The 71,122-nt window shown below is 44.5% G+C and overlaps 5 protein-coding genes and 1 long non-coding RNA gene across 9 annotated transcripts in view; 4 read left to right on the top strand and 2 right to left on the bottom strand.

Moving 5' to 3' along the window:
* LOC309705862 (transmembrane protease serine 9-like) overlaps window positions 1–6,920 on the top strand; it is a 14,324-nt gene extending 7,404 nt beyond the window's left edge. For all 4 annotated transcript variants that reach the window (XM_082531910.1, XM_082531909.1, XM_082531912.1 and 1 more), the window contains exons 8-10: window positions 4,909–5,162; window positions 5,301–5,398; window positions 6,126–6,920. In XM_082531910.1, the coding sequence (XP_082388036.1) occupies window positions 4,909–5,162; window positions 5,301–5,398; window positions 6,126–6,428 (655 nt within the window). In that variant the 3' untranslated portion in view covers window positions 6,429–6,920. The remainder of the gene's footprint in view (window positions 1–4,908; window positions 5,163–5,300; window positions 5,399–6,125) is intronic.
* A 19,431-nt stretch (window positions 6,921–26,351) lies between these two features.
* On the bottom strand, window positions 26,352–26,771 carry LOC309705869. The gene is made up of 3 exons (XR_014276624.1): window positions 26,745–26,771; window positions 26,468–26,639; window positions 26,352–26,379 (listed from the first exon to the last, which is right to left on the bottom strand). It is a non-coding gene; the product is annotated as an uncharacterized lncRNA (long non-coding RNA).
* Window positions 26,772–27,524: 753 nt separating this feature from the next.
* On the top strand, window positions 27,525–40,188 carry LOC309705633 (transmembrane protease serine 9-like). The gene is made up of 10 exons (XM_082531544.1): window positions 27,525–27,628; window positions 30,447–30,467; window positions 30,656–30,818; window positions 31,008–31,276; window positions 33,697–33,842; window positions 33,929–34,316; window positions 34,460–34,631; window positions 38,147–38,400; window positions 38,539–38,636; window positions 38,962–40,188. Exons 1-10 carry the CDS (start codon window positions 27,574–27,576, stop codon window positions 39,313–39,315), a joined length of 1,920 nt encoding a protein of 639 aa, XP_082387670.1. The 5' UTR covers window positions 27,525–27,573; the 3' UTR covers window positions 39,316–40,188.
* A 3,983-nt stretch (window positions 40,189–44,171) lies between these two features.
* LOC309705865 (chymotrypsin-like protease CTRL-1) lies at window positions 44,172–45,612 on the top strand (the record flags this gene model as incomplete). The annotated part of the gene is made up of 3 exons (XM_082531915.1): window positions 44,172–44,391; window positions 44,530–44,627; window positions 44,958–45,612. The coding sequence occupies 3 exons, from the start codon at window positions 44,172–44,174 to the stop codon at window positions 45,327–45,329; spliced, it is 690 nt and encodes a 229-aa protein (XP_082388041.1). The 3' UTR covers window positions 45,330–45,612.
* A 296-nt stretch (window positions 45,613–45,908) lies between these two features.
* LOC309705867 (uncharacterized protein) lies at window positions 45,909–49,545 on the bottom strand. Its single transcript, XM_082531917.1, has 5 exons — window positions 49,406–49,545; window positions 48,596–48,637; window positions 48,387–48,497; window positions 47,688–47,825; window positions 45,909–46,646 (listed from the first exon to the last, which is right to left on the bottom strand). Exons 2-5 carry the CDS (start codon window positions 48,599–48,601, stop codon window positions 46,560–46,562), a joined length of 342 nt encoding a protein of 113 aa, XP_082388043.1. The 5' UTR covers window positions 48,602–48,637; window positions 49,406–49,545; the 3' UTR covers window positions 45,909–46,559.
* An 8,872-nt stretch (window positions 49,546–58,417) lies between these two features.
* LOC309705861 (transmembrane protease serine 9-like) lies at window positions 58,418–69,295 on the top strand. Its single transcript, XM_082531908.1, has 10 exons — window positions 58,418–58,511; window positions 60,870–60,890; window positions 61,079–61,241; window positions 61,424–61,692; window positions 64,665–64,810; window positions 64,897–65,287; window positions 65,417–65,585; window positions 67,138–67,391; window positions 67,530–67,627; window positions 68,893–69,295. Exons 1-10 carry the CDS (start codon window positions 58,457–58,459, stop codon window positions 69,274–69,276), a joined length of 1,950 nt encoding a protein of 649 aa, XP_082388034.1. The 5' UTR covers window positions 58,418–58,456; the 3' UTR covers window positions 69,277–69,295.
* The last annotated feature ends 1,827 nt before the right edge of the window (window positions 69,296–71,122 follow it).

Here is a 71,122-nt window from a genome sequence, read left to right as displayed (position 1 = left end):
GGCAAACTCCCATGCGCCGAGAGGATAAAGAGCTGGTCCAGTGTTCCACAACTAGGACAAAAACCGCATTGTTCCTCCTGTAGCTGAGGTTCGACTAATGGATGAACTCTTCTCTCCAGCACCCTGGCATAGACTTTCCCAGGGAGGATGAGGAGTATGATTCCCCTGGAGTTGGAACACACCCTCCGTTCCCCTTTTTTAAAGATGGAGACCACCACCCCAGTGGGTGTCAGTCAAGGGGTACTGCCACTGATATCCACGCAACATTGAGACGTTTCAACCAAGACAGCCCTACAACATCCAGAGCCTTCAGGAACTCGGGGCGGACCTCGTCCACCCCAGGGGCTCTGCCACCAAGAAGTTAACTGCCTCAGTGACCTCGCCCCCAGAGATTGGCGGGTCATCCCCTTTGTCCCCAGACTCTGCTTCCGCCACGGAAGACGTGCCAGTGGGATTGAGGAGGTCCTTGAAGTATTCCTTCCACCGCCTGACGATTTTCTCAGTCGAAGTCAGCAGCACTCCACCTGCACTATACGCAGTGCAGGTAGAATACCGCTTTCCCTTTCTGAGTCGCTTGACAGTTTGCCAGTATCTCTTCGAGGCAGTCCAAAAATCTTTTTCCATGGCCTCTCCGAACTCCTCCCACACCCGAGTTTTTGCTTCTGCCACTGTCCGCGCCGCATTCTGCTTGGCCTGTCGGTACCTATCAGCTGCCTCCAGAGTTCCACAGGCTAACCAAGCCTTCAGTTTGGTGGCTCCCCTCACCTCAGGTGTCCTCCATTTGGTTCAGGGGTTACCACCAGATGTGTCCTGGTGCCACGTGCACTTATGGACACTCTTATGTTCGAACATGGTGTTCGTTAAGTCCAATAACAAAACACCGCTCAGGTTCAGAGTCCAGCCCCTCTCCAGGAGACTGGTTTCAGAGCCCAGGACATGCATTGAGGTGAGCCTGACTATATCTATCTGGTACCTCTCAATCTCACGCACTAGCTCAGGCTTCTTCCCCACCAGAGAGGAGACATTCCATGTCCCAATTGCCAGTCTTGGTAGCCGCGGATCGGACCGCCAGGGCCTTTGCTCCTGGCCGGCGCCCGGCACACATTGCACCCAACCCTGACGGTGCCTCCTGTGGGTGGTGGGTCTGCAGGAAGATGCGCCAATGTCCCTTTTTTGGGCTGTGCCCAACCGCGCCCCATGGACTAAGGCCCAGTCACCAGACGCTCGCCCTCGGGCAACCTCCCGGGGCCTGGCTCCAGGGCAGGGTAAACTGTTCCCTGGATGTTTTCCTCATAAGGGTCTTATGAATCGCTCTTTGTCTGGTCCCTCACTCAGGACCAATTTGCCATGGGAAACCCTACGAGGGGGCGGAGGAGACTTTAAACACTTTTTACTTAAATCCAGCTTCACGTTAAATGTGACACTTTTTACCTGGCATAGACTAATCCAGAGCTTCCCAAACTGTGGGGCCCACTCCCTAAGGGGGGGGGGGGGGGGGGAATAGGGGGGTGCAGAGCCATTGCAGGGGGGTGCGGTATGAAAAGGAAAAAAAAGAACGCTTGGACACTGCTAGCATAATGGACAGGTTTTGGACGGGGCGCCCACACAAACGCAAAGCAGGAGATGAAGCATCGCTGAATATGTTTCCAAACCAACTTCATTCTAAGCCAAAGACTAGAAAATCTGCTGAAGCATATTTTTTCTTTGGCTTCACCTGCACAAGTGCCACGGTAGGTCTCCCCTGCAGAATTGTTTTTCCTTCGTCGGGAGCACATGTTGGGCTCTTCAAATCACAGACAAACAGGATCCCACATTTTTGATTTTTAGTTCACAAACACTTCTTGTAACGACTAACTACTCCTGACATTTTGGAGATGTTAGCTCTTTATACAGTAAAGTTACAGTGGGATACAAATAACATCAGGCTGATCCTGCCACGATTTGTTCCCCCGGTTCAAATCACGGACAAACAGTATCCCACAGTTGTTTATGTTTTGAAACCATTTTGCACAGAGAGGCATTTTTTGAAAAATGTATTGATTGCAATGTTGAACATTATTCTCCAAAAGTTAATTCTGTTCATCTGGACGTAGCGCTTTGTGGGAGAAACGTTTCGTCACTCATCCAAGTGACTTCTTCAGTCTCAGCTGACTGCAGGTTTCCCCAAATCTTATAAACATTTGCATAATGGCTGAAGCCAGCCCACTGAAGGAACAGCCTGACGTGCCTGTAGCCCGGAGCACAACCACACACACACACATAGGCTGTATCCCAATTCAGGGTCTGCAGCCTTAAAGGCCGCATTTTAAGGCCGATTACGTCACAGCGACGCGACAAAGGCTGTCCCAATTCAAAGGCTGCTCGAAATGCGGCCCTCAAATGCGTCCTTCATTTCCCTGAATTTTAAGGCTGTGGCGGTGTAGACTTCGTAGCCCAGCGTATCCCAGAATGCATAGCGCAGCGGTGGGTGTGGATAATTTTGCTGAAAAAAAAACGGCGGATGAGGGGCGCCCAAAGAGTAACTTTGTAAACTAAGTGCTGAATATTATGTCACTTATTTATGTGCAAATGTTTAATAACGAAGAACATTGAACACTACTGTTGGCCACATGTCGGCAAAGTCATGTGACATTAGTGACGTTTGTACTAACTTGGTTTTAAAGCCTTTACTTTAAAATATACGCCGTTCAATAGCTGAGCTTAATCCTACAGAGAATGATCAAAGCTCATGTAGAAACAAACAAATGAACAAAAGATTTTCTCCTTCATTTCTGTCAAACACAGCTGTATGACACGTTTCCAGCTGTTAGTATCATGGTTGCTAGGCAACCTGGGCAGCGCAACAGAGGCTAGACCGTCCCATTTCACAAGCCTCACACTTCCGGCCTTAGCGGTCTTTGAGAGAATTTGCATACTTATGATGCAAATGTACTGTTTATAAGATTTGGGGAAACCTGCAGTCAGCTGAGACTGAAGAAGTCACTTGGATGATGACGAAACATTTCTCCCACAAAACGCTAAGTCCAGATGAACAGAATCAACTTTTGGAGACTTACTTTCCTGGATGATTGAGATGCATCAAGACGTTGAACATTATTACACAGGAAAAAACAACTGCACGTAAAATAATCACACCGTGACGCCTCTGCCTTTCTAAATATAGGGACAGTAACTGTGTGTGTGTATGTAAGCGTGTAAAACTTAAAAAAGATAGTCAGATTAACAGTATTTTGTCTCTATCTGCCATTCTGTAATTCATCTCATGTAAACAATACAGGAAACAGTTCACAAAGACGCAGACTAAACACAAGACTAAAGCAATACTAAACACGAGGGCACAAGAACCACAGACTATAAATAATAATAATCAACAAGACAGAGATAAAGAATAACCCATAATACAAAATCAAACCAAAACATAAGAAACTCAAAATGCCATGACACTTTGAGTGTGGATGAAACAGCTGCATTTTCAAAAATACCCATGTAGGTGTGGACATAGCGTAAAAGAGTTAGTAGTTTATTTTATTACTACCTGTAATTTATTGCAGTTCACTTGTATTTTTTTAACCGTTTTCTTGTAAAACACACGGGGGCCTAGTACAAAAAGTGTGGGAACCACTGGAGTAATCCATGGTATAAATTAATTCAATTCAATTCAATTTTATTTATATAGCGCCAAATCACAACAAAAGTCGCCTCAAGGCGCTTTATATTGTACATATATAATATGTATATATCATACAGAGAAAAACCCAACAATCATATGACCCCCTATGAGCAAGCACTTTGATGACACTGGGAAGAAAAAACTGCCTTTTAACAGGAAGAAACCTCCAGCAGAACCAGGCTCAGGGAGGGGCGGGGCCATCTGCTGTGATTGGTTGGGGTGAGAGAAGGAAGACAGGATGAAGACATGCTGTGGAAGAGAGACAGAGGTTAATAACAGATATGATTCAATGCAGAGAGGTCTGTTAATACATAGTAAGTGAGAAAGGTGACTGGAAAGTAAAAACTCAATGCATCATGGGAATCCCCCGGCAGCCTATGTCTATTGCAGCATAACTAAGGGAGGATTCAGGATCACCTGGTCCAGCACTAACTATATGCTTTAGCAAAAAGGAAAGTAGAGATAGTGTCTGTCTCCTGAAAAATTAGCCAGGTATAGTGTATTATACAGGTAGTGTTTTATGATGTCCTGCTCTAAGAACCACTTATACTTCTGTGTTAAATGTAGTCTGTAGGTATATCATATTTTACAGCATAACCTGATGTACACCTCCATAGAAATATGATTATGCTTTCACTCAGACTGGAATGACTGTGATTGGCTCGTTTGCTACCTTTGTTTTCTCCTATGCATTTCTGGTTACTTTTTCTTCCCAGTGCCCTTTCAACATCTACAGGAAGAGAATCAACAAACTCCATCAAGAGCTAGTATTTCAGCAGCAACATTACCAAACAACTCAGACCCACCATACATGAGTATGAACGATAGATGCGGGCCACATGCATAGGCTACGTTTTAGGCCCAAAATAGAGCAAAAGTATGCATTAAGCACTAGTCTATACACAGTTACTACGAATCAGCAAGCACCTTTGTATTGCACTTCCAGCCCCACTCCTCAGTTACATTTCTTTAAGTCAGTATTTCATGCTGACTTAATGTCAGTTCTGCATGGATGACACTGATGTCAGGAATGCTCCCTTCTATATGGCTCATCTTCTCCCCAGCTTGTGTTTGCAAATTATGCTTGAAGAAAGGTGGGGAGGTTTAACACAGCCATTACAGGTTGACATAACGAGTTCAAATCTGTAAAACTTGGGTCCCATGAAGTTGAGTGTAAAGGTGTAGATTTTGTTTGAAGCTGATGAAGTTTATGTTTGTGTGCTTCGTTCCTCCCACAGCTCCCCTGTAGCGTCCGAGTGGACTGTCGTGTTGGGGCGTCTGAAGCTAAATGGATCCAACCCCTTTGAGGTGACGCTGAATGTGACAAATATCACTCTGAGCAACACGACCGGGACCAACATAGCCATCCTCCGTCTATCTGCCCAGCCCACCCTGACCGACTACATCCAGCCCATCTGCTTGGACAACGGGAGAACCTTCGCCGAGGGCTTGGCGTGCTGGGCGGCCGGTTGGAGTCCTGGAAGAGGAGGAGGTGAGTCAGCAACATGAAGGCTGACAGAGTTCTGCCCAGACTCTGCACCAGTCCATCTCTCAGATTACACATGTGGACCACTGCACTTACAGTTTCTTTAGTCAAACATCAGGATTTTCTTATCTTTCATGATGTTAGCTGAGGAAGTTATGCAGCAGTTTCAGACCTCGGTGGTAAACTGTGGGAACTCATCATCGAGTGAGAGCATCTGTACAGACGTGTTTGCACTGCAGCAGGTAAATGACTGGATTCTTCTTCTTATAACACTGTCTGCTGACATGTTGTTTATTCTGGATCTTGGATTTAGCTGCTTTTCAGAAGCAAAGCTTTAAACAAAGTTCTCTGATTTCTCCAAATGTTCAGAAACTGAATAAAACTCTTTAAAATTGTTTAAACCTTTAGCTGGAAGATTTTAAAGTGTTTTTAGCAGCTCTGACTGATGACTGTGTACATGTAGATTTTATGTCCCGATGACCTATAGTTTAGAAAATACATAAATTAGGTGCCCATTTCAATATGGAAGCTGAGTGGTCAGATTTGAAGAGCACCTTCAAAACAAAATGAATCCTGAAATGCTCTGACTAGGGCAATACAAGGAAAATATAATATTGTGATATTTTTTGGCTATATTGTGAAACACGATAAATAATGTAATATGTCTTGAGGCCAAGCGCAAAGGGGCTTAGCTGCAGTTTAAACCTCTGTGCAGTCAAGTTTCTTTATATAAATATTGGCATGTATGTATCCACAGAAACCTCTGAATCTCAGCTACAACCACCAACTGATAATATTAATGATACATTCACAGCGTGCGGGAGAAACAAAAACTCACAGTGAATTATGTGTAGACGGCTTAATATTTCCATTGCAACCTATACTCAATGGTTACGATTAAGGCATTTTAACCATCATACGTAGAATATTATAGATTATAATAATAACTGACCCTTTCCGTATGTTCAGGGTGATTCTGGCGGCCCGCTGATGTGTAAGCAGAGCGGCTCTTGGTTCCAGGCGGTCGTGTTAACAGCTCCAAGCTCCTCTGCCAGGAGGAGACGAAGCTCAGTCATGACCTTCACCAGAGTGAGCACCTTTGATGCCTTTCTGACGAAGACGCTGGGGACCCTCTTGTCTCCAGCCTCTAACACCACCACAACTACCTCACGCCCCGTATCACAAAGCAGCGGGGGTCATCCTGCTCATTCCTTCATCTTTGTCTTCTTCCATCTCCTCAGCCTCACCGTTTGTCTCCAGCTCTTCCTGTAGAGAGTTTGACTTGATCGACATGATGTGATGGACACAAATGAATGTGAACAAGCTTTGACTCTAAGACTTTACAGGCTTAAAGCTGTGCCTGCTAATCTTTGACTTGATTCTGCCTCAATCGGTTATCTAGAGCTCAGTGGTGACGTTTGGGCAGGTTTACTGTAAGCTAAGGGTAACTTTAGTGTACCACTACCAAGAAAATTAAGCTAGTTGTGTAATGCGTGCCATATCATTTTTGAGGCGCAGCATTTTTATCATGAATTCTGACCCATAGTGTGTACTGTACACTTGTTTATGATTATATACGTACCCCAGACTTGACAAGATGTTTGCCAGACGACTTGCAGATGAATAACATGAACAACTACGTACCTGTGCACAGGTAGCTGCTTTTTTGCAAACAGTTTTACTTTCCCACCAAATTTAAGTTGTCTTTTATTCGAACTAATGCCCATGTGCTCGAGTGATGAATAAAACCGATTAATAATTTTTTATTCTGTAAAGAAGATCTTTCTTCTGATTTCCAGCTCCATGTCTTTATTATTTATGTTCACTTTACTCCTGCTCTAATGTGATGGTGGCACCAGGCGTCGGAGCTAAACTTTGGTATAAAAATGAAGAATTCCTTTAAACTTGCACTGAACATGAAAATTTATCCCAGCAGTTCATTATCTGCACTTGTTACATACATATCTATATATTTGAGGTAATAACGCTGAATGGTGTTTCTAAATCGTTCATTCATTTTCAGGAGTGTTGTGTAATTCTAACAAAATTGTAACACAAATACTGCTAATGGCATATCCTGCAGTCGTAATTAATCTGATTTAAAGAAACATATTTTGGAGCTCTCAGGAGCAGGATGATGATCGGGCTGTTCCTCGTCTACCTCATGTCTGGGCCACAACGCTAAGTACTCAAACTATTGAACTGCAGTGGAAAACAAATGTGTAATTTGAAGGAAAAACAATAAATATCCAGTAAATGCAAAAAATAAATAAATAAATAAATAAATAAATAAATAAATAAATATTAGGGGTGCAACGATACACAAAATTCACGGTTCGGTTCGATACTTTGGTGTCACGGTTCGATATTTTTTCGATACAAAAAAATGTTCATGCCTTTTTAATTTGTCATTTATTAAAATTATAAATATATATTTTAACTCAAAAGTACAGTTTTTAAATTTAACCCTAACCCTTGTGCGTGTTTTTTATTTTGACAGCGAATGCGCACCTGCGGACCACTTATGTGCAGCCCTGGTTATTTAGCTCGTCATATTGCAGCCACAGAAATAATTTTGTCCATGAAACCATAAAGCTGCACTTTCTTTTTGCCTTATAGTCTGATTTGTCATAACTTCTCCGTTTTGTGGTAAGCTTTTCTTTGGCTGTCACTTCTTCACCCTGACCTGTCTTATTTGGCTCAGCAGAACTAAAATATATATCTGTCTGTGAAGGTTCTCAGTCATCCAGGTCATCGTAGTCAAATATAAATCCTGCTGCTTTTACACACACACTCACTCAGCGATTCTCTGCGCGATCAACCTCTCACATGTTTAAGCTGCGGGAGATTTCACTTGTCATGTTTGCATAGTAAGCTAACAATTAATAAGACGATGTCAGAGGAATTGGTGCGCAAATTATCATCACTCACAGATCAGTGCTGTCGCTCTCTATACACAGTTCGCGCGATTGCAAAGTGAAAGCAAAAAAACAAGCGCAAATTCAAACGTGATTTCAATATGTCACATATTGACAGTGGCTCACCGATGCCAATGACATAATTACCCAGCTACATTTCTGAAAGAATGCAAAAGCATTGACATATATTTTTCCTTCCTACAATAGCCCGACGGGCAGGGCAGAGATAGATTTTGGTACCCCGACTGAAAAAAATCACTAGCCCCAGGACGTTGGGCTAGCGATATTGCGAGCAAATGCACATTTCTATGTTTCAATGGTATCTGATTGAGGAATCACTCATCTTTGGAAAAGAGAGTTTATTACAGAGAAATGTCTCTTTCCAAAATAAAAGCTATACTATCCGCTTCTTCTGGGCTATATTCTCAGCAGCATATTAAACAGCTGTCTAAATGACTCGGCTAAAGTTAGTAGCATGCTTGTTGTTTTTGTCTTTGCACTAGGATGATGTCGGCGTAAACGTGCAGTCATATTCGTTGTGTTCCCACTAGTGCTTTCAGGTTAATCTCGTTGAAATGACCTTAACGCCACAACACGGCAAATCTCCGTTAACGAGCTACCCCTGATCGCCCCGTGCATGGGGCTAGACGGCCAACACGTTAACGAGCTAACTGCGCTAACACACTAGTTCCCACCCATGTAACTGAGCATTGCATGGCACATCCAACATACTGTTTTACTTTAGTCCATGACTCGCTTACCTTCAGGGTCATACGTCACATGAAAACCAAAATAATTCCAAACGCCAGATCTGAATGAGGGTGGGGGAGGTCCATGTTGTAAGGAGAGCTTAACTTCTGTCTCGCTAGCTTGCCCTGCGCTCTTCCTTCTGACGATGCTGTCTGTGTTGAGCGCTCAGTGAATCTGCGTTCGACTACTCCGCCTAGGCTGCACTGTCGACCCTAGGCGGAGTAGTCGAACGCAGATTCACTGAGCGCTCAACACAGACAGCATCGTCAGAAGGAAAGTTGATAAAATAAATTACAAATGTATTGTTCGATACATATGCGTACCGAACCGAGAGCACTGTATCTGTCATGGAACGCTGTGCGGCAGGTAGGAGTAGGACCCAAAATGCAGGACTCACAGGCACGAGGGAATAAACTCAAAAGGCAGCTTTATTGCGTAACAGAATGATAGGCGATACAAAACTAGACTGGGAAAAACTAACATAAGGCTCACCAGGAAACACGGGGGAATCACACACAGCATGAGGGACGACGTCACAGAGAGCACAGGAAAACACAGGGCTTAAGTACACGGGGAGTAATCAGGGAATGGGCCACAGGAGGGAGACACAGCTGGGAGCAATAAGGCTAACGAGACAGGGGAGAGGTAAAACTGAACACACTGACATGAGACATGAACTTTCAGAATAAAACAGGAAACTGACACAGAGAATCAGACAGGACACTGAACATGACAGGCAGACTCATGAGCAGACGCAATAACACCATGGACAGACAGAGGGAACACAGAGAAGTGGGAGCAGGCAGGCAAAGAACAGAAACCTAACAAATGGCAAAATCACAACAGAATACACACTCGGAATGAACAAAAGCATAAGGAAACACAAAACACTGAGTCCTCAGACTCAGGACCATGACAGTACCCCCCCCTCAAGGGCTGGCTCCAGACAGCCCAAACACAGAAAAACAAAACCAAACAGAAAACAACCCAGGGCGGGCGGCGGGGGCCCAGGACGGAGGGCCCGGAACAGAAAACAAAAGAAGAGCACAGCAAACACCGGAGCCCAAGAAAATAACCCAAACACAGAGCAGTTCAGGGGGCCGACCATGCGGAAGGCAACGGCGGCGACGTGGAAACAGTTCAGGAGGGCGACCGTGCGCAAGGCAACGGCGGCGACGTGGAAACAGTTCAGGAGGCCGGCCGTGCGCAAGGCAACGGCGGCGGTGAAGGAGACGACGGAGCAGTTCAGGAGGCCGACCGCGCGGGAGGCGGCGGCGACGACGACAGCGCTGGTCCGGGGGCCGACCGTGCGGAAGGCGACGGCGGCCACTCAGGCGAAGGCGGTCCGGGGGCCGGCCGTGCGGAAGGCGACGGCGGCCACTCAGGCGAAGGCGGTCCGGGGGCCGGCCGTGCGGAAGGCGACGGCGGCCACTCAGGCGATGACGGTGCAGTTCAGGGGGCCGGCCGCGCGGAAGGCAGCGGCGGCGGCTCTCCAGTGTCAGGCGTACTGGCCGAGGCCCGGTGGGCACAGGACCAGTCGAGACGGGACCAGGCGAAGCACAGGCTGAGGAGGCTGCAGCAGACGAAGGCCCTGAGGAGGCTGCAGCAGACGAAGGCTCTGAGGCCGGACCAGGCGGAGCTGCAGAGGCTGAGGCCGGACCAGGCGTAGCAGAAGCACAGGCAGAGGCTGGCCCAGGCGATGACGAAGCGGTCGCAGATGGCGGCTGGACAGGCTCCTCGGGCCCTCCAGCTGATGCGGCGTGAGGCTGGACAGGTCCCTCGGACCCTCCAGCGGAGACAGGAGGCTGAACGGGCCCCTCGGACCCTCCAGCGGAGACAGGAGGCTGAACGGGCCCCTCGGACCCTCCAGCGGAGACAGGAGGCTGAACGGGCCCCTCGGACCCTCCAGCGGAGACAGGAGGCTGAACGGGCCCCTCGGACCCTCCAGCGGAGACGAGGAGGTGCTGGCCGGGCTCACTGGAACCCCCAGCGGATGAGGCAGATGGCGGCATGGGAGCCACGGAGTCCTGGATGAGCTCATCCGAGCTTCCAGCAGGAGCTGATGTAGAGCCAGAGAGGTTTGGGACCCCTGGCTGAATGTTAAGCCGAACAGAAGACCGTATTGCTATCGGGGACTGGGCCAATGGTTCAGGTGCGAGCTGAGCTACTGGAGAGGCGGATGAGAGTGGGAGCTGAGCTACTGATGGTGGTGAAGTAGATAACTGCACGGGGAACTGAACTGAGGGCGTCTGCACTGGCACAGGGGACTGAACTGATGTCTGTTGTAACGGAGGTGGTGAGAGTGGAGTAGACAGTGGAGTAGATGACTTCACAGGAGAATGACCCAGAGGTGAGTGCGCAGGAGATTGAGCTAGAGGTGGTAGTGATAGTTGAGGGGAAAGTGGAGCTGGTGATTGAGTGGATGACTGTGCTAAGGGATGCTGCACTGGGGACACTGGGGACTGCACTGGGGACACTGGGGACTGCACTGGGGACACTGGGGACTGCACTGGGGACACTGGGGACTGCACTGGGGACACTGGAGACTGCACTGGGGACACTGGAGACTGCAGTGATGGTTGTAGTGGAGGTGTAACGGGTGAAGGAGTGGCTGAAGTGGCTGTGGGTCGGACGGCTAGTGGCTCAGCTACAGGGTATGGTAACGGCAGGGCTATGGGTTGAATGACTGACTGAGTAGCAGCCTGAGTGGCTGGGTGTAGTGACGGTTGTGGTGGAAGAGAAACAGGTGGTAGTGTGGATGATGGAGCTAAGGGCGACTGAGTGGCAGACCGAACTGATGACTGAAGCGATGGTAGAGGTGAAAATGGAGCTTGTGGTGGAGTTAATGGCTGAGCTAGCGGGGACACAGGAGACTGAACTGAGGGTGGCTGCGAGGGAGCTAACTGAACTGAGGGTGGCTGCGAGGGAGCTAACTGAACTGAGGGTGGCTGCGAGGGAGCTAACTGAACTGAGGGTGGCTGCGAGGGAGCTAACTGAACTGAGGGTGGCTGCGAGGGAGCTAACTGAACTGTGAAGGGCTGCGAGGGAGCTAACGGAACTGTGAAGGGCTGCGAGGGAGCTAACGGAACTGTGAAGGGCTGCGAGGGAGCTAACGGAGCTGTGAAGGGCTGCGCAGGCGATAAGCAGCTCGCATTGACTTCCGCCACACAAAACACAGCCCCTGAATGAACAGTCATAATGTCTGGAAAAGACACAGAGTTCTCACTCACCACAGCAGGTGAATTAGAAGGCCGAATGTCCGGCTGTGGGGTGGCGCGTCGGCGGCGTGAATGCCGTTTTCTTCGGGAAGCCGGAGGTGCGGTGATGGAGGAAACCGGCAACGACGGAGAGATCGCGGCCGGCTCCTCATCCTCCGACCACATTGCTGCGAGAAAAGCAGCGGGTGAGTGACAGTCAGAGTGGAGGGTGGATGGAGAGGAGTCCAGTGGCAGCAGCGTGGAAACGTTTCCCGATTGTGGCGGTCGCTGTTGCGGTATGACGAGCTCGCGAATTTGTACTGTCTCCTTGGCTTTCTGCAGATTGGACAGTAGGCCCGAAAATCCTGAGAGCTCGTGGAGATGGGGATTCCCTTTGAGAATAGCCTCGATGGCGTTTATCCCAATGGACACGGCTTTAATGTCCGAGGCGTGGGAAACTCGCTCCCACAGGCCGAAGATGCGGGCCAAATCGCTTTCCCGGGAGGAGCCTGCTGGGTCCATGTCTGGTGACGTCGTACTGTCATGGAACGCTGTGCGGCAGGTAGGAGTAGGACCCAAAATGCAGGACTCACAGGCACGAGGGAATAAACTCAAAAGGCAGCTTTATTGCGTAACAGAATGATAGGCGATACAAAACTAGACTGGGAAAAACTAACATAAGGCTCACCAGGAAACACGGGGGAATCACACACAGCATGAGGGACGACGTCACAGAGAGCACAGGAAAACACAGGGCTTAAGTACACGGGGAGTAATCAGGGAATGGGCCACAGGAGGGAGACACAGCTGGGAGCAATAAGGCTAACGAGACAGGGGAGAGGTAAAACTGAACACACTGACATGAGACATGAACTTTCAGAATAAAACAGGAAACTGACACAGAGAATCAGACAGGACACTGAACATGACAGGCAGACTCATGAGCAGACGCAATAACACCATGGACAGACAGAGGGAACACAGAGAAGTGGGAGCAGGCAGGCAAAGAACAGAAACCTAACAAATGGCAAAATCACAACAGAATACACACTCGGAATGAACAAAAGCATAAGGAAACACAAAACACTGAGTCCTCAGACTCAGGACCATGACAGTATCGAACAGTTCAATATCGATACGAATATCGTTGCACCCCTAATATATATAATAATAATAATAATAATGGATTGGATTTATATAGCGCTTTTCAAGGCACCCAAAGCGCTTTACAATACCACTATTCATTCACTCTCACATTCATACACTGGTGGAGGCAGCTACAGTTGTAGCCACAGCTGCCCTGGGGCAGACTGACAGAAGCGAGGCTGCCATATCGCGCCATCGGCCCCTCTGGCCAACACACACATATATATATATATATATATATATATATATATATATATATATATATAAAACCCTATGTCTTTCTTTGTTTTCGATACATATATTCATTGTGGGATGTTTTTTGGGGTTTTTTTTTTTAGATCATTGGGGAATTTTTCTGGGGAAAACCTGGTCTTGTTAGCAGACATGGCATCCATCCCACTTTGGATGGCGCAGCTCTCATTTCTAGAAATCTGGTCAGACCTGTTAAACCCTCAAAAACATGATTGTCCAGAGTTGGGACCAGGAAGCAGAGTTGCAGTCTTACATGCCTCTACTCCACTCCGTCTTATTAATCAACCACAGACCCTGACAGTGTGATGTAGAGGCTGTGTGTAGGCACCAGAGATGGGCAGTAACACGTTATGCGTTACTGTAATCCGATTACTTTTTTCAAGTAACGAGTAAAGTAAGGGATTACTATTGCAAAAACGGTAATTGGATTACTGTTACTTTCCCGTAGGAACGCTGCGTTACTGCGTTACTAAAGCCGTGATTTTTTTGCCAGAATGTCTCACGACAGTGACGTAAGCGAGTGCGACGTTCGTGACAACAGCTGTGTGCAGATCAACAATGGATCATATATCGAGTGCAGAGAGAGTATGAGCGTGCAGCGTTTAAAGCGTGGAAGTACTGACCTTACTTTGAGTTTGATTCCATAAAAAGTGACAAAATCATTAGTGTCCGCTGTGCGTGGGAAGAAAACTTCTTTTTACAGCGAAAAAAACCCCTAAACTTCCAAACAAGCACTGAGTAGCTACGACGTAATGGGAAACTCACAGAGAAACTCACGGATTCTTCCACTGACCGCGGCACACCTGCACCAGGGTAAACCTCCGCCTACCCCACTCCTGCTTTACAGGTGAAAATAGAGCAACAGCACCGCTGAGTCTTTGACTTTATTTATTTTCTGCTGTGTTTTACTTGCATCTATTTGAAAGCGCGAGTGTAAACACACACAAAAATATATAAATATATATATATATATATATATATATATATATATATATATATATATATTTATATATATATATATATTTTTTTTTTATGTGGTGGAATGTGCAGAAAATAGGTTTAAATATTAAACAAATTTCTTCCAGTCAGAGAATGTTGCATATAATAAAATTTTTGCTTGATGCATAAAGTTAAAAGATTAAAACTAATAAAACAAGTTTTAAAAACAGACTTTTCCATTTGATTACATTTTGTATGATGGATTATGCAGAAAAAGTAGAATTGGGCTGAAAGATCTATCGCTTTATCACCTGTTCAGGTTGTAAATTGTATTTTTAAAAAGTCACTAAGTAACTAAGTAATTAATTACTTTTGAAAATAAGTAATCAGTAAAGTAATGGGATTACTTTTTTGGGGAAGTAATCAGTAATTAATTACTGACTCTTGGTGTTCGCTAGCTCTGCGGTAGAGTATCACTTCCTGTTCCTGCTCAAACACTGGTGTTTCTGAGTAGCTTATGCTTAGCAATTTAATTAACAACTTTTAAATACATTCTTCTTTCATAGTATAATCTTCACGTGCTTCATCCGAAGCACACTTTCTGTGTACTCACTACCTAATTTATAGCCAAAGTATTCACTCACTGTCTCTGTACTGTTTCGCTAGCGTAGCTTAGCTCGTAGCCGACTCGTTAGCAGCATGGCCTCTTCTGTCCCTGTCCCTCCTGCACTTTCTTGCTCATTGTGTCAGATGTTTAGTTACTCCTCGGCCTCCTTTAGCAGTAATGATATCTGTAACAAATGTAGCATATTTGCAGCTCTGGAGGCCAGGATTACTGAATTGGAGACTCGGCTTCGCACCCTTCATTCACCCATAGCTAGCCAGGCCCCTGTAGCTGGTGCAGCCAAAGATAGCATAGGCCCCGCTAGCTGTTCCCCGGCAAACCCCAAGCAGCTGGGGAAAGAGGGCGGCTGGGTGATGGTGAGGAGGAAGCATAGTCCTAAACAGAAGCCCCAGGTACACCACCAACCCGTTCATGTGTCTAACCGTTTTTCCCCACTTGGCGACACACCCGCCGGGGGTCAAACTCTGGTAATTGGTGATTCTGTTCTCAGACATGTGAAGCTGGAGACACCGGCAACCATAGTCAATTGTCTTCCAGGGGCCAGAGCAGGCGACATTGAAGGAAATTTAAAACTGCTGGCTAAGGGTAAACGTAAATTCAGTAAAATCATAATTCACGTCGGCAGTAATGACACCCGGTTACGCCAATCGGAGGTCACTAAAATCAATATTGAATCGGTGTGCAACTTTGCCAAAACAATGTGGGACTCTGTAGTTTTCTCTGGTCCCCTCCCCAATCAGACCAGGAGTGACATGTTTAGCCGCATGTTCTCCTTAAATTGCTGGCTGTCTGAGTGGTGTCCCAGAAACGATGTGGGCTTCATAGATAATTGGCAAACCTTCTGGAGGAAACCTGGTCTTGTTAGGAGAGACGGCATCCATCCCACTTTGGATGGAGCAGCTCTCATTTCTAGAAATATGGACAAATTTATTAAACCCCCCAAAATATGACTATCCAGAGTTGGGACCAGGAAGCAGAGTTGCAGTCTTACACGCCTCTCTGCAGCTTCTCTCCTCCTGCTACCCCCCCAAAAACCCATCTCCATAGAGACTGTGTCAGCTTCCAAAAAGACAAAAAACAAACTAAAAACCAGCAACAAACAACTTAAACATAAACAATTACAAAGAAAGAACAATACAGTATCCACATCTGAACCAAAGAGTAAAACAGTGAAATGTGGATTATTAAATATTAGGTCTCTCTCCTCCAAGTCTCTGTTAGTACATGACTTAATAATTGATCAACAAATCAATTTACTCTGCCTTACAGAAACCTGGTTGCAGCAGGATGATTATGTTAGTTTAAATGAATCAACACCCCCGAGTCATTCTAACTACCAGAAACCTCGAAGCACAGGCCGAGGGGGAGGTGTGGCAGCAATTTTTCACACCAGCCTATTAATTAATGAAAGACCCAGACAGACTTTTAATTCATTTGAAAGCCTGATGCTTAGCCTCGTCCACCCCAGCTGTGAAAGTCAGAAACCAGTCTTACTTGTTATCATCTATCGTCCACCTGGACCTTACACAGAGTTTCTGTCTGATTTCTCAGACTTTATATCTAATTTAGTTCTGAGCTCAGATAAAATAATTATTGTGGGTGATTTTAACATCCATGTAGATGCTAAAAATGACAGCCTCAACATGGCATTTAGTCTGTTATTAGACTCAATTGGCTTCTCTCAAAATGTAAAAGAACCCACCCACTACTTTAATCACACTCTAGATCTTGTTTTAACATATGGCATAGAAACTGAACATTTAACAGTGTTTCCTGAAAACCCTCTCCTGTCTGATCATTTCCTGATAACATTTACATTTACAATAATTGATTACACAGCAGTGGGGAGTAGACTTTATCAAAGTAGATGTCTTTCTGAAAGCGCTGTAACTAAGTTTAAGAATATAATCCACCCACTGTTATCATCTTCAATGCCCTGTACCAACACAGAGCAGAGCAGCTGATGGGTTTAGATTTTATTATTGTCATTTGTATTAGGAAATATTTAACCATATATTCTTAGAGGTGTATAATCAATTGTGTAGTGATAGGTTGTGTGATCTTTAATAGGCTACAAAGGCTTGGTGTGTATTCCATACTGGAATGCACACCTACATCCTGGGAGCATGGGAAGAGGTCGTACCTTGTCTTATTGTTTTATGGTAGGATTAACGTAGCTACGTCTGTTCTAGTCTAAGTGCTTTTTGTTTAGATGAACTGCTGGACCTCCTCACCGGGGGGGGGGGGGGGGGTCTACCCTCTTCCTGACCAAGGATGTTTGCTTGTGTGTTTTTATGACCCTTTGATCAGCAGTACCACACACACACACACACACACACACACACACACACACACACACACACACACACACACACACACACACACAGTATTCTTTGTTCACATGTATACCTATGTGAGATGCTATATGTTAATGACCCTATGCATATTCATGTAACCACAATAAAAGGAGTGCTATGGGGAGCCTGGCTGAGAGTCTGATGGTGGTCAAGTGGAGGAACGACGCTTGGCTCCAGCCAGGTCTCCCTCATGCATGAGTAAACCAGAGAACTTTGGTGCCTTGTGTCTTGCTTTTTGCTGCGTAGCAGATTGTCCTTAACGTTCCAGCGGATGGGTTCAAGCTACAAACCTATCAGCAGCTATCTGAACGCTACCCCAACAGAGGTCGATCATCTTGTTAATAATTTCACCTCCTCACTACGTACGACTCTGGATACTGTAGCTCCTGTGAAAACTAAGGTCTCTAATCAGAAGTACCTGACTCCGTGGTATAATTCTCAAACACGTACCCTAAAGCAGATGACTCGTAATCTGGAGAGGAAATGGCGTGTCACAAATTTAGAGGATCATCATTTAGCCTGGAGAAATAGTTTGTTGCTTTATAAGAAAGCCCTCCGCAAAGCCAGAACATCTTACTATTCATCACTGATTGAAGAAAATAAGAACAACCCCAGGTTTCTCTTCAGCACTGTAGCCAGGCTGACAAAAAGTCAGAGCTCTTTTGAGCCAACCATCCCTTTAACGTTAACTAGTAATGACTTCATGAACTTCTTCACAAATAAATTTTTTATCATTAGAGAAAAAATTACCAATAATCATCCCACAGATGTAATATTATCTACAGCTACTCTTAGTACCATTGATGTTAAGTTAGACTCTTTTTCTCCAATTGATCTTTCTGAGTTAACTTCAATAATTACTTCCTCCAAACCATCAACGTGTCTTTTAGACCCCATTCCTACAAAACTGCTCAAAGAAGTCCTGCCATTAATTAATTCTTCGATCTTAAATATGATCAACCTATCTCTAATAATCGGCTATGTACCACAGGCCTTCAAGCTGGCTGTAGTTAAACCTTTACTCAGAAAGCATCTCTAGACCCAGCAGTCTTAGCTAATTATAGGCCAATCTCCAACCTTCCTTTCATATCAAAAATCCTTGAAAGAGTAGTTGTCAAACAGCTAACAGATCATCTGCAGAGGTTTATTTGAAGAGTTTCAGTCAGGTTTCAGAGCTCATCACAGCACAGAAACAGCTTTAGTGAAGGTTACAAATGATCTTCTTATGGCCTCTGACAGTGGACTCATCTCTGTGCTTGTCCTGCTAGACCTCAGTGCAGCGTTCGATACTGTCGACCATAATATCCTATTAGAGCGATTAGAACATGCTGTAGGTATTACAGGTACTGCACTGCAGTGGTTTGTATCATATCTATCTAATAGACTCCAGTTTGTGCATGTAAATGGAGAGTCCTCTTCACACACTGAGGTTAATTATGGAGTTCCACAGGGTTCAGTGCTAGGACCAATTCTGTTTACATTATACATGCTTCCCTTAGGCAGCATCATTAGAAGACATAGCATACATTTACACTGCTATGCAGATGACACCCAGCTCTATCTGTCCATGAAGCCAGATAACACACACCAATGAGTTAAACTGCAGGAATGTCTTAAAGACATAAAGACCTGGATGGCCGCTAACTTTCTGCTTCTTAATTCAGATCAAACTAAGGTTATTGTACTCGGCCCTGAAAAGCTTAGAAATATGGTATCTAAGCAGATTCTTACTCTGGATGGCATTACCTTGGTCTCCAGTAACACTGTGAGGAACCTTGGAGTCATTTTTGACCAGGATATGTCCTTCAATGCACATATTAAACAAATATGTAAGACTGCTTTCTTCCATTTGTGCAACATCTCTAAAGTTAGAAATATCCTGTCTCAGAGTGACGCTGAAAAACTAGTTCATGCATTTATTACTTCCAGGCTGGACGACTGTAATTCATTATTATCAGGATGTCCAAAAAAACTCCCTGAAAAGCCTTCAGCTAATCCAAAATGCTGCAGCAAGAGTCCTGACAGGGACTAGAAAGAGAGAGCAGATTTCCCCTGTTTTGGCTTCCTGTTAAATCCAGAATTCAAAATCCCGCTCCTCACATAAAAGGTCTTAAATAATCAGGCCCCATCTTATCTTAATGACCTTGTAGTACCATATCACCCTATTAGAGCACTTCGCTCTCGATCTGCAGGCCTACTTGTTGTTCCTAGAGTATTTAAAAGTAGAATGGGAGGCAGAGCCTTCAGTTTTCAGGCCCCTCTTCTGTGGAACCAGCTTCCAGTTTGGATTCAGGAGACAGACACTATCTCTACTTTCAAGATTAGGCTTCAAACTTTCCTTTTTGCTAAAGCATATAGTTAGGGCTGGACCAGGTGACCCTGAATCCTCCCTTAGTTATGCTGCAATAGACGTAGGCTGCCGGGGGATTCCCATGATGCATTGAGTTTTTCCTTTCCAGTCACCTTTCTCACTCACTATGTATTACAGGGAGTGCAGAATTATTAGGCCTATGAGTATTTTGTCCACATCATCCTCTTCATGCATGTTGTCTTACGCCAAGCTGTATAGGCTCGAAAGCCTACTACCAATTAAGCATATTAGGTGATGTGCATCTCTGTAATGAGAAGGGGTGTGGTCTAATGACATCAACACCCTATATCAGGTGTGCATAATTATTAGGCAACGTCCTTTCCTTTGGCAAAATGGGTCAAAAGAAGGACTTGACAGGCTCAGAAAAGTCAAAAATAGTGAGATATCTTGCAGAGGGATGCAGCAGTCTCAAAATTGCAAAGCTTCTGAAGCGTGATCATCGAACAATCAAGCGTTTCATTCAAAATAGTCAACAGGGTCGCAAGAAGCGTGTGGAGAAACCAAGGCGCAAAATAACTGCCCATGAACTGAGAAAAGTCAAGCGTGCAGCTGCCAAGATGCCACTTGCCACCAGTTTGGCCATATTTCAGAGCTGCAACATCACTGGAGTGCCCAAAAGCACAAGGTGTGCAATACTCAGAGACATGGCCAAGGTAAGAAAGGCTGAAAGACGACCACCACTGAACAAGACACACAAGCTGAAACGTCAAGACTGGGCCAAGAAATATCTCAAGACTGGTTTTTCTAAGGTTTTATGGACTGATGAAATGAGAGTGAGTCTTGATGGGCCAGATGGATGGGCCCGTGGCTGGATTGGTAAAGGGCAGAGAGCTCCAGTCCGACTCAGACACCAGCAAGGTGGAGGTGGAGTACTGGTTTGGGCTGGTATCATCAAAGATGAGCTTGTGGGGCCTTTTCGGGTTGAGGATGGAGTCAAGCTCAACTCCCAGTCCTACTGCCAGTTTCTGGAAGACACCTTCTTCAAGCAGTGGTACAGGAAGAAGTCTGCATCCTTCAAGAAAAACATGATTTTCATGCAGGACAATGCTCCATCACACGCGTCCAAGTACTCCACAGCGTGGTTGCAAGAAAGGGTATAAAAGAAGAAAAACTAATGACATGGCCTCCTTGTTCACCTGATCTGAACCCCATTGAGAACCTGTGGTCCATCATCAAATGTGAGATTTACAAGGAGGGAAAACAGTACACCTCTCTGAACAGTGTCTGGGAGGCTGTGGTTGCTGCTGCACGCAATGTTGATGGTGAACAGATCAAAACACTGACAGAATCCATGGATGGCAGGCTTTTGAGTGTCCTTGCAAAGAAAGGTGGCTATATTGGTCGCTGATTTGTTTTTGTTTTGTTTTTGAATGTCAGAAATGTATATTTGTGAATGTGGAGATGTTATATTGGTGTCACTGGTAAAAATAAATCATTGAAATGGGTATATATTTGTTTTTTGTTAAGTTGCCTAATAATTGTGCACAGTAATAGTCACCTGCACACACAGATATCCCCCTAAAATAGCTAAAACTAAAAACAAACTAAAAAACTACTTCCACAAACATTCAGCTTTGATATTAATGAGTTTCTTGGGTTCATTGAGAACATGGTTGTTGTTCAATAATAAAATTATTCCTCAAAAATACAACTTGCCTAATAATTCTGCACTCCCTGTAACAGACCTCTCTGCATTGAATCATATCTGTTATTAACCTCTGTCTCTCTTCCACAGCATGTCTTTATCCTGTCTTCCTTCTCTCACCCCAACCAATCACAGCAGATGGCCCCGCCCCTCCCTGAGCCTGGTTCTGCTGGAGGTTTCTTCCTGTTAAAAGGGAGTTTTTCCTTCCCGCTGTCGCCAAAGTGCTGCTCATAGAGGGTCATATGATTGTTGGGTTTTTCTCTGTATCTATGAAGCGCCTTGAGGTGACTTTTGTTGTGATTTGGCGCTATATAAATAAAATTGAATTGAATTAAATTGAATTTTCTCTGCAAAAGCATGCAGTTTCCTGTCAGTACTTTTTGGCACAGACTGTACTCAGAGTTGGGCCTCTCTTATCCATAAAACAATATAATCATCAAATAGGCATTCAGATTATATATTTAAATCCCAACAAGGGACAGACTGGCAGGCCAGAAACTGGCAACAGTGAAGGTGATGGCTTGGCTGAGGGCAGATGTCGGTGGAGGCGATGAGACACATCAGGTGAAAGATGCCCATCAAGGTTTTCTGTACTGTGCAATCTGCACGCCTTGGTACTGACGAGTGCTTGTTTGTGTTACAGCTGCCTTCCCAACAGCTTGAACCAGTCTGATGACTCGTGTTTCTGAAACACTCAGCTCGTCTGGCACCAACAACAATGCCACGTTCAAATTTAAATCACCTTTCTTCCTCATTCTGATGCTCAGTTTCAACCTCAGAAGGTCATCTTCATATATCTGCATACCTAAATGCATTGAACTGCAACCATGCGACTGTCTGTCGTAACAGGCAGCTGAACAGGTGTACCTAAAAGTGTCATAAACACTGTTATCCTGATCTGCTGGAGCCTGTAAAGTACAATACTGTGATAACAAAGGTGTGTTGCGTTTTCATAGCACAAAGCAGCAATGTGTCGTTGAAATACTCAAAGTGCTCAACACATGTGTTCGCATTTCTCCACAGAAACTGAGACACAGCTTGTACTACCCCCCAAAATAATTATTAAACAGAAAAATGCACCAAGTTTAACAAGAACCTTTTTTCTTGTTTCAGCTGTGTCAAACTGAGCGTGTGCAGAGGCTTTAATAACCTGCCAGCTGTCGTGCTAGGATCATTTAGCATGATTTTTTTCAAATCATCTATCATCTCATTTAACCAGTGGATGTTTTCTTACTTTCAGTGCTGCCAACATGAATTTGCACTTTTGCATACACCCATTCAACTCTTGAACTCTATTGTGCTTTTAATCTGTTACTGGCAGATCCAGTTTGTCACTCCACAAAAAAACTCATTGTCACAGTCTGGCAGAGGCAGACTGTATGTATTATGAAAAGGACCTAAAATGCGGACACCATGAAACAAAAACTTAAATGTTAACAGAAAGCGAGCTGTTTATTAAGGCTGGTGAAAACATTACAAAACAAAAGGCAGAGGAGAAGCTAAACAATAACCTAAACTGGGAGAGCTAAGATAACATAGAAACCCAAAACATGAACCCTAACATGGACACAAAAATACCTAGAGCACAGAACCTGGAAGCATGACACAAAGGACAACAAACGACCTGACAATGACACACTGAAAACAGAGGACTTAAATACACAGGAGGTGATTAGGGGAAGTGGGAACACATGGAGGAACAGCTGACTTACATGAGCCTAATGACAGGACAAGGGAAGTGAAACTAAATACAATGAACAAAGAACACACGACTCCTTCAAAATAAAACAGGAAACATGAGACAGACAGACACATACACTGATATGCACACACTCATCCCCCCTCCCTTTCCAAATGCCTTCGACGCTTATTCCCTTCCGATGCTGCACCCTTTACCCCCCCTGTTGCTTGTCATGTGTTTCTTTGGTGTATTAAGAGTTTTTTCATGTGCAGAGGTGTTTTTTTCTGTTCTCAAACTGATCTCCCTTTTTGTTTTGTCTGGACACTAGACGTCGCACAGCTTCATCATGCAGCTCTTCAGAGCGGTACCGGGCTGATTTGGCTCCTCTGCTACAATAAAATTTGCTTTCACAACAGCTTCACTTTGTGATTTACCAGTTTACCAGCAATGTAAACTGCTGGTAAACTGTTTACCAGCAGTTTACATTGCTGGTAAACAGTTTACCAGCAATGTCTGTAAACATATATTCAGTCTCCCACCGGTGCTGAAAGGCTCTGTTTTCAGAATCAACTTTTCTCTTCGCCATTGTGAGCAGCTAGCTTCGCAATAACTGAAGTTTGACTTGATTGATGCGGGAATGTTCCCAGGTAGCCTAGTGTTCGGCAAAGAAGGCTGCAGCACTGCATTATGGGATCTGTTGTTTGTGTGTTATTAGCACCGCATATTGCCGGGCCATACATAACAGTAATAAAAAATCTATATAAAATGATCTCGCAGGCCGGATATGAATGTATGCCGGGCCGTGTGTTGCCCACGAGCCTTGAGTTTGACACATGTGCTCTAGATGAAGACCCCGCTCAACCTCTCATTTGCATTCCTGAACAAAGGCAGCACCCTCCTGTAAAGCAGCAACCGGAGAAGATGAAATCCGAAATAACTTCGAAATAAATAACTTGGTCTTCGTGTACAAGCTCTAGTTGGTTTGCTTAGCACCACGGGTGATCAAGGACGGACAGAACTAAATTGTGGCTCCTATGTTGATCGCCTGCTTGAACAGTTGCCTGCAGAGCATTGTAGTCGCTTTAAACGGCATGTTTATAGGAAACAAGGAGAAATGACGTATAACTTACCTTTCTTATCGTGGTTGCAAATGGAGTGCAGGTGTCAACCAAGAAAGGACAGTCCTGTTTCGTCCTTCAGCCAGCCACGAGCTGCCTGTAAGTACACCTCTCCACTTGCAACAATATTACATGGGGCAAATACATCTGATGATCCTGTACAGGCAGCACAACCCATCCTAACGATTAAGGCTACATGTGCTGCTGCTCACCTGAACACCGCATCAGTAAGTGTCCTGAGTTTATTCACAAGACAAAGGATGAGAAAATAAACCGGGTAAAGAGGAACAAACGGTTTTGGCATTGTGCTAGGACTCATCAGGCTGCAAAGTGTGATCTGAGGAAAGCATGTGTCACCTGCATGGGACGACATCTACAGATCCTGTGCGAGGTAAATCAGAGACCTAGAACTGAAATTAATCCTGTAGTGAGGACGTTGTATTTTGATATACTGTTGACTGTCCTACTGTACTATTAAAAGTTGTGAAAGTGCTCCTGTGTAATGGCATATGACATATGCAGTATTTGATGATGGCTCCCAACGTACCATGCTTCTGACATCAGCAGCTCAGCCACCTAACTGGGAAAGCTGAGAATTTGTCACTTAGACCTGTCCGTCAACATGTTGAAACTATTCAGATTTTTTCTGTAAGTTTCAGGATCTCTTCCACTGCACACCCAGAGAAACACCCGTATTCTCTCTCCAAAGGAATTACAAACATCTTCAAGGCATCTCATTATCAGCTGTTAACAAAGCAGCTCGACTACTGCTCATAGGCTCAGATCATACTCGCCTCATCACGCCGACTGCACCAGTTAGCCATGGTCCATATGGCTCTTCTGCTGTGGTCAAAACCTGCTTAGGATGGACACTCCAAGGTCCGATCACAGACTTCCAATCACAGAGCAGTTCAGCGCAAGCCCAGTGTTTGTTCACATCTTTCAGTTCAGGTGTGCTCCAGCACAACCTTGTGTCCGCTATTGGCTCTGAGTCCGTTCAACCACCTCCTACTCTACCATCAACAGTTTCCACATCGTCGCCTGCAGTTCCACCATCACCAGCTCCACCGCCTGTGGCTGCCATTCCCCCACAGGTCCTGCCTCTGCCAAGCCCCGTACACTGGGCCCTGCAAAACTGCCCGATGGTCTGCAGTTATGTACATGCGGCTGCATCCCACATGGTTGGCATTTGGACCAGCTTCATCGCCACCGCTGGCTACACGATCAGCCCCTGAACTGTTTGGCCTTATCAATTACACCTATCACATGATCTGTCTCCATCCAGAACAAACCAAAGAAGCTGCTGAGAAAAAGCTCTATCGCAAAATCTACTCCATGAGAAAAAAGGATGAGTTCAAGTGCTTCCTCACCTTTTCTCTCAGACACCACCGGAGGTAGGAAAAAAGAAAAGATGATAAGAGGGCAGAGCACATGTGGAAGAGCACAGTGGGTGAGCAAATGGTAAAATGGCCTGTATTTATATAGCGCTTTTCTAGTCCCTAAGGACCCCAAAGCACTTTACATATCCAGTCATCCACCCATTCACACACACATTCACACACTGGTGATGGCAGCTACATTGTAGCCACAGCCACCCTGGGGCGCACTGACAGAGGCGAGGCTGCCGGACACTGGTGCCACTGGGCCCTCTGACCATCACCAGTAGGCAACGGGTGAAGTGTCTTTGCCCAAGGACACAACGGCCGAGACTGTCCAAGCCGGGGCTCGAACCGGCAACCTTCCGATTACAAGGCGAACTCCCAACTCTTGAGCCACGATCGCCCCAGGGTAGCTCACTGGAATGAGAGGGTGAGTGTATGCCGAATTTTTTTTGACTGTTGTTTCTCACACTAACTTTAACACGAGCGCCCCGGGATTAACCTGGAGGCTATTTTAGGGACTCTCTCCGTGAGTGACGTAGTTAAAGACTGTGCGAGTGGATGTGTTCAGACCTGATTTTAGATCAAATAAAGTATCATTCAAATTCCTCCGCTGTGCAAATTTGGAAAGAAATCTGAATCTTTATTATCTGAAGCATCAGGGAAAAAACCTGCACGCTCCACAGTGTGTGAAAGATGTCTGTGAGGTTGGTGTTCACTGAGTGACAGATTAGTATCAGACTAATGTCATTACACAGGAATGTTGACAGGTGAGATTCACCTGCTGATGTTCTGCCATTGTTCTTCCTGTACATGTCAGCTGAAGGTCTCATAGTGATCTGGGACTGTAAAGGACACAAAATGAAATGTCTCATGGAGGGGGGAGTCAGAGAGGCTGAGATGATCTGAGAGGAGGAGGGAGGGGGGATATACCGGACAGAGGACGATGAAGATGGAGCTGCCAGGCAGGAGGAGAAGAGATAGACGTGAGCGAAGAATCTTGGATGTAGTGAAGGAGGACATGTGGCGGGGTGGAGTGACAGAGGATGATGCTGGGATAGGAGGACAGGAGGAGGTGGAGGCAGATGATCTGCTGTGGTGACCTCTAAAGGGAGCAGGAGGAAGAAGACAACAGGTTTATAGTTTATGGGTTTATGACCAGTGACTTTGCTCACATGCGGGGTCCCTCAAGAGTCCAATCTTGGTCCACCTCTTTTTTTTCCTCTTAGAAGTAGAGGACACGCTTATGTTCCATCCATCTTATCCTTTTCAGGGTGACAGGGGCCTATCCCAGGGCTCCATGGTACACCTGGACAGGTCGCAGGCTGTTGCAGGACTAACACATAGAGACAGACAACCAGTCACACTCACATCTATGAGCAATGTAGAGTTACCAATTACAGCTTTTATTCACATGTCAGTCTAAAACAGCATCAGTGTTGAGAGTCCAGCTAACACAACTTTTAATACTCCTTTTCTATAAATTGATACGTTATCTTAAAATCCTGAAAGAGCCTCAGTTGTGCCAAAAGCCTGATTTAATGAGCAAAAATTTTGGTACATTGATGAACAGCTAGCTTACATCGTATTTCTGATTGTGCTGCTGAATAGTACTGAGCTTCTCAAGATCAGCTGAAGCAAAATGACTTCAGGAAATCAGGGGATGCAGATAAAATGCATTAAGGCTGCCACGCAGACACTGGAGAAACTCAGGTGCTGACCATAGTTTCTGACCCAAGAATAAATCCGTGCGTGACTCTACGCAGGAGGTCCATCAGGTTACTGGGAATAGAAAAGTTGTGTGTTTTTTTGTTGGAGTGAAATCATGATTCCTCTTATTCCGAGTCACCCCTCTCACGTCGCCCACATTGGCTTCTTTGCTTTTTCACTGTGTCTGATGTGAGGAAAATCAGGTGAGCTGCAATGTTGGGCGTGTCGTCAGACAGGTGTTGGTGTGGGATGCACCTCAGACAGAGAGGAGAAGGAGAGAGGAAGGTTATTTATGCCTCAGCAGGTCTGGAGGTTTGGATCTTACAGCGATGGCTTTCTACAAAGTGATGTGTTTGGCTGCTGGGCTGATGCTCCTGACCCAAGGTAAGAGCTCTCTGCACACACCTGCATCAGGTACGACTCAGAGGGCCAAAACACTCAGGAGCACAGCGCTTCACTTTAAAGTGACACTGCAGGAAAAGGAGGACTGGTGGTTTATTTTAGGTTCACAGATAAACGTGATGATCTGTTTGGTTTGGAAGCAGCTGAGAGGTTTTAACTTCTTTATTTCACCTTAACTTTTGTTGGTTTATTCAGTCAGCTTTGATTGACACACATCATTTATTCATGAGGATCTAAACGTGTGACAAAGGAGGATATCACCTTAACCTGATTAAGCTTAAACATTTCAGATCAATAACTGAGTTCCAGTACATGTACATATATCGTGTTTCAGAGCTCATGATCACATGATATAATAATATAAATGTCATATATAATACATGTTTTATTTAAAAATGTTCTCCTGATTCTTCAGTAGCAGTTTTACTTTCTGTCCTGGTCAATAAAGCTTCATTCAAACTTGGCTGTGATTCAAACCTCTCATAAAAGTTTCTTTATGAGAGGTTTGAATCTTTATGTTTATTAATGATTATTTGATGGTTGTTTATAACTTTAAAACTGCTCTCTGTGCGTATGACCGCTTTCTGCAGCTGCTGTCTTCACTACATGAATCACACTAATGGCATCTGAAAAAGAAACAGAGAGGATTATTTTTAATTTCCTCCAACAATAAAAGTTTATTTTATAAATATTTTTCAATAAAATTAAAGCTACCCCGTCATTATTTAGTGACATTAAGTGTCGAGTGTCAGATTTAGTAAATATTTTAGATCTGCTTTCATGATCATATCTCAGTCTGCACAATGTGGACTGAAATGTTGTATCACTTTAGTTAAAATTTAAAAAATGTGTGTCTTTAATATTTAATTGGAAATATATTTAAGGGGAAAGCTGGCTGTCTTATTTCTTTAATTCAGTCATTCATGGGATTATTAGCTGCAGCTTAACCGACTGAGACGTTTCAAAAGGATGTTTGATCTCTGAGCTTTGGAGACGTTTTTTAAATGAAAAGTGTGACGGCGATGCGCAGCAGTTTGTTGTGCCAGTTAAAGATGTGATAACATCTTTAACAGTTAAAGATGTGATAACAGGTTTCATTCATCATAGCTCAGTGCAGGAAGTGCGTTAGATTCTGAGAAGGTGCCGCATCATTTGTGTCCAAACTACGGTGAGGAACTCTTGATCGTGGCTCAAGAGTTGGGAGTTCGCCTTGTAATCGGAAGGTTGCCGGTTCGAGCCCCGGCTTGGACAGTCTCGGTCGTTGTGTCCTTGGGCAAGACACTTCACCCGTTGCCTACTGGTGGTGGTCAGAGGGCCCGGTGGCGCCAGTGTCCGGCAGCCTCGCCTCTGTCAGTGCGCCCCAGGGTGGCTGTGGCTACAATGTAGCTGCCATCACCAGTGTGTGAATGTGTGCGTGACTGGGTGGATGACTGGATATGTAAAGCGCTTTGGGGTCCTTAGGGACTAGTAAAGCGCTATATAAATACAGGCCATTTACCATTTACCATTTTCTATGAAATGATGGAGGGTGGAAGATGAAAATACTGTGTGTGCAGCCCAGACCAACACACACACACACACACACAGATCAGGAAACTCTTTCGAGACAAACAGCACGATAACGATCCTCTCAGAAATGGAGGTAAAACCAGTCTATAGAACGAAAACATTAACAGTGTAAAAGGTAACCCCGCACACACACACACACACAAACTACCTACAAAGATAGTCTAAGGAGCTTAGAAAGAAAAGCGTCTGGACTTCTTTAAGTTGCTTGAAGACGTTTCACCTTCATCCGAGAAGCTTCTTCAGTTCTAGGGTCAAATGGTGGAGAGTCCCAGATTTAAACCCAGTGGGAGTTTCCCCCCAAAGAGGGACAAAGGACCCCCTGATGATCCTCTACCTAATCACATGAGTTAAGGTGTAAAAACGGGTGTGGGTCCCAATCAGCCAGGGTTTCGGGTGAGCTCATTGTGAAACCTGGCCCCACCCTATCATGTGATTTCCTGAGGTCAGATGGCCCAGGATGTGAGTGGGCGTTAAGGCGTCTGGGGACGCTCCAACTGGTAGAGGATCATCAGGGGGTCCTTTGTCCCTCTGTGGGGGGTCACTCCCACTGGGTTTAAATCTGGGACTCTCCACCATTTGACCTTAGAACTGAAGAAGCTTCTCGGATGAAGGTGAAACGTCTTCAAGCAACTCAAAGAAGTCCAGACGCTTTTCTTTCTAAGCTCCTTAGACTATGATGACCTGGATGACTGAGAACATTCACAGACATACCTACAAAGATTGCGTTTAACAGATGGATGAAGCTGCCCACTGGCGTCATTGACTGCTTTGCTCGGTCAATGATTAGTTGGAATTATTGGAATGGAGTCCAGTGGGTGCCGTCATCCGTCTGTTAATGAAGAAATACCACAAATGTAAAACTAATGGAGTAAACAACACATACAGTACATATAAATATATATGAATATGTATACAAGTTGAAAATTTCCCAAAATACATTCAATTAATTAACAGGTGGCAGCATAAACAAAGCTGGTCACATAATCAAGATTTTAAAGGGTCTGTTAGTAGAGTCGCCTCACAGCAGCCGTGCTATTGGTCAGATGATGTCATTAAAATTCTCCAACATGGGGACTGACTCACTGCTACAGCCACTACTGGAGCTTCTGCTGGATGCTTATAGCTAACCACAGACAATCAACTTTCCCACTATTATTAACGACAGTGAACTAATCACAGAACAATGAATGGAGATCTTTTGTTTTAAAATGGTTTGTTTTCTGTGTTTCAGAGTCTGAGTCACAGCTGGGTGGTAAGAAAAAGCTTCTTTGTGTAATGATTTAGTTTTATGTGTAATAAATCTTTAGTTTCATATGAATATTAGTTTGTGAGTGAACTGTAGACTCCAGGATCACTGTGTCCTCACTCAGCAGTTTGTAGTGCTGAGAGTTTACAGCTCCTACAGTAATGCTCACTCTGTGTTTTAATGTCGGTCTTCAGTTTGTGGTAAGGCGTCTCTGAACACCAGGATTGTAGGAGGACAGGTGGCCCCTGTTGGCAGCTGGCCCTGGCAGGTCAGTCTGCAAACATCTGGGTCCCACTTCTGTGGAGGATCCCTCATTAACAGTCAGTGGGTGCTGACTGCTGCTCACTGCTTTAGAAGGTGAGTGATGAGGCTGAAGCTGCACTCTAAACATGATTTAAGGAAATTATGGAGGGTCCTAATCTGGGGGCTGAGGGTGGTAACAGGATAAATATTTAACAGGGCAGGAAGTCAAACTTTATATATGTTTTCTCGTCTATAACAATTGTAACAACTGTGCACTGTTCGTGTCGCTCCTGATGATCTCAGCATTACTGCAACCGGTCTGACTGTGAATCTGGGCCTTCAGAGTCTACAGGGATCTAATCCCAATGCAGTGTCTCGGACAGTAACACAGATCATCAAACATCCAAACTACAACTCTGGTACCAACGACAACGACATCTGCCTCCTGCAGCTCTCCTCACCGGTGACTTTCAGCAGCTACATTTCTCCCGTCTGCCTGGCAGCTTCAGACAGCATCTTCTACAGCGGTGTTAACAGCTGGGTCACCGGCTGGGGCGATATAGGAAGTGGAGGTGGGTCACTGGTTAGAACAGATTAATATTGTCTGAGGATGACAGGAAACAAACAGCTTCTCCAAAGTATCCATAAAGGAGCCTTTGTCTGCTTATTTTATGATTCTGTTGCTGAAGAGAAGCCTAAATGTTTCAGAAACTATGATTTATGAATTTATTCAAGGTTCAGGGTTCTTTATTTGACACATGCATAGTTATACAAGTATAACACACAGTGAAATGTAGCCTGACACGCATCTCGACATGTGCAAAAACTTTAGGGGGGGGGTGTAGAGGAAGAATATATATATATATATATATATATATATATATATATATATATATATATATATATATATGTAGTATATACATTGGGTGAATGTGCAGTAGTAGCAGCAAGCAGGTGAATTCTGTACATTAATATGAATAGACATCTGACTATTTTACAGGATAGACAATATCAACATATTTAAAATTAAAGGAATTGAAATGTACATTGTGCCTTGGTTTAGTGTCTGGAAGAGTCCTGACTCAGTCAGTTATAGATGATGTGAGAGGGCAGGTGTGTGTGTTTAGGGCACGGATGGCTTGGGGATAGAAGCTCCTCTTGAGTCTCTCTGTCCTTGCCCGGAAGATGCGGAACCTTCTACCAGATTGCAGAAGTTGGAACAGTTTGTTGCCAGGATGGGACGGGTCCTTCAGTATCTGCGCTGCTCTAGTCCGGCATCTCCTGGTGTAGGTGTCCTGAAGCGGGGGGAGAGCAATCCTGCAGCAGCGTTCTGCTGTACGGATCACTCTCTGGAGAGCTTTTTGGTCCTTCACACAGCTGTTCCCGAACCACGATGTCATGTTCTGTGTGAGGATGCTCTCCACAGCGCCTGTATAGAAAATCCTGAGGATCTTTGGAGAGACCCTGAACTTCCTCAGTTGTCGTAGGTGATACAGGCGCTGCCTAGCCTTTTTGGTCTGGACCTGAATGTGGGCAGCCCATGTCAGGTCTGAGGAGATGTGGACACCAAGATACTTGAAGGACTGCACCCTCTCCACTGGAGCTCCATTGATGATAATGGGCTTGTAGTCTCTGTGCTGACCCCTTCTGAAGTCCACCACCAGCTCCTTGGTCTTGCTGACGTTCAGCTGGAGGTGGTTGTCCTGGCACCACGATGCCAGATTCTTCACTTCATCCATGTAGGCCGCCTCATCGTTGTTGGAGATGGCACCCAACACCACTGTGTCGTCAGCAAACTTCACAATGGTATTGGAGCCATGGGTGGCCACACAGTCTGAAGTGTAGAGGGAGTAGAGCAGTGGCGAGTGGACACATCCCTGAGGTGCTCCTGTGTTGATGGTGATGCTGTTGGAGAAGCACCTGCCCACCCTCACCACCTGAGTTCTGCCAGTGAGGAAGTCCAACACCCATGCACACAGACGGGTGTTAAGTCCCAGATCCCTCAGCTTTGTGAACAGTCTGCAGGGCACTATTGTGTTAAACGCTGAACTGTAATCAACAAACAGCATTCGCACATAGTTACCCTGTTTCTTGTCCACGTGGCTGAGAGTGGTGTGTAGGACGTGGGCGATGGCATCCTCTGTGGATCTGTTGGATCTGTAGGCGAACTGCAGCGGATCTGTGGTGTCTGGGATGGAGGAGGAGATGATGTTCTTCAGCAGCCTCTCAAACACCTTCATTACTACCGAGGTCAGTGCAACTGGCCGGTAATCGTTCAGAAATGAGGGGTTGCTGTTCTTGGGCACAGGGGATGATGGTGGATCTTTTGAAGCATGTGGGGACCACAGACTTCGCCAGGGACTCGTTGAAGATGTAAGTGAACACACCTGCTAGCTGGTCAGCACAGCAGCGCAGCAGACGGCCGGTGATGCCGCCTGGCCCCGCCGCTTTCCTTGTGTTCACTCTCCTCAGTGCCGCTCGGACGTCATGCTCCGCGATGCTGGTCACCGGTCTCTCGCTGATGACGTCACTGTCCTCGAAAAGTCAAAAATTCACCAAGTTTCTGAGCCAACCTTAAAGGAAATGTTTGTAAAAAAGAAACTGGTCTCATGCAGTTTCGTTTTTGATGATAAACCTGTGCGCGTGGAGGGGAAACAGACTTTCTAAACACTAAAAGAAACATGGACTGAATTATTTGGGAAATGTCTGAAGCATCAAAGATAGAGATACGAACAGAACGTCAAAAACACTTTTAAAAACTGATTGTGCCTCTTTTTTTTTTTTTACATTTAATCAGATTTGTCTGGTGGTTCAATACATACAGCTTTCTGTCATGTGACCACTGAAAGTTGGAAATCCTTTGAGTTAAAACTTATTCACCACCAGAATAAATGCCTGGAAGTGGAACGATGCTTTGTTTACTGTTCAGGTTTCTACCTTTAATCTGTCACACGCTGTTTATTAAACAGATTTTGTTTTTTTACCCCTTCAGTGTCCCTTCCTTCTCCACAAAACCTGATAGAGGTGGAGGTTCCTGTTGTGGGAAACAGGCAATGTAACTGTAACTATGGAGTGGGATCAATCACTGACAACATGATCTGTGCCGGGTTAAGTGCAGGAGGAAAGGACTCCTGTCAGGTGATTGTTGTTACCTGTGTTTGGCACATTTTCACCTTCTACAGTTTCTTCTCCTCAGCTAACAGTAAATGTTTCTGCTCTCAAAGGGGGATTCAGGAGGTCCAATGGTGAGCAAGCAGAGCGGTCGCTGGATTCAGGCGGGAGTCGTCAGTTTTGGGGAAGGTTGCGCCTTGCCTAATTTTCCAGGAGTCTACGCCAGAGTATCCCAGTACCAGACTTGGATCAACAGCAAGATCTCCTCCAACCAGCCGGGCTTCATGACGTTCACGTCCACTGGGACCGACAGTGACCTCAGTGTCTCCTGCACAGGACTGCCACCAGTGCCAACCACCACACCTACTAACACCACCACTACAACCCCCACACTTCCAACAACCACCAATCATCCAACAACCACAACCCCCCCAGCAACCCCCGCCACACCTACAAATACAATACTTCCAACAACCACGCTGCATCTGACCACTGCCCAACGTGAGGACCCATCATGACAATACTTTATTAAAGAAAACATTCTAACCTTGAGTCTATTATACACTACATGAACTTGAACTGATGGGTTCATGTGGTTAAAGTTTTTAAGATTTCTTTGTGTTTGCCTCTGGTTTTGTCCTCAGCTGTAGTCTGTGGACAAGCTCCGAGGAATTCACACATTTTCGGGGGAACCTTGCTTGCGTCAGTGGGCTCGTGGCCGTGGATGGCGAGCCTGCAGAAAAATGGAAATCACGTGTGTGGTGGGACTCTGATAGCCTTGGACTCTGTGCTGAGTGACACCAGCTGTTTCTCAAGGTGAGTTGGAGCTGTAGTTTGGCCGGATGATCATACAGTTAATTTGCCTCGGACTAGGAAATATTCAGTAAATCTGAAGGCTGTTTAGATTTTTCAGTCATGATGGCACTCTGGCCCTAATAGGCCACATTTTTTTTCTGTGGTGTACTTCATTTCCTGGTAATTTAATTCTTTAAACTGCATAGATGGTTTAGGTACCATAGTGTACATTTATAAAAGACGACCCCAGTATCTTGGTGAGGCGTGTAATAGGACACACATTAAGAAGTTGCACTAATAATAATAATAATAATGGATTGCATTTATATAGCACTTTTCAAGGCACCCAAAGCGCTTTACAATGCCACTATTCATTCACTCTCACATTCACACACTGGTGGAGGCAGCTACAGTTGTAGCCACAGCTGCCCTGGGGCAGACTGGTTACAAGACGAACTGCCAACTCTTTGAGCCATGAGCGCACTAAGCTGTTTCAAGCCAGCATGAAAATAATTACAGGAAAGGATTTAAACAGACACATTTACATGTAAATACATATTAGCCACCTAGCTACACACCTTCCTTGGTTGCTCATAACTTTTCTCTTTTTGGCAGTGCTCTCCCTGGTAGTACTGCAGCTTCTGCACGTGTCTATTACACACTTTGGTGGGATGTTGGTTAAAATTTTTAAAGATCTGCTGGGGATTAGACATTTTTCATGATGCTATTGATTGATAGAGCTCATAGTGAGCAGTAGACTCATTTACTTATTCAAAATCTAATTCAACAGATTTTATTTAATATATATATATATATATATATAAAAAAAAAAAAACACCCAGCACGCCCCTGCGGGCGGTTTATCCTTCAAGCTCGGGTCCTCTACCAGAGGCCTGGGAGTTTGAGGGTCCTGCGCAGTATCTTAGCTGTTCCCAGGACTGCGCTCTTCTGGACAGAGATTTCCGATGTTGTTCCCGGGATCTGCTGGAGCCACTCGCCTAGCTTGGGAGTCACCGCACCTAGTGCTCCGATTACCACGGGGACCACCGTTACCTTCACCCTCCACATCCTCTCGAGCTCTTCTCTGAGCCCTTGGTATTTCTCCAGCTTCTCGTGTCCCTTCTTCCTGATGTTGCTGTCATTGGGAACCGCTACATCGATCACTACGGCCGTCTTCTTCTGTTTGTCTACCACCACTATGTCCGGTTGGTTAGCCACCACCATTTTGTCCGTCTGTATCTGGAAGTCCCACAGGATCTTAGCTCGGTCATTCTTCACCACCCTTGGGGGCATCTCCCATTTTGACCTCGGGACTTCCAGGTTATACTCGGCACAGATGTTCCTGTACACTATGCCGGCCACTTGGTTATGGCGTTCCATGTATGCCTTGCCTGCTAGCATCTTGCACCCTGCTGTTATGTGCTGGATTGTCTCTGGGGCATCTTTACACAGCCTGCACCTGGGGTCTTGCCTGGTGTGATAGACCCCAGCCTCTATGGATCTTGTACTCAGAGCTTGTTCTTGTGCTGCCATGATTAGTGCCTCTGTGCTGTCTTTCAGTCCAGCTTTGTCCAGCCACTGGTAGGATTTCTGGATATCAGCCACCTCCTCTATCTGCCGGTGGTACATACCGTGCAGGGGCCTGTCCTTCCATGATGGTTCCTCGTCTCCCTCCTCTTTCTTGGGTTTCTGCTGCCTGAGGTATTCACTGAGCACTCGGTCAGTTGGGGCCATCTTCCCAATGTATTCTTGGATGTTCCTTGTCTCATCCTGGACTGTGGTGCTGACACTCACCAGTCCCCGGCCCCCTTCCTTCCGCTTAGCGTACAGCCTCAGGGTGCTGGACTTGGGGTGAAACCCTCCATGCATGGTAAGGAGCTTTCTTGTCTTTATGTCAGTGGCTTCTATCTCCTCCTTTGGCCAGCCTATTACCCCAGCAGGGTACCTGATCACGGGCAGGGCGTACGTGTTGATGGCCCGGATCTTGTTCTTACCATTCAGCTGACTCCTCAGGACTTGCCTGACCCTCTGCAGGTACTTGGTGGTTGCAGCCTTTCTAGCGGCCTCTTCATGGTTCCCATTTGCCTGCGGGATCCCCAGGTACTTGTAACTGTCCTCTATGTCTGCAATGTTGCCTTCTGGTAGTTCAATCCCCTCAGTTCTGACTACCTTCCCTCTCTTTGATACCATCCGACTACACTTCTCCAGTCCGAACGACATTCCAATGTCATTGCTGTATAGCCTGGTAGTGTGGATCAGTGAATCGATGTCTCGTTCACTCTTGGCATACAGCTTGATGTCATCCATGTACAGGAGGTGGCTGACAACTGCTCCGTTCCGTAGTCGGTATCCGTAGCCAGTCTTGTTAATGATCTCACTGAGGGGGTTCAGGCCTATGCAGAACAGCAGTGGGGACAGAGCATCTCCTTGGTAGATCCCGCACTTGATGGTGACTTGTGCTATGGGCTTGGAGTTGGCCTCTAGTGTTGTACGCCACATCCCCATTGAGTTCCTGATGAAGGCTCTTAGGGTCCCATTGATCTTGTACAATTCTAGGCATTCCAGTATCCAGCTGTGGGGCATTGAGTCATAGGCCTTCTTGTAATCAATCCAGGCAGTGCACAGGTTGGTCAGTCTGGTCTTGCAGTCTCGGCTGATTGTTCTGTCTACCAGTAGCTGGTGTTTTGCGCCTCTGGTATTCTTGCCAATTCCTTTCTGTGTCCCGCTCATGTATTGACCCATGTGCCTGTTCATCTTAGCCGATATGATGCCTGATAGGAGCTTCCATGTAGTACTGAGGCAGGTTATTGGTCGGTAGTTGGAGGGGACCGGTCCCTTCTTGGGGTCCTTGGGGATCAGGACCGTCCGGCCTTCAGTTAGCCATTCCGGGTGTCTCTCGTTAACTAGCAGCTGGTTCATTTGTGCTGCCAGACGCTCGTGGAGTGCAGTCAGCTTCTTCAGCCAGTAGGCATGAACCATGTCGGGCCCTGGTGCTGTCCAACTAACCCCGGCGGAAGGGGCTACATGAATAGGATGAGGGACCTATATATATATATATATATATATATATATATATATATATATATATATATATATATATATATATATATATATATATACATATATATATATATACATATATATGGCGTAAATCTTTTTAAAACTGAACATGTCCCCATTCTTACAACTGATTCAGCGTGTTGTGGTCCATTTCATGGCAGCATTTTCTGGAGACTTCTTTCTCAAACAAACTACGTCTAACCGGTGTTTTGCCAGTGGTTACGGTGGATCGGCAAGCCACACTTTAACCCCTCCCAGCCTTGTTCTTGAGGTAATGTCACACCTGTGGTCATGGATGCTGCTCTGCTCTGCATGGAGTTCATGAAGTTAAATATATACCTCTTTAATTAGAACCAGGCCTGAATGTCACCAGGTTCAAATCTGTAAAACTTGGGTCCCATGAAGTTGAGTGTAAAGGTGTAGATTTTGTTTGAAGCTGATGAAGTTTATGTTTGTGTGCTTCGTTCCTCCCACAGCTCCCCTGTAGCGTCCGAGTGGACTGTCGTGTTGGGGCGTCTGAAGCTAAATGGATCCAACCCCTTTGAGGTGACGCTGAATGTGACAAATATCACTCTGAGCAACACGACCGGGACCAACATAGCCATCCTCCGTCTATCTGCCCAGCCCACCCTGACCGACTACATCCAGCCCATCTGCTTGGACAACGGGAGAACCTTCGCCGAGGGCTTGGCGTGCTGGGCGGCCGGTTGGAGTCCTGGAAGAGGAGGAGGTGAGTCAGCAACATGAAGGCTGACAGAGTTCTGCCCAGACTCTGCACCAGTCCATCTCTCAGATTACACATGTGGACCACTGCACTTACAGTTTCTTTAGTCAAACATCAGGATTTTCTTATCTTTCATGATGTTAGCTGAGGAAGTTATGCAGCAGTTTCAGACCTCGGTGGTAAACTGTGGGAACTCATCATCGAGTGAGAGCATCTGTACAGACGTGTTTGCACTGCAGCAGGTAAATGACTGGATTCTTCTTCTTATAACACTGTCTGCTGACATGTTGTTTAATTTGGATTTAGCTGCTTATTACAGTCACATGTTGAATTTGGATAGTTCATCATCTTGAGTTTCCAGAGTGCTTACAATCTTCAGAAACATGTAAGAAGTTCCAGCTCTGAAATTTCAGTTTTCATTTTTGGCCAGTTAGATTTAATTTAAGAGTGTCTCTGTATCTTTGTTTTAAACCTTTAAAAAACATTATTAGAGGGAAAAACATGGCAACCAAATAATATTAGATATGATTTTCTGATTTTAAATTGAATTCCCGTCTCTTTGTTCAGGGTGATTCTGGCGGCCCGCTGATGTGTAAGCAGGGCGGCTCTTGGTTCCAGGCGGTCGTGTTAACAGCTCCAAGCCCCTCTGCCAGGAGGAGACGAGAAGCTCCAGTTATGACCTTCACCAGAGTGAGCACCTTTGACTCCTTCCTGACGAAGACGCTGGGGACACTCTTGTCTCCAGCCTCCAACACCACCATCACTAACCCCACCAATGTCTCCGTCACCACCACCACCATGGCCACCACAACTCGCTCGAATTGTTTGTTTGACAGCAGCGAGGGTCGTCCTGCTCACTCCTTCATCTTTGTCTTCATCCATCTCCTCAGCCTCGCCTTTTGTCTCCAGCTCTGCCTTTAGAGAACCCAAACTTGATTCACATGATGTGATGGACACAGATGAATGTGAACAAGCTTGACTTTGAGACTTTACAGGCTTAAAACTTTGTCTGCTAATCTTTGAGTTTATTTGTAACTGGTTATCTAAGAGTTCAGTGGTGAAGCTGTGGAGGATCAAATTGGACGTGAAATTCTACTTGATGAATTATCATCACAATTAGAAGTGGCTGTCAAGTCCGTCTCAGGGCCTTTCTCAGAGCCAGAATTACAGACCATGTACATGCTAACATGGGCACTCCATCGTGGATGTTCAAGGCTTGGGAAATCTTTTTGTAGCCTAAGCCTGCCTTAAATTTCTCAATAACTTTATCCCTGACCTGTCTGGTGTGTTCTTTGGACTTCATGGTGTTGTTGCTCCCAATATTCTCTTAGACAACCTCTGAGGCCGTCACAGAGCAGCTGTATTTGTACTGACATTAGATTACACACAGGTGCACTTTATTTAGTCATTAGCACTCATCAGGCAATGTCTATGGGCAACTGACTGCACTCAGACCAAAGGGGGCTGAATAATTACGCACACCCCACTTTGCAGTTATTTATTTGTAGAAAATGTTTGGAATCATGTATGATTTTCGTTCCACTTCTCACGTGTGCACCACTTTGTGTTGGTCTTTCACGTGGAATTCCAATAAAATTTATTCATGTTTGTGGCTGTAATGTGACAAAATGTGGGAAAGTTCAAGGGGGCCGAATACTTTTGTAAGCCACTGTATGTTCTTGGCAGCTGAGACCCCGCTTTACGAAAGGAGTTACAAATTGGAAGAATTTTGAAAAAATAGATGCTAACCCGCACCCAGAAATAAGCGGAGCACCTGAGAACCCGGGCATGCCATTACCAGCCTGAAATTCATAATATTTTATGAATCTATTATTATCCATATTGTTTATGAATTACGACAGATCCTCAATAGGCCGGAAATGTAGCTTAACTATTGTTTTATTGTAGGTAAAGTTCACAGTTTCCTTCTGATCCGTTTTGATTTCAATATGAATATTTTCGATATGGTTCCGACACTGGTATGTAATCTGGTTTGTTAAAACTCAGTGTAACGACATCTCCATAGGTACCCTGTATTTTGACAGCATGCAGCAGAAGCAAATAGATGTCACCAACAAGCTATGGCGTCACAATGTCAGAATAACAAAAGAAATGGTAACAGCCAGCCGTTATATCCGCGGGATACAGGGCAAACTTGCGCTCGAAAATTAACCAGACCCCTAGTGTGACACCAAGCATATATGCAAGGGGGGGGGGGATAAACTCTGAGATGATATATTCCACCAGATGAAAATTCAGACTTTTTCTGAATTGGGTTATATTTGAGAAAAATATCAAATTCAATACGTCTAAGGCAGGCATCATCAATCTGTGATCTCAGCATGTTAGGATCCTCATAAAAACCATAAAAAAATATTTTTTGCTTATCAACATCAGCGGGCTTCTGCTCTGCATCACTCTTTTTCCTCCATTCAAAGTATGCCATATCATTTGGAAGATTGAACCATGTATAGGGATAGGAAATTTTAATGACAGCCACCTCCCAGGGCCCATCGAGATAGAGATACTGGGCGAGATCCTCACAGAAACTGCTACTCGTGTTATTTTTAAATACATTTAGGCTAGCGTTTGAAGGTAGTGTTACGTAAAAGCCTTGAGACCTGAGAGTCATGTCACCAGCATGAAATGAGGTGGAAGGTTTTTATTTTAGGTTTTTAAGGTCACTGGCTTTAATCCAGCTATTAAACTTTTCAGGCCAGTTTCCCCATTTGACAGGAAATACATTTGCCCCCTCTGTTTACGTTTTGTCAGAATGCTCTCTATATGATACAGCTTACCCACAACCACATTGATTTTCTGTGGCTCATGCTCGTAAAAACCACAGATAATTAGTTCCCCATCGTAATCTTTGATTTTACAAACCGGAGGATCCCTAGGTATGCATTGGTCTATAGTGAATATTTCATCCGTGAAAGTCTGTTCATAGCGTTTATCAAACACACCTCTAACTTGAGACAATCTCACGTGATCTCCCTTTTTAAATTTCATGAGCTTATTTCTGGAACAAATAGAAAAAGTGCCATACATTCGGCGCCAGCTGCGGTCTCAAGGCTGGAGCCCAACAAAAACACCCTGATAACGACTGTTTAGTCTGTACCTTCTCATTCCATGCAAGGCCACCTGGGTTGGCTGGAAGACTGTTTTTACCTAGCCTGGCAGGGCGAAGGACACTGTCTCAGCTGAACTATGGACACACACACACACATACATATACAGTGATATGCACACACTCATCCCCCCTCCCTTTCCAAATGCCTTCGAATCTTGTTCCCTCCTGAGAACACGGCGAGTCTGAGCCCGTGCTGGAATGGTAGCGCTGGGCAGGATGGCTGCTGTGTTTGCTTCGGATTACTCTTCACCCCCCACCCGACCCTGTGGCTGGTCGCGTGCTCCATAATGTTGTGCTGTGGACATTTATGTGCTTCTTTGTGCAGAGGAGTTTTTTTGTTTTCTGTTCTCATGCTGTCCTCCCAGGAGCCCAGCATGAGCAGAGCTCTCTTTTTTTCCTCTTGTACTTTCCCATTGTAGTGTATATTTCAGTGTTTTTCTGTAACGCTACCGATCTCTGACCTGTATCCCCATGTAATGTCTGTGTTGTGTGTGTGCAACCTGCACGTGGCGAATAAAGCTTTGATTGATTGATTGATTGATTGATTAATTAAATACTAGTGGTGTGTTCTCTCAATGTACTTGACTGGGGGAACGATGATGACTGGTAACATCCACATATCTCCAAGTATTTACAGCCGTGAAATATCTGCTCGATGGTGTTACACCCCGGCCTAGGCAACCGGCGTGCAACGCAAGAAAATAAAAATAAGGAAAAGACACACGAGAAAAAAAACACTAAGGCTCTCCACCAAAATCCCAAAACGAAAGTATTGACAAATCCATTCACAGCTATTTACAACAAACTATTTATTTACAACACAGGGGGAGATCGCGACCATGACATACTGAAACACAAGGCTTAAATACATAGAAGGAGCAATCAGGGAATGGACCACAGGAGGGAAACACAGCTGGGGCAAATTAGACCTGACGAGACAAGGAAACGTAAACTGAACACACTGAGATAACACAGACTTTCAAAGTAAAGCAGGAAATACATGACAGTCACGCAAAAAACAAAACACTGACAACACCGAAACGTAACAATGGGCATAAGTGAGGCGGTGGACCCTGAAGACTTGCCGGGTGTCTGGTTTGGAGATTCCCAGGGAGATTCGCGAGGCCCGGGTATGAGTTCCATCCTTGAGGGGATGACGGTGGCGGGGTCGCTGGAGGCAGTGTGGCCACATTTGCCGGCAGGCTCGGGGGAGGCATAGTTTCAGAGCAAGGCTCGAACCAGGCATGAGCAGCAAGGGCTCTGAAGCTTATGTTCAGGTTCATTTATGATCTTAGGTATTTTATTGTGAGTTTTCTCACTTGATTATTAGATTCCCTCTTGTGTCTTTGCCCTGTGTGTCTGTTTATATATGTTGTGTGAGCCCTTGCGTCTTGTTTCCCTCCTTGTGTTCCATTCCAGATAAACACTCCTCTACCTCACTAACCCCCTAAAACGAGTGAACATACAAAACCGTAACAAGTTTATTCTTACTAAGAAACTTGCTTATGTATGTTACATTCTTTGTTGTTACTTTTTCATCTCAATAAACTTGCTGTGTGTTTCAGGTGTGTCAAACTCCGCGTGTGCAAGCGCCGGCTCTTCACTTGCACTTTAATAACCTTTTTTTTGGCAGCCTTTAATAACCTACTTATGTAAACAACGTCTCATACAATCTCTGTTGACCTCATTTGTTTATCATCTATCGTCTCCTTTAACCAGTGGAATTGTTTCATCCTCAGGGCCTCTCCTGGCACTACAAACATGAATCTGCACTTCTGCATACCTGTGAACTCACCTGTGCTTAACTGTTCCTTATTCTGATTCTAATCTTTTACTGGTAGATCCAGTTTGCCGACAGACATGAAAGCATTGTTCCAGGAAATCATCTTTTACATAACAGTTTCCAAAAATACACTGATCACATGATGGCCAGAACAAGCCAAAGAACCTGCTGAGACAAAGGTACTGTGCAGAAGGCAGTATGGCTCTTTAACCCTTTAACAACCTGCTAAACCAAACGGTTGAGAATCATTTTAGGAAGGCATATTTTTTTTGACATGTGATAGATGAATGAAATTTAATGTTTGATTTTTTTTTTTAAAGTGCTCCACCAAACGGTTGATTTGTCACTTTATGGTGCTAATGCAAACATTAACCTAAATGTTATTAAAAGCTTATCAAACATCCAGACTACAACTCTGATACCGATGACAGCGACATCTGCCTCCTGCAGCTCTCCTCATCTGTGACTTTCAACAACTACATTTCTCCCGTCTGCCTGGCAGCTTCAGACAGCACCTTCTACAGCGGTGTTAACAGCTGGGTCACCGGCTGGGGCAACATAGGAAGTGGAGGTGGGTCATAAAGACACCCGTTCATTTTTAGAGAAATAATCACTTTAATGCAGGAAACAAGTGTGCTGTCTCACAAGTATCTAGAATAAGCATATTCTTCTATAAGGTTAAGTCTGTGGAGACAATTCAAAACAAGAAAGAAAGATTATGTGTAACCAGTTGGAAACTATATATTAGTCTATTTCAATCAAAATCAATCCTTTTATACAATTTGTGTCTCAGACTTTGTTGGCACATTTCTACATTTACTTTGTTTTACTGCCACCAACTGTCAGCCAGTGGAACAGCACAGGATGAGCCACAGCAGACAGACATGTCCAACCTTTGAGGTGACGTTGAATGTGACAAATATCACTCTGAGCAACACGACCGGGACCAACATAGCCATCCTCCGTCTATCTGCCCAGCCCACCCTGACCGACTACATCCAGCCCATCTGCTTGGACAACGGGAGAACCTTCGCCGAGGGCTTGGCGTGCTGGGCGGCCGGTTGGAGTCCTGGAAGAGGAGGAGGTGAGTCAGCAACATGAAGGCTGACAGAGTTCTGCCCAGACTCTGCACCAGTCCATCTCTCAGATTACACATGTGGACCACTGCACTTACAGTTTCTTTAGTCAAACATCAGGATTTTCTTATCTTTCATGATGTTAGCTGAGGAAGTTATGCAGCAGTTTCAGACCTCGGTGGTAAACTGTGGGAACTCATCATCGAGTGAGAGCATCTGTACAGACGTGTTTGCACTGCAGCAGGTAAATGACTGGATTCTTCTTCTTATAACACTGTCTGCTGACATGGTGTTTAATTTGGATTTAGCTGCTTATTACAGTCACATGTTGAATTTGGATAGTTCATCATCTTGAGTTTCCAGAGTGCTTACAATCTTTAGAAACATGTACAAACATAAAGCAGATCTAGCTTTGAAGTTTCAGTCTTCATTATGGGCCAATTAGATTTCATTTTAAAGAGCTTCTCTATTTTGTGTTATTTTTAAGCCTTTTTACATTTTTTATTAGAGGGAACAACCTGGCACCCAAATAATTCTGAATTTTAAATTTGAACCTTCCCGTCTCTTTGTTCAGGGTGATTCTGGCGGCCCACTGATGTGTAAGCAGGGCGGCTCTTGGTTCCAGGCGGTCGTGTTAACAGCTCCAAGCTCCTCTGCCAGGAGGAGACGAAGCTCAGTCATGACCTTCACCAGAGTGAGCACCTTTAACTCCTTCCTGACTGAGACCCTTGAGATGCGCTTGGCTCCGGCTTCCAACACCACTGCCAACCCCACCAATGCCCCCATCACTACCTCTACCAGCAGCACCTATACCGCCACTATGGCCACCACTACAAATGACTCAAATAGTGTGTTTGACACCAGCGGGGGTCGTCCGGCTCAGGCCTACACATTTGCCATCTTCCACCTCCTCAGCCTCTCCCTTTGTCTCCAACTCTTCCTGTAGAGAGTCTGACCTGATTTACATGATGTCGCGGACACAAATGAATGTGAACAAGCCTCGACCTTGAGACTTTCAGTCGTAAAGCTGTGCCTGCAAAAATTTGACTTGATTCTTAACAGGTTATCTAAAGAAAGCTCAGTGTTGAAGCTGTGGAGGATCAAATCATACATTCTGCTGGACGAATCATCAGCACAAACATCTGGAACACCTGATGGAGAGGTTGACTACAAATCTTAGTTAGTGAGCAGAAGTCAGCAAATATCTGCTAAACAGATAAAATGAAATAAAGAATTTACATGTGGAAAACAAATGTTTGATATGAGGGATGAAAGAATAAAAAAATTGTGGGGTAAACACAAAATGTGTCTGTTTTATTGCTTTGAGATGACGTGGAAATCCTTCCTGTTTGCAGTAGTCCTGGAAACATAAACAGGAGTACAATCCCTGAACATGCTCATGTACATATGGCACTGTGTGCAAACTCAGCTGTAACTTTGTAGCTACTTCCCGAGGAGGGAGGTTTTAGTGGGAGGAGATAAAACAAAAAGAAGCTTCTGTGGTGTAAATGTGGATTTAATAAACCATTCGTCAAAAACAAGGTACTGAAGGAACTTTCAGCAAAACAGACATCAGCTCGGCGTGACCTCAGGCCGTTTCATAAGGCACAAGGTCTCTTTTGGCGTTGATGCTTTTAATCCAAGACCCGCTGCTCAGGGATAATAGCACCGTTTTAGAGACCTACAGTCGACATTATCACAATCCACCAAGGGCGGACCCTGATCAGGAAGGAAGCGAAAACCTGCCCATTCAGTCAGCTCTGTGTGATCCGAGTAAGATCGATGCAGCTACTCAGATGAACACACAGATGGTCCAAAGGCAGTAATTATAGTAAATGTAGAGGAGGATATGTGATGGTGGTGGTGGGTAGTCTCTTAAATTAGCGGAAATTAGTGTATAGAAAAGGCCAGCCAACCATAGTGATTATGGAGCCACATTTACAGAAGAAATATATCAGCATACAGCTGCTGGTTAGCCTATCAGTGGCAAGGCAACCCATTCTCTGGCAATGAAAGAAAAATGTTCAGTCTCAAAAAGTCAAAGAGAAAAAGTCAGTGAATGACTCAGAAGAGAAGGTGTAAGGCCGGTTCTGTGTGTAGCCACCTCCATCTCCGCTGTAAATGCTATAACAAGTATAAAATTAGTTCGGTGGATGAGCACCTCCATCCTCGCCTCCTACTTCATCCTGATCTCGAAGCATAAACAGTTGCAGGTGTCGCAGTCAGGAACCTGGCAGGTACAGGCACAGTCCCACCTGGAGCACTGTAGGAAAGAAAAACACAGCAGCTCAGACAGGAGACTAACTTTCTGGGCAAGGATTTAACGGCAGCACCTGCTGTGTCCTGAAGAACCCGCAGAAACCAACAAGCACGCTTGTGTAGCTTCACCTGTCCCAGCAGGTGAACTTCTCCTGCAGCCAGGAAGCTGTTTTACCCACACACATTCATTATTTTAATTTACCATTATAACCCTGACAATAACACTTAGATCATGAGGCGTGTGGTGATGCATACCTCCTGATTTTATTAATGCAAACCAAACTATACATTTTGCATTAATGATACACTTTGATCAGCTAACACAGCTGACAATCTTGATCATATGTAAGCTCACTTTCTTCACATAAGGCAACAACAAGAAGCTGCTTTTTCTACAGCAGCACAGAGTTCAGAGGTCAGCTGTGGGTTTAACAGCCTGCTGATTCAAATTCTTTGTGGGTTGCAGCATGATATGGAAAATGCAGTGTTGTTTAACATTTACATGATCTGCAAACCTTTGTCAGTCACGGTGGGGCGGTCCAGCACCCTCTGAGGAACCTTTCCTTTCTGGCGACAGCTGACACACAGCTCTGCAGCAAATGTTCACCTCACTGTGAATGGGGTCACTGGCTTCCCAGTTCACAGACATTATCAATACACCATGTCATTACTGATAACATCTGAGATCACCAGGATTAGTGTCTCCAAAGTGGTTTGAGAAAGTGAAGGGTTGCTGGTTTGTCTCCAGTAATCTCATTTGGTTTAGGGGTAGTGGCACCTGATGTGACCACTACAGGAACAGTGAGGCTTCATTTTATTTACGTCAGTTTTTAATCGCTCTGCTTTTAATGACTATCATTGATTTATTTTATATAATTATTCACTGTAAAATGAACCTTCTGCCCACCTCATCAGCATCATTGTTTGAATGTGTCTGAGTGTTTTATCACATTTTACACCAACATTGAGGAGAGTGTTTCCAAACGTGAGCTGATGGTTTCTGTGCCGGAGCTCATGTGACCGCCAGTGCTGCTGGTTTACTTACAGAAGCCGGAGAGCAGGATTCAGCCAGGAATGGTCCCACAGCCGGCAGGCGGCAGTCGCACATTTCACCCAGTCTGATGCACTGCTCGCACACAGAGAGGTCTGCACAGCATTCACTGCACTCTAAAGAACAGTAGTCCTTAAAGGCACACAGAAATGCAAAAATCTGTCACATGACCTCAGTCAGAATCCTGCTAGACCCCGGACGTCACGCTGTAACCTCAAATACAAGCTTCTTTAAATGCTGAATAAATAACCCTTCCACAGCTGGGTCGGATGATCTTCTCCAGAGTCCAGTCGTCTGTGTTACACTTTATAAACTGCATCTCTCAGAATCAGGGGAACAGTAAAAGTGCATGCCTGCCTGCACAGCCACAACCTGAATAAACCCACAGGGTTAACTACTGCAGCTCAAGCAGACACAGGCATGTTTCTGAGAACTACTGAGATATAAAAGTGTTCATAAGCTGTAAATGATAACTGCCAGCTTTACAATAGAAACATTTCATGTATATTTTCCTATACCTGCATGAATCCAGCAGAGAATTTTATTATAAGTTCAAAGCTGACAGCACAGTGGGTAAAACACAGCCCATAGAGCAAAGACGGGTCCCTGCAAGGGTCAAACCAAAGCTAAGTACCTCACAGGGAACCATTTCTTAGTTTTCTGGTCTGTAAGAAGCATGAACAGAGCACCAACCTTGAGGCAGTATCGGATCCAGAGCCCAATCCCTAGGACGATCATGTACAGACTCACAGTGATCATCAGCACTGCAGGTAGAGGGATTGCAAGCCTCCAAACAGGCAACACCTGAAGAAGAAGACCAACTGAACATCAAACACAGTCGAGCTGAAGAGGCGTCACACCTGCCGTCCTCTGACAAAAAGTAATGGATTAAGGTTCCTCACCGGCATTGTGTTTTTCTGAAGTCAGAGGAGCCTCGGGAGTGTCTGAGGAAAACACAGAGACTTAAAGTTTCACCAGGACACAGGAAAAACTTTGCGTTATCTTCTGTTTCAGAGAAAATCAGCTGCCAGAAGCACCGCGGCTCGTCCACAAGCATTTCAGAAACCTGTGCTCAGCTCTTCTACGTTTGTGGACACGAGGGTGCTGCCGGAGCCACCCCCATCAGAGAGCCACGCGCACTACAACCACACAGGATTATCTCAGAGGTTTCTGTCGCTTTTCCTCCTAAACCTCTCCACCTGTTAAAATCGGGTCTGCAGCCACGCCCATCAGCTCCAGGTTTGTCCTCAGTGCTTTTTACCAATCTGGAGTGCTTCAGAAACCAATTTAATGGAAGGAAGTCTAACGCTGTTATTAAAGTCTGGCCGTTTCTGAGCTTTGAGTGATGTCCCTGTCTGTTGTTCTGATTCTATCTCATTTACTTTTCTTTTGTTTCCCTCTAAAGGATTCTGGCTGGTTCCTTGTTTACAATACTTCTTTAATGTATTTATTTATTTCACATTATTCTGTCATCTTTAGCTCGTTCTGTGTCGTTAGCTCTGAAACGTTTTTATTCCTGATGAATCCGTTTTGGCAATTACAGTTTAACTGCAGTTACCTGTTAAACTGAAGATGCTGCCGTTAATAAAACCATTTAAAAGCCTGAAACGTTACAGACGTTTTACAACGAAACAAACGACCGGAAGCTCCTCCTGCGCGTTCACGGCGCTCTCGGTAACAAACATGAGCGCGGAGAGTTTCGGTGAACTCACATTTGTCAGGTTTGATCGCTAAATGTGGAAGAAAGCAGTTTCTCTGGACCCACCGCACTGCTACTGCTCAAAAACAAGACAACGCTCGCGCTATGGCGGTGCCTGCGTTACCATGGAGACAGAGGGGAGCCCACCAGGAACAAAAAAGGCGAGCGCGAAAACCGTCCAGCTGTCCACAGCTTTGTTAAAACCGATTATTTTGTTATGAAATTTGTTTCGTGTGGTACAAATCTGACAGATTATGATGATGATTTATGATTAGAATAAAATGCAAATTCTGATTGTGGTTGAAAATTAGGAAAAACTTTTTTTAGATAAGAGAGAGATAAGATTGTGTTGATAGGAGTTATGTGGGTTAGTTCAGCTTCACAACTAGGGGGCTGTCTAAACCAAATTGTGATATATACTGTCTTATATTTACATGCATGGATGTGAGCCACGTTAAAATAAAGAAGCTTGCTCACTACTACTGATGTTTTAGAGGGAGTCTATGGCTGACGCGTGTTCCTGGTTTCCAAAAGAAATGCTTCCAGTTGCATTATGATTTGAAGACTATTTATTACAAACTGAAGATGTAACAGTTATCCAGAACTACCTGTGCACACGGTCAGAAAACCGTGAGACTCCTAACCTCTCTGTCCATGCTCCGCCCCTTCCCTCTTACACAGGGTTTCATGCTACTATCCGGTCGTTAAGTGATGACGTGACGAATCCTACTTCCGGGCCTAAAGTAGTCTGCGTTTAATATGGCTTTTGTGTTGTTAACATGTTTAATGTTTTGTATTTTCTTCTATTTAATCTCAAAAAGCTCCTAAAACAGTCAGTGATCACTGTTGACCTCCCTCGGCTTTTATTACCGCTAGGGCTGCCACGATTAGTCGACTAGTCACGATTACGTCGACTATCAAAATCGTCGACGACTGATGTAATAGTCGATGTCTCGTTTGAAGCTTTGTAAGATCACAAAAGACGCAGGAATAAGTAGCAGGATTTAAGAGTGTAATAACGGATTGAAACAGAAGATGGCAGCACTGCATGTACAAGGATGCCAGCTGCCGTTAAACCCCGAAGAAGAAGCTGTGTCCCAGAATTCATAGCGCGGCCCAGCTCAGTTTCCAACAATGGCGGCAGCTAGTTAGTTTTAATATTACTCTTATTATTCTTTCTGGGTCACAAAATAAACGTTTAACACATTTTCAGGCGGGAATGTAGCTGTGGAAACCTCAAATATCTGCTCAGTTTATCAAGACACCACATATTTTCAAAAGCGCTCCGACGTTTTCGGAGACGTCTGTTACCCACTAGCTCGATAGCTAGCCGGGGGCTAGGCTAACTAGAGCCGTGAGAACACGGACTCCCGGCAAATCGTTTTCAAACCCACCGCCGTCTTTCGCGACTCAGGTTAAATATATGAGTCACTTAGATAACTTAAAAATGTTATTGTTTGGCTTTTTTTTTAAAGTATTTTATTTGTTCCTGAGTAAATCTGTTTGGCTGAGATTAAAGTTATAGTTTTTACACAGCTGAATAAACTTCAAGCAGACAGCTGATTATCAGAAGTGTGAGATGCTGGAGAATCTACTCTGGTGTCCTGTTATATTTTAGATAGCAAGGAGTTTATTAAACTTCACTGAAACAAACTATCATCTTGTCTTTATTTTTAGTTAGCACATACCTTAAACACTTAAAGCTGTAAGCTAATGATAGTTATATAAGAGCAGATGCTGCTGGTGCAATAAGCTGTACTTTTACGTCCAATGGATGATGATCTGATTAGTCGAATAATCGCAAAAATAATCGGTGACTAGTCGACTATCAAAATAATCGTTTGTGGCAGCCCTAATTACCGCTAATCATTTATTTAAGCTCAGTTTTTAAAACCTTAGGATGTAACTACAGCCCAGCCCATGCAGCAGTATATGAATGACTAACCTCGTATTGTGGATGGATTATCTCAGTTGTTCTCCTGGCTGAAGTTTGGTCCTTTTACAGCATCCTGCCATGCGATTACATTTGTTCCTGACCACCGAGAACACTCACGTTAACTTTTATCGAGTGGAAAAAAAGTTAGCTTGTTTATATTATGCTAACATAGCTGTGTCGCTAGCGGTCACGTAGCACATCATTATATACCAGCTAGCCAAACTTCAGTAACCCTACAAACGTCCCTGCTGTTTAGTTTTCTGTCTTCATTTATGCTGGAAGTGATAACAGAGCTGTACGTTTTAATTTGTTTCCAAAACCCTGCAGTCAGGACATGCTATATTGTATTTAGATAGAAGCTAGCGAGCTAACTTCCTGCTAACTTCTAACTCCGTTAAATGTCATAAATTCCGTTTTCATGGATGCCTGGATGTTAAACTCAATTGTTACACCTGGTAGAGCAGAACGCTGATCATTTTATTAAAGATGAAAGACTTTAGACAGTTTTTCAACTCTCAGTAATGCCATAGTGATCGTTTGATATATGGACCTGCAGCGGAGTTTAGGTCCAGACACGGCTAGTGACATCAGACTGAACGACCGGATTGCACTTACATACTTAAAGTGAGAGGTACCCCCTTTTAGGTTCCAGTCTCAAAACAGTGACTTAAAATTACTTTATGTAAACACATATATTTTCACATTTATTAATCCTGAAAAAATGTCTTATGTAATGAATCTATGAATTATAAAACAAACATGAACTCAATCGTAAATAAAAATATAAAGCAGACGTCTGGCGCTTACAATAAAATAGAACTTTATTAATCCCTCGGGTGGATTCCTCTGGGAAATTCAGTTTCCAAATAGCACAGCACCAACAGAAGTTACAGAATGTGAGCGGAATATTATATATGTCCACATATATAAATACAGAGACATGTGTAAATAAAGAGAATACAAAAGGGATAAATAGAATAAATAGGAATAAGAATACAAGGGAATTGCACATTTCAAGTATTGAAGTCTATTACACCGTTGGTTATTAACAAAAAGTATTGCACTGTGAAGAGGCACTACAGCTTAGTACAGATTAGTTGTCCCCCCTCCTTTGTCCCCCTGTCTCCCCTCCCCTCCAGAGAGGAGTTGAACAGTCTGATGGCGTGTGGGACAAACGAGTTTTTAAGTCTGTTGTTTCTTGTCTTTGAAGCAACCTGTCACTGAACAGACTCCTCTGGTTGTTTATGACTGTGTGCAGAGGATGCCCAGCATTGCCCATAATTCTAGCAGTTTTTTAGTGTCCTTTTCTCTGCCACTGTCACCAGAGTGTCCAGCTTCATGCCGACCACAGGGCCAGCCTCCCTGATCAGTTTTTCCAGCCTGGATGAGTCCTTCTTTACTGTGCTGCTCCCCCAGCACACCACAGCATGGAAAAGTACTCCAGCAACCACCGACTGGTAAAACATCCTCAGGAGCTTCCTGCAGATGTTAAAATTTAATTCTAATTTTGATTTTAAGAAGATCAATGAAAGATGAGAAAGAACAGGAATTCTCAGAGAAAAGACAAAAAGCGTCTCTTACTCAGGGGAACACATCGCTGCATCTTTCATGGTGAAGTTGGAGTTTGATAGCACTGAAACCAATAACTCACAAAAATCTTTCAGGGTAATGTTGTTTTACCGTTTGTGTAGTCTACACACTCAACCTTTTGAACAATAATTGAGTAACTGGCATTTTAACTAGGGAATGACTTACACTCGCTTCACTGGCCTCTTCATTAGGTACACCTTGGTAGTCCTGGGCTGGCCCCATTTTTCATATGGAGAGGGGGTCAATTAATTGATACCCAATCAACGACGGCACCAGTGGTTGTGAATTTTTCACTCACTCTGTGTCTACACACCTCTCTGCATTTAATTATTAGTTATTCTTAATCTCTGGCTCTCTTCCACCGTGTGTCTTTGTCCTGTCTTATTCCCCCTTATTCACCCCCAGCCTGGCTGACTGAGCCTGGGTGTGCTCGAGGTTTCTTTCTGTTAAGTTTTCCTTCCCATTATTGCCAAGTGCTTGATGTTACTGTTGTTGTGATTTGGTGCTTTTTAAATGAAATCGAACTGAAAAAAGACTACTCTACCTCACCAATACCTGAAAAATATTAAAGAAAAATATGATTATTAAGTCTGTGAAGGTTCTCAGTCATCCAGGTCATTGTAGTCAAAGGAGCTTGCAAAGAAAAGCGTCTGGACTTCTTTAAGTTGCTTGAAGACGTTTCACCTCTCATCCGAGAAGCTTCTTCAGTTCTAAGGAACTTGGAGTAATTAGGACCCTACACCACCGGGCAGAACATGTTCCCTCTAAGCCTGAAGGGAAAAAGAAGGAACACACACATGTAAAGGAAGCACTCAAAACGTGCGGCTATCCTAAATGGGCGTTCTTAAAGTCAGCAAAGAGGCACAGAAAAGAAGACCAGACACCAGCGAGGGAGGATAAGAAGGACAGACGCAACAACATTGTCATCCCCTATGTAGCCGGTGTATCAGAAATACTTAGGAGAGTTTTCTCCAAGCATGACATCCCGGTGCATTTCAGACCCAGCAACACACTCAGACAGAAACTGGTTCACCCGAAAGACAAAACGCCAAAACACAAACTTAACAATGTGGTGTATGCTGTACAGTGCAGCATTTTTATTTATTTATTTATTTTTTAATGAGTGTACGTGATGTGTTGGTTGTATGTTTGTTGTTTGTTTTGACATACTGCGAATCAATTTCCCATCAGGGACAATAAAGTTACCATTGACCATTGACCTCTACATTGGAGAGACCAAACAGCCACTTCACAAGCGCATGGCACAACACAGAAGAGCCACCTCCACAGGACAAGACTCAGCAGTCCATCTGCATCTAAAGGTCAAAGGTCACTCTTTCGAGGATGCCAATGTTCACATTTTGGACAGAGAGGACAGATGGTTTGAAAGAGGAGTGAAAGAAGCCATTTACGTCCACTGTGAGCGACCATCTTTGAACAGAGGCGGGGCTTACGACACCAACTCTCTGCCATCTATAATCCAGTTTTGAGATCCCTTCCCAGACGCCTTAACGCCCACTCACATCCTGGGCCATCTGATCTCAGGAATTCGCATGATAAGGTGGGGCCAGGTTTCACAATGAACACACCCGAAACTCTGGCTGATTGGGACCCACACCCAGTTTCACACCTTGGCTCAGGCGATTAGAGGATCATCAAGGGTCCTTTTGTCCCTCTGTGGGGGGAAACTCCCACTAGGTTTATATCTGGGACTCTCCACCATTTGACCTTAGAACTGAAGAAGCTTCTCAGATGAGAGGTGAAACGTCTTCAAGCAACTTAAAGAAGTCCAGACGCTTTTCTTTCCAAGCTCCTTAGACTATCTTTGTAGGTAGTTTGTGTGTGTGTGTGTGACTTTAAGAACGCCCATTTAGGATAGCCGCACGTTTTGAGTGCTTCCTTTACATGTGTGTGTTCCTTCTTTTTTCCTTCAGGCTTAGAGGGAACATGTTCTGCCCGGTGGTGTAGGGTCCTAATTACTCCAAGTTCCTTAGAACTGAAGAAGCTTCTCGGATGAGAGGTGAAACGTCTTCAAGTAACTTAAAGAAGTCCAGACGCTTTTCTTTGCAAGCACCTTTGATTATGATTATTAAGTTTATTCTTACTAAGAATGACAGTGATGGCAATGTTCTGGTTTGCAAAGAAAGGGTGGAGTCTCTGCTCATGTTTTTTTTGTTTCCTGGTTTATTGGTGTCACATTGTTGTCATTTTTCTATCTCAATAAAACTCCTGTGTTTCAGGTGTCTCAACCTGAGCTTGTGCAAGCTCTTCACTTGCTCTGGATTCAAGTCTTTAATAACCTGCTTATTTACAAAAAAGTGTCATAAGATCTATTTTGACCTCTTTGTTTATGACCTTCAGGTCCATTCCTGGCACTACAAACATGAACCTGCACTTCAGCGTGCCTGTAAACATGTTCCCTCTTCTTCTTGTTATCACTTACTGGCAGATCGAGCTTGCTATTTGCTTTCAGAAATAAAATGTTCACATAATGTTACCATTACAGTATTTCATGAGAACCATTTTTTAAAATCCCCCCACCCACCCCAAAACACACACATTTTCAGGGTAGATGTTCAGACTTGAATCACGAAGAATCATGAAGTCACAGAGCAGGGTTTTTTTTCCAAAACAAGTTAAATCAGCTGTTTAATCAAAGGGCTTCTGATGGTTTGTATTTATAAGGAGGAGGAAAATCACAGGTGTCTCAGTTCCATCCAGTATTCCAGTAATCCACACCAGCAAGCACAATGCCACCACCCTGGATCAGCTGAACTGTATTGATATTATCAGTAACACCTAAAAAGATTACAGTATAAATGAGGAAAAAACTGTGTTTGAACCCACATTATGAACCATTACACTGTTAAGGCTAATTAGTAAGATGTAGCTATGCCAAATCTGCTTGAGATTAGCAGAACAGAGGTAATATGAACACAATATATGTTACGCACACCAGTACTGAAAACTAAAGGCATCACAATTTGCAGAGGCAAATCATGCGGCGAGAGAGAGAGAAGTGGACCCAAGAGCTGGCACTGGTTACCCCGAGTGAGTGTATTTACAAGTGAGGGGTTACAAACAGAAGCAGGGGTGGCATGAACAGAAACTAAGGAAAACCTAAACTGGGAAAACTGAGAAAAATGAAACTAAACCTGAAAAGCGAGGAGACTGAGGGTTGAGGTAACACAGGGCATGACAAACAGATGCTCGGACAAAGAGCAGAGATAAACACACACAAAAGGGGTGTCCAAATTCATAGGCTGCATCCTCCTGAGCTCCCGTCCTTCGGGGTCTACATGGGCAGGGGTCCTCAGAAGGTCGGATAGACCGGAAGTAAACGGCTGTGAAATTGGACGGTCGAGCCTTCAGATTTGCGTCACCGCTGTGTCGGTGGAGTTTAATAAACTCGTCCGTCTGCTCCTTGCTGTCTAAAATATAAAAGTACACTGACATATATTCTCGACGTTCTCACACTTCTGTTTAATCAGTTTTCTGTTTGACGTTTATTCAGCTGTGTGAAAATCCCGGAGGAACCCACCCGAGGGATTAATAAAGTTTTATTTTATCTAATCTAATCTAATAACTTTGATCTCAGCCACACTGATTTACTCACGAACAAACAAAGCAAGCCAAAACAATAAAAACACAAACCAGCACAAACGTTCGTCATAAATTTTGTTTGATTCCGTTAATGTGTGTGTGTGTGGGGGGGGGGGGGGGGGGGGCTGTTGACCTCTAGAAATTTTTGTTGATATCTTTAAAGTGAAAGCGGCACAAACAAAAAAATTTGCAGCATAAACCAGCACAAGTGTTTGATACCACTTTTGTTGGATTTGAAGAAGGCGGGGGGCCAACTTCACTCACATCTCTAGTGTGACCCTCGAGCTCCCGGTCAGCTGTCGAGCTGGTGGGTAACAGACGTCTCTGAAAACGTCAGAGCACTTTTGCAAATATGGGATATCTTGATAAACAGAGCAGATATTTGAAGTTTACACAGCTACTTTCTCACCTGAAAATATGTTAAAAGTTTATTTTGTGACCCAGAAAGATTAATAAGAGTAATATTAAAACTTAGTAGCTGCCGCCATTGTTGGAAACTGGAATCGGCTGGGCCGCGCTATGAATTCTGGGATATGGTGGACCATGAAGGACACACCCGACCCATCCTTCAAATCCGGGGAAAAGGAGGACGCATTTGTCGGCCGCATTCGGAGGAGTCAATGAATTTGGACAGCCTTCGGCGCGTCGCTGTGACGTAATCGGCCCACAAATGCGGCCTCAGGAGGATGCAGCCCATGAATTTGGACCCCCCCCCCCCAAATATACACACACAAGGTAACAAGGAAATGGCACACAGGAGGGAGACACAGCTAAACCTAATTAGACCAATCACTTATTATTTATATAGTATAACCATAGAAAATATAAATAATCTCTATTGTCTTTGTGACTCAAAGGTGTCTTCTTCATTTCCTTCTGAGAAAATCAGTTTTGTTCTCGTCTGCATAAGGGAAGTAACTGCACTCCTACTGAGCATGTGCAGAGTATTTAATATTGCCCTCAGTCTCCCCATGCCACCTCTACAAAATAAAGAAAACTGGAGCTATCACTGAGAAATAGAAGACTACACTTTCACGTTATATAACTGGCAGTGAACTCAGTTCATTTGTTCATTCGGGGAAACCTGGTGCAGTCTGACCGGTTTATTCCTGGGCAGGCTCATTGTTGGCACTTCCTATTGTGTCAGTCCCGCTGTCACTGCAGATAAATATGAAATGAATCTGTTTCCTTCACAGAACAGATGTGTTGTGTATCTTCATCTTGTGTATCTAGCTCATTCATTCACAAAAACCTGATTCAAATCATATGAAATAAGTGGATTTATCATACTGATGAGAGAAACAACCTGTCTTTGGATGGATGGGTGGAACAGAATCTTTTAACGAACACCAAAATGTTTGCTGTTTTTGTTACATTTTGTGTTTGACATAAAGAAAATAAATAAAGAAACTGATGTTGCTGGGTGATAAAAGTATATCTTTTGTAGAAACTGCAATCTGAGATATGAGACTGCACATTGGTCTCAGGGAGAATTCGATGGCAGTCAGTAGGAAGACTTTAAACATGAAGAAGAGGAAGCAGCTAAAATAAGAGATGGAGAGCTCTGGGTGGTAAGAAAAAGTTACCAGATAGCTGGGAAAGCACTGAGGGAAACATCCAAGAAGGTGTTTGGTGTACTGAAGAAGACTTGGTGTTGGAATGAGGAAGTACAGGAAAGCATTCAGATGAAGAGAGAAGAAGTGGGATAGTCAGGGAGCTGAAGGACATAGACAGGACTGCTGGAAAGGATTAATAAAAAGGTTCAACATTGCTGCCTGGAAGCTGAAATTCCTGGATCAGGTGAGCTGCAGTGAGGTGTTGGGTGTGTCGTCAGACAGGTGTCTGAGAGAGGTGTGCTTAATGCAGACAGAGAGGAGGAGGAGAGAGGAAGGTTATTTATGCCTCAGCAGGTCTGGATGTTTGGATCTTACAGTGATGGCTTTCTACAAAGTGATGTGTTTGGCTGCTGGGCTGATGCTCCTGACCCAAGGTAAGAGCTCTCTGCACACACCTGCATCAGGTACGACTCAGAGGGCCAAAACACTCAGGAGCACAGCGCTTCACTTTAAAGTGGCACTGCAGGAAATCCTGGAATTTAAAAATTCACTTTTCGAAGCAGGAGGGAATATCACACTGGGTGGACGAAGGGAAAATAATCAAATTAAGAAAGGCACTGGAAAAATGGAAAAGTGGAATAAAATCTCCCAAAGTCACATAACTGGCAATAACTGCACATCGAAATAAAAACTTTCCCCTCTTAATACCTGAAATTCCTTTTTATGTTCCTTTCAGTTTCTTTTTGGTTACTTCACCATATTTTCTAATATGGGTGGTATTCGTCAACACTTAGGACTTAGAACAGGTATTACAGTGTAAATATGTGGCTCACAGTCCTTTGTAGATTGTACATTCCAACACATTCATCCCAGCACGCAACATACCGACGGCTGTGACAATTCATCCGTATGTTATGCGTTGGGAGGTACGGAGCCCCGCAGGGGACATGGGAGAAAAAAAATTAAGACAGACTTTTGCGAGATCTCACAAAAGTTTTGCGAGAGCTCGCAAAACTAACTCGGGATCTCGCGAAACTTTTTCAAGATCTCGCAAAAGTTGAATTCCAACAATGGCGGCAGCTACTTAGTTGTAATATTACTCTTTCTGGGTCACAAAATACACTTTTAAGATATTTTGAAGCATAATTGTAGTTGTGTAAACGTCAGATATCAGCTCGGTTTACAAGACATCACATATTTGCAAAAGTGCTCCGACGTTTTCGGAGATCTGACACCCACCATCTCGAAGCTGACGGGAGGTCGATACCTACTACAGCCGCGAGGAACACCGCTCTCCCGGCACATCGTGCCTCGACCTCTGGGTCGGCTTCGAGTTGGCGGCCTCCGAAGAATGCAGCTAAAATTTTTGCGAGATCCCGAGTTTGTTGTTAATTTTTTTTTCTCCCATGTCCCTTGTGGGGATCCGTAAGGAGGCATGAGAGCGGGTTGGAATGAATCTATAGATGGGTTTTACGTGTGGCATGAAAATCAACCTAATAAAGCATTATGTACTTTTGATCATGAATCACTTTGGAAAACACTTTGTGATAGGGTTCAGGTTGTGGTTAAGGTTGGGGCTGGAATGGACGCTAGAGCCTCTTCCCTAAGCATGTCTTCTATTCAATTCAATTGAGAAACCAGAGTGTTTCATGAGGATGTGGAAAGGTACCTTTTGCACTGCTATGAGACGCCTAACGGCGTGACAAATATGTTGTGAGTTGGATATTCAAAAGTTATTTTTGTTGGTGATAACAAAATCAGAATTTTCTTTATATGTCATCAAATCATCAAAATCTTAAACCTTAGCCCTGCGGTGTAACTAAGATCACCTGGTCCAGCCCTAACTATATGCTGTAGCAAAAAGGAAAGTTTGAAGCCTAATCTTGAAAGTAGAGATAGTGTCTGTCTCCTGAATCCAAACTGGAAGCTGGTTCCACAGAAGAGGGGCCTGAAAACTGAAGGCTCTGCCTCCCATTCTACTTTTAAATACTCTAGGAACAACAAGTAGGCCTGCAGAGCGAGAGCGAAGTGCTCTAATAGGGTGATATGGTACTACAAGGTCATTAAGATAAGATGGGGCCTGATTATTTAAGACCTTGTATGTGAGGAGCAGGATTTTTTTTTACAGTTCATTGCAGTCGTCCAGCCTGGAAGTAATAAATGCATGAACTAGTTTTTCAGCGTCACTCTGAGACAGGATATTTCTAATGCTTCTCTTGCACATGAATGAAGGAAGTCACTTTATTTGGTACAATTATGTAGGCTTCAGTAAACATAACTTTAAAATACCATAGCAAGAATGTGAAGACATGTTCATGTTCATGGGGAAGTTAAGGTTCTCATGACTTATGGATAAATATTACTAATGCATTAGTATCATTACTAATATTTATCCACTCATGGGACAAATGAGAATAATTACTACAGCTGAGGTGATGTTGGACACCTACCTTTGGAAAACTATATTTTGATTGCGTGCATCTGTTTGTGTCGTGTTTGAATGTGAACCTTTAACTGAAGTCAGTGTTGTGTTTCTTTAAATTTCTGTGTCATACTCTCCTCTGACCCTGAGATGGATGAATGAACATAACACTGTCAGCCTCTGCAGTAATGTAGTAGTGGTATTAGTAGAACAACATCCACTGTGTGCACAGGCTGTAAACATTTTTATTTCTGCTCTAACGTTTTAATATGGGAGTCTGTGGGGACTGACTCTCTGCTGGAGCCTCTGCTGGATGCTTTCAGCTAACCACAGCCAGTCAATTTTACCACTATTGTTTTCTGTGTTTCAGAGTCTGAGTCACAGCTGGATGGTAAGAAAAAGCTTCTTTGTGTAATGATTTAGTTTTATGTGTAATAAATCTTTAGTTTCATATGAATATTAGTTTGTGAGTGAACTGTAGACTCCAGGATCACTGTGTCCTCACTCAGCAGTTTGTAGTGCTGAGAGTTTACAGCTCCTACAGTAATGCTCACTCTGTGTTTTAATGTCGGTTTTCAGTTTGTGGTAAGGCGTCTCTGAACACCAGGATTGTAGGAGGACAGGTGGCCCCTGTTGGCAGCTGGCCCTGGCAGGTCAGTCTGCAAAGATTTGGGTCCCACTTCTGTGGAGGATCCCTCATTAACAGTCAGTGGGTGCTGACTGCTGCTCACTGCTTTCAAACGTGAGTGATGAGGCTGAAGCTGCACTCTAAACAAGATTTAGTGGAATAAAGACATTATGAAAACTCCCCATCAGGGGACCAGGGGTGTAACACGATAAATAGCTAACAGGGCAGAAAGTCAAAGATGTCATTTCATTTTAACAATCACAATAACTGTGCATCGTTTCGTTTCCTGATCTCAGCATTACTGCAAGCGGTCTGACTGTGAATCTGGGCCGTCAGAGTCTACAGGGATCTAACCCCAATGCAGTGTCTCGAACAGTAACACAGATCATCAAACATCCAAACTACAACTCTGGTACCAACGACAACGACGTCTGCCTGCTGAGGCTCTCCTCACCGGTGACTTTCAACAACTACATTTCTCCCGTCTGCCTGGCAGCTTCAGACAGCATCTTCTACAGCGGTGTTAACAGCTGGGTCACCGGCTGGGGCAACATTGGAGAAGGAGGTGGGTCATAAAGACACCAGATTGGTTTTAGAGTAAAGTTGATTATAATGCAGGGAATAAGAGTGCTGTCTCAGAAATATTTAGAGCAATATAATTCTTCTTCTGTGAGCTAAAGAGATTCTGATGACTGCAAACACATTATTTTTAAAATGTTTCATTTTTAAATTTGAATTGTGCCTTCAATAGAAAATAATGGCTAGAACAAACCGTCTGATGCCATCTGTATCTCAACGTCTTGGTATCTTTTCAGGCATCTTGTTGCCATAAATTCTTTGGCCTCTCGTTCAGAGAGGTAATCTTGTATTCTCTGGTTCCAGATGTTCTTCAGCTGTAAGAAGGCTTTTGCTTTGTCTGTTCTCCCAACTTTTAATGACACTCCCAATGTAAGGGAAGGAATCCATGTCTGTGTTACTACTTCTGAGACAGCTATATTTATTTCCATGATCTTGATTTTCTCTTTGCAGATGTTAAGTCTTACTTATGCAGAAACAGCTGCAAGCTTGCTTGTCTTATCTTTTTATTGCCAGGTAGCACTGCCCATCACTTTTCAAGTTTTTCCTGCTTACTGAATACATTTTATATTCAAATGTAAGCAACTTAGAAATGATATGCAGCAAGTCATTGTGTGGTGAGTTGTGTACCAGTCTTCAACAAAAGTCTTCCAACTCTGCCAGGCTCCACTTTGCCTTGTCGCATTTCTCCTTGTTTACAATGTCTTCATGAAACATTTCTCCATGTTGGTCATTGACATTTTTATGTTCATGCATCTATAAATTGTCCTGGCTGGCAAGGCAGGCTATGTGGAGGTGAGGTGAGGACCCGTGCAGGCAGAGGTTGTGATGAGAACGAGCTTTATTTACAAGAAGTGCAGGATTCAACAGGAGCGGAGATAGTAAACACAGGGAACTAAGAAAACTCTAAACCGGGAAACTGATGAAACCAAACTGAAACTTGAATCCAGGGAGAAATCAGAGCTGACGAAACGAGGACGCAAAGACATATGACACATACCTTCAAAGTAAAACAGGAAGTTTGTTTGTGTGTGTGTGTGTGTGTGTGTGTGTGTGTGTGTGTGTGTGTGTGTGTGTGTGTGTGTGTGTGTGTGTGCGTGCGTGCGTGCATGCGTGTGTGCGTGTGTGCAAGTTACAATTTTTTTTGTTAAGGTCTGTTTACAGATACAAAGCAAAAGCTGGACGTGCCCTCGCTTGTGTGTGGGTTTCAACAAGTATGAATTTAGCCCCGATTTTTCTTCCCTTCAGCTGATTGGTCAATGTGATGTCAATCACAAATTTAACAGTGTTTTATCCCACCGGCTTGCTCCTGAACAAAGTCAATCCGATACATGTTTCTGTAGTGTTAATGTTATGAAATGGCTGTGGCAGTCAGGATGTAGGACCCAAAATGTTGCAGTTGCAGAAAAAAAAACCTCTATAAACAATAAACTTGCAAAAACAAACCCAAACCAGGAACTAATACTAAACACAAAGATACTGGAGACAAGAGACTAGGGACAAGGACCACGGAGGGAAAGAAACGGAGGGAGATCAGGGGCGGTTACCCCTGTACTGGCAGACCGGGGTGGTAGTTCCAATTTTTAGCAAGGGGGACCGGAGGGTGTGTTCCAACTACAGGGGGATCACACTCCTCAGCCTCCCTGGGGAAAATTTATGCCAGGGTGCTGGAACCTCGGATACAGGAGGAACAATGCGGTTTTCGTCCTGGTCACGGAACACTGGACCAGCTCTTTATCCTCTCAAGGATACTCGAGGGTGCATAGGTGTTTGCCCAACCAGTCTACATGTGTTTTGTGGACTTGGAGAAGGCATTCGACCGTGTCCCTCGGGGTGTCCTGTGGGGGCTGCTGCGGGAGTATAGGATGTCTGGTCCATTGCTACGGGTCATTCAATCCCTATACAACCGTTGCAAGAGCTTGGTTCGCATAGCCGGCAATAAGTTGGACTCGTTCCCAGTGGGTGATGGGCTTCTCCAGGGCTGCCCTTTGTCACCGATTCTGTTCATAACTTTTATGGATAGAATTTCTAGGTGCAGCCAAGTGGCGAAGGGCTTTCACTTCGGTGGCCTCAGAATCTCAACTATGCTTTCCGCAGATATGTGGTTCTGTTGGCTTCAATGGGTAACGGCCTCCAGCTCGCGCTGGAATGGTTTGCAGCTGAGTGTGAAGCAGCGGAATTGAGGATCAGCACCTCCAAATCTGAGGCCATGGTTCTTATCCGGAAAAGGGTGAAGTGCCCACGCCGGGTCAGAGATGAGTTCCTGCCTCAAGTGGAGGAGTTTGAGTATCTCGGGGTCTCGCTGCATCAGTCCCTCGTGGTGAAGAACGAGCTGAGCTTAAAAGCAAAACTCTCAATTTACCGGTCGATCTACGTCCCTACTCTCACCTATGGTCACGACCGAAAGAATGAGAGAGCGGATACAAGCGTTGGAAATGAGCTTCCTCCGAAGGGTGGCTGGCCTCTCCCTTAGAGATAGGGTGAGAAGTTCGGCCATCTGGGAGGGGCTCAGAGTAGAGCCGCTGCTGCTCCACATCGAAAGGAGCCAGCTGAGGTGGTTCGGGAATCTGACAAGGATGCCTCCTGGGCTCCTTATGGGGAGGTGTACCGGGCATGTGCCACCGGGAGGAGGCCCCAGGGCAGATGCACAACACGCTTGAGAGATTATATCTCTCGGCTGGCCTGGGAACGCCTTGGTGTTCCCCCAGAAAAGCTAGAGGAGGTGGCTGGGGAGAGGGAGGTCTGGGCTTCTCTGCTTAGGTATAAAGCGGAAGAAGATGGATGGATGGCTTTTAAAACATGAGGTTATTATAAAATGAGGTTGATACATGAGGAATCGTGGCTACAAGATCATTCTGGTACCAAACTTATGCTGACCACCTATATGTTCCACAAGCAGATAGGACAATAAATGTTGAACATTTTGAGCAGATTTTTGTTTGATTTTTTTGTCCGTCTCAGTGTCCCTTCCTTCTCCACAAAACCTGATGGAGGTGGAGGTTCCTGTTGTGGGAAACAGGCAGTGCAACTGTGACTATGGAGTGGGATCAATCACTGACAACATGATCTGTGCCGGGTTAAGTGCAGGAGGAAAGGACTCCTGTCAGGTGATTGTTGTTACCTGTGTTTGGCATATTTTCACCTTCTACAGTTTCTTCTCCTCAGCTAACAGTAAATGTTTCTGCTCTCAAAGGGGGATTCAGGAGGTCCAATGGTGAGCAAGCAGAGCGGTCGCTGGATTCAGGCGGGAGTCGTCAGTTTTGGGGAAGGTTGTGCCAGGCCGAATCTTCCAGGAGTCTACGCCAGAGTATCCCAGTACCAGACCTGGATCAGGAGCCAGATCTCCTCCAACCAGCCGGGCTTCATGACGTTCACGTCCACTGGGACCGACAGTGACCTCAGTGTCTCCTGCACAGGACTGACACCAGTGCCAACCACCACCCCTCCAACCACCACCACACCTTCAACCACCACTACCACACCTGCAACCACAATCCCCACCACAACAACCACAGTCCCTGCAACAACCACCAACAGAGCCGCCATCATTACAACAACCACGCGACCTTCGACCACTCCCCACTGTGAGTGTCCATCATGAAAGCACTTTATTAAAAAATGGTTTGGTCTAACCTACCTGACCTCAAGCTGATGGGTTCATGCGGTCCAAGTTTTTAAAATTTCTTTGTGTCTTCCTCTGTTTATTTTTTCAGCACTGGTCTGTGGACAAGCTCCAAGGAATTCTCGCAACATGGGGGGACCCTCAGTGGTGGCTGGTTCGTGGCCGTGGATGGCGAGCCTACAGAAGAATGGAAGTCACGTGTGTGATGGGTCTCTGGTGGCCTTGGACTCAGTGTTGAGCAACGCCAACTGCTTCTCAAGGTCAGTTGAAGTTTGGACAGACAATGATACAGTTCATCCTCTGGGGACTGAGTAAATGACATGACTTTCCCTCCACCACAGTCGTGTTCACGTCCAGTTGACATTGATGACACTGTGCATCAGTCAAATGCTGATTAGTTGACAAGTGGGCCAGAACCGGAAGAGACAAAGAGACAGTTGAGTTCACAAAAAGAGGCACAAGAAAATCATTAAAGATTTGAAAAAAATGCAGCATAAAGGGTACAGACAGCGGCTGCAGTGGATACTATTCATTGTTTTAAACCTTCAGTTTCACTTCAGCTCTTTGTAGTCTAGAATTCTTCTCCATAGCTGGCTGACAGACCAACAACAGCACAAGCAAAAGTTGTACCACGGACCAGTTGTACCACATATTTACATTTTATGTTGAAACATATTTTCCCTATTTGACAGCGAAGATCTAAGAGGCAGAGCCAATACCAAGATGATTAGCTCAGGTGGAATTTAAAAAATCTGTCTACCGTCCAAAATGGTAGTGCTGGCTCTGATAATCACTATTAAAAACCTTTACTGGGACAAGACTGGCAGGAATCAAATCACCATCAAGCTCCAACATGATAAAGGGGGGTCCTGTTGTCCCTCTCTGGGGGGGACACTTGAATCTGGGACTTTCCACCATTTGACCTTAGAACTGAAGAAGCTTCTCGGATGAGAGATCTTCAAGCAACTTAAAGAAGTCCAGACACGTTTCTTTCCAAGCTCCTTAGACTACGATGACCTGGATGACTGAGAACCTTCACAGACAACATGAAGAAAAGTTTAGTTTGCAGCTGTTCAACACTGTTTGGATTACAACATGAAAAATCTAAAGTAAAGGTACAGAATTAAATTAAAAGCATAAACATGCAGATGAACAACCACCAATGGTGGTCAAAAAACATGGTGGAGATCTTTTTGAGACTGAACACTCTCTCTTTCCACTGAGTCAAAATTTTGTAAACAAACTTTATTCCACTGTGGATTAATCCACCAGTGAAAACTGTGCCCAAAAGACTGAAAATGTAACCATCCCTTTAAGGAAATGAGCGAGTCTTTAAAAATGAAAACTGAACACAGTCCCAGCAGATCAGATGATCTCAGTGCCAGCCCACATCACCTGATGGTGCCACACTTCCACACTTTCCACACATGTAGCTGCTCAGTCCAACACATGGTTAGCATTTAAGCTGATTCTGTGTTAAAACTAGTCCATGGGTACATTGTCATTTACAGTGCAACCTGATGTGCAGCTCTATAAAGATAAAGCAAGGCTCAGATTGTTTTTTTCATCAGCAACATTTTCTGTGACGTGTTTTGTACTTTTTTCAAATTAAATCAAAGAGAAAAACTTCACCATTAACTGATTAGCTCTCTGGGTCTTCTAGTTAAATATATACCTCTTTAATTAGAACCAGGCCTGAATGTCACCAGGTTCAAATCTGTAAAACTTGGGTCCCATGAAGTTGAGTGTAAAGGTGTAGATTTTGTTTGAAGCTGATGAAGTTTATGTTTGTGTGCTTCGTTCCTCCCACAGCTCCCCTGTAGCGTCCGAGTGGACTGTCGTGTTGGGGCGTCTGAAGCTAAATGGATCCAACCCCTTTGAGGTGACGCTGAATGTGACAAATATCACTCTGAGCAACACGACCGGGACCAACATAGCCATCCTCCGTCTATCTGCCCAGCCCACCCTGACCGACTACATCCAGCCCATCTGCTTGGACAACGGGAGAACCTTCGCCGAGGGCTTGGCGTGCTGGGCGGCCGGTTGGAGTCCTGGAAGAGGAGGAGGTGAGTCAGCAACATGAAGGCTGACAGAGTTCTGCCCAGACTCTGCACCAGTCCATCTCTCAGATTACACATGTGGACCACTGCACTTACAGTTTCTTTAGTCAAACATCAGGATTTTCTTATCTTTCATGATGTTAGCTGAGGAAGTTATGCAGCAGTTTCAGACCTCGGTGGTAAACTGTGGGAACTCATCATCGAGTGAGAGCATCTGTACAGACGTGTTTGCACTGCAGCAGGTAAATGACTGGATTCTTCTTCTTATAACACTGTCTGCTGACATGTTGTTTATTCTGGACCTTGGATTTAGCTGCTCATCAGAGCCACGTGATGAATTTGGATAGTTTCATCATTTTCAATTTCCACAGGGCTTACAATGCTTGGAATCTTTATAAACATGTAAGAATTTCCAGCTTTGAAATCTCAGTCTTCATTATGGGCCAATTAGATTTAAGGCTAATTTAATTTAGTGCCATCCATCTTCATCCGCTTTATCCGGAGCCACCTCCTCCAGCTTATCCGGGGGAACACCAAGGCTTTCCCAGGCCAGCCGAGAGATATAATCTCTCCAGCGTGTCCTGGGTCTGCCCTGGGGCCTCCTCCCGGTGGGACATGCCTGGAACACCTCACCCAGGAGGCGCCCAGGAGGCATCCTTGTCAGATGCCCGAACCACCTCAGCTGGCTCCTTTCGATGTGGAGCAGCAGCTGCTCTACTCTGAGCCCCTCCCAGATGGCCGAACTTCTCACCCTATCTCTAAGGGAGAGGCCAGCCAGCCTTCGGAGGAAGCTCATTTCTGCCGCTTGTATCCACGATCTCGTTCTTTCGGTCACTACCCACAGCTCGTGGCCATAGGTGAGGGTAGGCACGTAGATCAACCGGTAAATTGAGAGCTTCGCTTTTACACTCAGCTCCCTCTTCACCACGACGGACCGGTGCAGCGTCCGCATCACTGCAGCTGCAGCACCAATCCGTCTGTCAAGAACTCTCCGTCTCTCCAAACTTCTCCCACACCCGAGTTTTTGCTTCAGCCACTTCCCGAGCCGCAATTTAGTGCCTTTGTATGTTTGTTTTAAGCCTAAATTTCTTATTAGAGTGAATGTATTCTGATTATTATTGTTGTTGTTGTTACAACTGTCTAAAATGTTTTTAACACCTAGTTGAATCTGGTCGTTTAGTTATAGGTAGTTAATATAATCTTGGTCCAAGGTTTTCACTGGGCAGGGATAGCTCAGTAGGTAGAGTGGTGGCCCCATGATCGGAAGGTTGGGGGTTCAACTCCACTGAACGGCTACCCTGAGGTACCCCTGAGCAAGGTACCGTCCCTACACGCTGCTCCCCGGGCGCTGCATTGGTGGCTGCCCACTGCTTCACTGGGTGAATGGGTTAAATGCAGAGGAACTATTTCCCTATGGGGACTAACACATACACATTACATTACACACATTCTAGTAAACAGAGTGTCTCAAACTCTGAAACACTAACTTTCCTGTCTGTTTGTTCAGGGTGATTCTGGCGGGCCGCTGATGTGTAAGCAGGGCGGCTCTTGGTTCCAGGCGGTCGTGTTAACAGCTCCAAGCTCCTCTGCCGGGAGAAGACGAAGCTCAGTCATGACCTTCACCAGACTGAGGACCTTTGACTCCTTCCTGTCTGAGACGGTCAAGTCACTCTTGTCTCCAGCCTTGAATATCACCAGTGCCAACTCCGCCAACCCCACCAATGTCTCCGTCACTACCACTACCAGCAGTACCTACACCACCACAATGGTTACCACTACTACTGACTCGAAAAGCGTGTTCAACAGCAGCGAGGGTCGTCCTGCTCACTCCTTCATCTTTGTCTTCTTCCATCTCCTCAGCTTCGCCTTTTGTCTCCAACTCTGCCTTTAGGGAACCCAAACTTGATTCACATGATGTGATGGACACAGATGAATGTGAACAAGCTTCGATGTTGAGACTTTACAGGTTTAGAGCTTTGCCTGTCAATCTTTGATCTGATTCTGCCTTGATTGGATTTCTACAGAGAGCTCAGTAATGATATTCTGGATAATCAAAACAGGCATTCATACATGAAATACTCCTGGATGAATCTTCAGCGCAAACATCATGACCCTCCGACAGAGAGGTCGACTTCAAATCCCAGAGGGCAGTACAGTGCCATCATCCAATCCAATCATTGGAGGGGGTTCTACTGATTACAATGAAAGTATTTTTTTTTAATATGCAAATGATTTATGTGCACTATGAGACATTCGTTGTGATGAATTCAGGCTCACGCTGTGCAGCCTGGAGAGTTGAGTTGAGTTCCTTCCACTGAGGAAGTTTTATTTACACAACCTCTGTAATCCCGATTTAGTTAATGAGCATAACACAGTGAGCTGAACAGATCAAATGACATGAAGGAATTACATTTGTCTATATTTAGTGGGGCCTTGTCCTTACACTGACCTCATTATGAGAAACTATAGACATTTAAGAAAAAGCAGATTAATGAAATGTGTTTCTGTACCTCTGAGGGACGACTACCTGGAGCCCAAGATTCAGGCTGGACTGGAAGAAATCCTCTAAATCTTGCACTGAACATAAAAATGTAGCCCAGCAGTTTAAACTTCATGTTTTTCTGAAACTGAACAGATCAGTAGGATATTTATCAGGTTTAGAGAAATATATTTGTGGATTTTTTCGAACACAGAGACAATGACCATCCCTACCTCATGTCCTGGGCCAATGTTAAGCACTTAATGCTCACAGAACCGAACTGTCTTTAAGGGCAGCACACATACTGACCTCTCTCTGGTATTGGATCTGTTATGGTGGCAGTAAAGTGAGTGATTATTGGAGAATGGTTGCAAGCTCTTTCACTGATTCTGCTGAAGTTCTACTTTATAATGTTATTTTTTTATTCTGGTGTAAATATCACTGAGATTAAAAAATGTCCTTTTCATGACTGACATGGGCAATGAAGCAACAAGGGTTTTATTTAAAAAAATGAACACCAGTTATCAGCGTCACATGTGCTAAAGCAGACAGCATGCAGCGACAAGGATGAGTACCCAAATAAGAGAAAGTAACTGATTTAATTGAAGGCATGCCGTTTATTAAGACAGATCCACAAGAAAGGGAAAAAACATAAGTCTCAAACTAAACAGAGGAATGCCTAAACACAAAATAATAACCAGACCACTACAAAAACCTTGGAAAACATACACAATATATACACCAAGGGTAACGATGGAATCTGGTAAAGAGAAAAACAGAATACACTAACACAGCACACAGAACTATTACAATAAAACAGGAAACCACAGACTCACAAACAGAGGGAGCATGAGATGTAACTGGAAAACGAATAAATAAACATGGAGACAGAATTTAACCTACATAAGGGACATGACACACTCAGAAGGAACAGAACCATGACTAACAGTAAATCAAAGGTCAAGGTCAAGGTCAGATTTATTTATATAGCACATTTCCAACAGCCGATGCTGCACAAAGTGCTTAACAATAACAATAAAATTAAAAACTACAGTGTAATACAATAATAACAATAGAAACAATAAAATAGAAGAATTGAAACAATACTAACTAATTCAGATAAATCCAAAATGCTTGGGTCATAATGTGTTAAAAGCCAGAGCGTAAAAGTGTGTCTTTAGTAAAGATTTAAATTGCTCAAGAGTTTGAGCAGATCTAATATTAAAGGGGAGACTATTCCAAAGTCTGGGACCTGCCA

Source organism: Aulonocara stuartgranti (assembly GCF_965226115.1).
Source record: "Aulonocara stuartgranti genome assembly, chromosome: 4".
Taxonomy (NCBI): Eukaryota; Metazoa; Chordata; class Actinopteri; order Cichliformes; family Cichlidae; genus Aulonocara; species Aulonocara stuartgranti.
The sequence above is the reverse complement of the archived record's forward strand: the minus strand, read 5'-3'. Positions and strand labels throughout refer to the sequence as shown.

Bases quoted from the DNA above. Each gene is read 5' to 3' on its own strand.
- LOC309705633 (XM_082531544.1), top strand. From the start codon at position 27,574: ATGGCTTTCTACAAAGTGATGTGTTTGGCTGCTGGGCTGATGCTCCTG. The intron at 27,629-30,446 runs GTAAGAGCTCTC...TCTGTGTTTCAG, and splicing joins GCTGATGCTCCTGACCCAAG to AGTCTGAGTCACAGCTGGGT. The intron at 38,401-38,538 runs GTGAGTCAGCAA...TCATGATGTTAG, and splicing joins GAGTCCTGGAAGAGGAGGAG to CTGAGGAAGTTATGCAGCAG.
- LOC309705867 (XM_082531917.1), bottom strand. The intron at 47,826-48,386 runs GTTGGTGCTCTG...TGTGCCTTTAAG, and splicing joins GGATCCGATACTGCCTCAAG to GACTACTGTTCTTTAGAGTG. The intron at 46,647-47,687 runs GTAAGTAAACCA...TCTTTCCTACAG, and splicing joins AATCCTGCTCTCCGGCTTCT to TGCTCCAGGTGGGACTGTGC.
- LOC309705861 (XM_082531908.1), top strand. From the start codon at position 58,457: ATGGCTTTCTACAAAGTGATGTGTTTGGCTGCTGGGCTGATGCTCCTG. The intron at 61,693-64,664 runs GTGGGTCATAAA...TGTCCGTCTCAG, and splicing joins GGGCAACATTGGAGAAGGAG to TGTCCCTTCCTTCTCCACAA. The intron at 65,288-65,416 runs GTGAGTGTCCAT...TTATTTTTTCAG, and splicing joins ACCTTCGACCACTCCCCACT to CACTGGTCTGTGGACAAGCT.